The 71,909-nt window shown below is 44.5% G+C and overlaps 1 protein-coding gene across 5 annotated transcripts; it reads right to left on the minus strand.

Moving 5' to 3' along the window:
* Positions 1-17,208: 17,208 nt before the first annotated feature.
* GORAB (golgin, RAB6 interacting) lies at positions 17,209-47,682 on the minus strand. Of its 5 annotated transcripts, none has more exons than XR_004960990.1 (7): positions 47,543-47,682; positions 42,941-43,298; positions 35,446-35,547; positions 33,251-33,391; positions 24,813-25,159; positions 23,295-23,404; positions 17,209-17,352 (listed from the first exon to the last, which is right to left on the minus strand). XR_004960990.1 is itself a non-coding variant. In XM_036273706.1 (6 exons), the coding sequence occupies exons 1-5, from the start codon at positions 47,676-47,678 to the stop codon at positions 24,724-24,726; spliced, it is 1,173 nt and encodes a 390-aa protein (XP_036129599.1). In that variant the 5' UTR covers positions 47,679-47,682; the 3' UTR covers positions 23,443-23,458; positions 24,692-24,723. The 5 variants fall into 5 exon arrangements, 3 of the variants coding, with proteins under 3 accessions (XP_036129599.1, XP_036129598.1, XP_036129600.1); XR_004960989.1 differs by having other exon boundaries at positions 23,295-23,458; XM_036273706.1 differs by lacking the exons at positions 17,209-17,352; positions 23,295-23,404 and adding an exon at positions 23,443-23,458 and having other exon boundaries at positions 24,692-25,159.
* Between the last annotated feature and the right edge of the window lie 24,227 nt (positions 47,683-71,909).

Here is a 71,909-nt window from a genome sequence, read left to right on the forward strand (position 1 = left end):
TACCTCCTCTAACGCGGTGCAGTTTACAAACGGTTTCTGGAGCCGAATCGCTGGATCATTTCCTACTGTCTCGAACCAGATAGAGCAATGAGACCTGAACATCTGGGCCTGCCATTTGTTCAGCCAGTTTTCTAGATTCCTCTTCGAGGAGACAGGACCACTGGCTTGTTTCAGAAGGCAGGGCCGCTTCTCACTCTGCATCACCTCGACGGCTCAGCAGCCCCAGGGCTGAGATCTGCACGGATTCGGTTTATTAGCTCGAATCCATTGGCGGCTTGTGTGCTAATGAACGTCTGAAATGCTTGTCCCTGATTAGGAATGTTTAATGCTGTCCTCATGGCCTTCCTTGGCTGCCCTTTCCTGCTTCTAAACAGAAGCTTAACCCACGCAACTCATCCGTGGGACGACGCGAGCTGGAGAGGGGGCGACACTCAGAGAGAACGCGGACCACTGCGATGCTACACTCCCTCTCACCCTTGCCCACGAGGGGGATTATACAGAATGTGTAGAAACAGTTCCCCGGGAGTGAGGAAACCGAAGGGAAACACGGAAGGGTGTTTAAACTAAGTCGAATACCTTTGGGTTCAGAAATACCAAATGCAGTTGGAACCGGATTTTTCCTCTCTGTCCCGTGATCAAAGCCCGGGCAACCGTGCCGACATTCTTATACGGACCTCGCTCTGCAGGGCTGGACGGGATGAGGCAAGACCCTCAGAACGGCTGCCAGGGACTTTTGTTTCCTGCCATGAGTGACATGTTCTGGGAGCACTGATCATACACGACCAAAGGAACAGCACTGAAGCATCTACTCTCCGGCTTCCCGCCTGCCACTCCCGTCCCGTCCTCCCCACCGCCACCGCCACCAGCCTGCACCGAGCCGGAGGGACAGACACTGCCGAGGGTGTGCGGGTGGCTCCCACTCCAAGGTGGCCAGCATTGTCCTGAGAACGTCCCTGTAGCCTGCAAGCTCCTGTGTGTCCGAGGGAAGTCTTTTGAGATACACGCCCCGTCGTACGCGCCCCCGTTTCCAGTCGGTTTCACATCAGAAGCGGGTCCTCAAAGGGCGGACCTGGAGTGGTGCAGCAAGAAGGCCGGCGTGGGGACAGGGGTGTCCCGTGTTAGCGCAGTGGCAATCCCCGTTCTGGGCAGAGGGGCGCCGATGGGGGACACACATTTTAACCACAGTCAAACCAGGAGCCAGAATGTTGTATTTCGGTATTGATTGAAATACTATTTCTGTCCATTCCCACTGTCCATGGGAAGTTTCAGGGAAGAGAACATTATCTGGCTGCTCCCATGTATTAGAAATACATGACCTTAAAGTCGGTCGGGTCTGGGTTCATGTAGTACCTACACTACATATGAACCGTGTGATTCTTTATTGTTAATCCTCACCCGAGGATACGTTTTCATTGATTTATTTTTTTTTTAAGAGCCAAGAAGGGAGAAAGACAGAGTGAGAGAGAGAGAGAGAGAGAAAGAGAGAGAGAGAGAGACCAATTGGTTGCCTCCTGCTCATACCCCAACAGGGGAACAAACGAACCTATAACCTAGGTATGAGCCCTGACCTGCCCGGGAATCGAACCCACCACCTTTTGGTGTATGGGATGCTGCTCCAACCCACTGAGCCACCTGGCCAGGGTCCTGCTGTGTTCTTTATAGTCTCCTGGCCGTCCTCCGGTTCCTGGTGCTCTTCCCCGGTCACGAAGTGTTCTTTTCCATCTGCTGGAACATTTCCATGACCAACATTTTAGAGCTGTGCTTGCTACATGTGGCTGAGGACCCGATGTGTGGCCCGTCCGAACTGAGAAGGGTTCTGAGTGCGAAATACACACTGATTTCAAAGGCCCCGCACGAAAACAGAAATATGCATACTTCCTTCACCAATCACACAATGAGATGATGATATTTTGGACATGAGTTCAATCAGTACATTATTAAAATTATTTTGACCTGTTTCTTTTTAAAATTGTGGCTATTAGAAAATTTCCAGTGACTTATATATACCATATAGGTCACTTTCAGCTCGTGTTATATTTCTGTTGGACTGCATTGTTCTGTACCCTCAAGAATGGCATGTACCAGATGTTTAAAGTGTAGTCAATCCACACCTTGCCCCAAACAGTCTCAGAGAACAAGAAAAGCCAACGCTTCTTTATCCTCAGCGGATTCCTTGGCATGTGGCTAGTGCTAGAGTGGAGATCCCTTAAGCATCCCCGTTTCAAGTTGGAGGGAATTACCTCTTTATTTACACTAGGACTATCGCTCTTTGTGTTACAGGGGAGGGACTGTAGGGCCTTATCCCTTGCAAACCATGAAGTAGCACTGGAGAAACTCAGACGTTTGTCCCAGTTTGGCTGGGTGTAGGTAGTGGGCAGGCGAGAGGTGTCGAGCACGGGGCAGAGGAGAGCAGTCTGAGGCAGGTTCTGGGTCAAGGATGCTCATGGACCACACTGCGCAGCCATGAACCCAAAGGTCTTTCCAGACCCTGAGCTCTCCATCGGAACATAGCAGAAGAGTATCCACAGTAACCAGTCTCGTAGAGGACCCGAGTCAGCTCTGATAACTGTTCCCGGAGAAATCAAATGGCACGTCCACCCCTCCTTCCACCCCCCAAACACCGGACCCGTTGGCTCAGGTCACAGAGAGGAGGCGGCAGCTGACTTCCATCTTGAAGGAAGGAACTGTTCCTGCCCGTGGCCTGCCTCCCGCCCACCAGCCTGCGATTGCAGCTGAACCCTATTTAGCTTCTAAAGCTCGATGTTTTAGTGCCTGGCTTTTTTTAACTGGCATATGTTAAGAGCTTTGAATTAACAGGTGCATAAAAACTGTCAAAAAACACTTAAATCTCAAGACAGACTGTCAGTTGTATTAAAAAATATGGTGTTACATAACCATGCTCTCTCAACACGTCCAGTGTGTTACCGCTTGGAAAGTCTTTCCTCCTTCCTAGCAACCCAGCGACGCTAATCCATCTCCTGGAACAAAAGGCCGTGGTCCTTCCACCTCTCGATGGAGGACATGGGTGTGTGTGTGTGTGTGTGTGTGTGCACGCGTGTGCATGGGGGCCGGCGGATGAAAATCGCGGAGGGGAGAGTTTTCCCTTCTGCAACTGAATCCTCTTTCGGTTTCCAAGACCCGAGTGTAAACTAAACTAATTGAAGGGGAAAAGAACTCCCAGAGCTTTGGGAGGCACATTTGAAACTGTTCCTTTTGAGGAAAAGAAACAATGTATCATGTCACAGGGGTGACGTTTAAGTGAAAATGAGCGGAAGGTGGCAGAGCAGGGAAAATGTGCTTTTAAAGCTTTGTGATTTGCAGCGGTTTCCAGCGAATGTATGAAAGACGTTACTTGGTGAAAATAAGTTAATGCAGAGGAAAATGGTGTCTGCTTTCATGATGTTGTCGGTCACTTTACTGTATTTCTAAAGACAATCGTTACGTGTGAGTAACTCTAAAATTGGGGGGAAAGGACCGGCCATTTCTGAGGCAAATGCTCTCCTGCACATAATATACATCATGAAAGCAGCTTAATTCAATCTGATCAGAAGTTCAGCGCGGCCTTGGCTGTGCTTTGCAGAGTGATGTCTTGGTTTCGGCACTGGGTTCGAATCTACCTTTAAACAGCTGGATGAGCAGGGCCAAGTCAGTTACTTTTTCAAAGCCTCATTTACTTTAAAAAGTGAAATATGCTCTGGCTGGTTTGGCTCAGCGGTTAGTGTATTGGCCTGCAGTCTGGAGAGACCCGGGTTCAGTTCCCGCTAAGGGCACGTGCCTCGGTTGCAGTTTGTCCCCAGCCCTGGTTGGGTCGTGTTGGGTCGTGTCGATGTGTCCCTTTCACATCGATGTCTCTCTCTCTCTCTCTCTTCCTCTCTCTCCTTCCTACTCTATCTGAACAAAAAATGGAAAAAATGTCCTCAGATGAGGATAAAAAAAAAAAAAGTGGAATATGATGGTGGATGGGGGTGGGAGAGAAAGGCTTCTAAATATTTATTTTGGTTCTCAAAAAAGTCAAATGCTATGACTTATGAAATTTCAGCTGGAATAAAGCGCCACTTTGGATGTCCCCAGGCAGACTAGCGGAGCCACGGGACCGAAATGCTGCGACAGGTGTTCGCTGGCCGGCTTGCCCTCTTGTTGCTCCCGTCCCTGGCCTTGAGAGAGCTTTTGGGGTCTTCCTTTCCTGTTGGTGCGCATTCCAGAGGGCGACCGCAGGTCAGCGTCCTGGGAAACAGGCCCTGAGATGGATGCGTGTACACGGCATTCTCCTGGGGTGGCTGGGCGAGGGTCCAGGGAGCCGGCCTGGGCGGAGATGACTGGGCTGTGACGCGGCTCAACAAAGGACTCAGCCAATCTCCTGGGGGGTTTCTGGCTCCTGGATCTTCCCAACTGAGGCACGGGGGCCAGTCCTTTGCACCCCACTGTTAGTGTTGGGTTGCAGGCTGTCTTGGCAAAGCCACTGTCCTCAGCCTAGGGTCACCCCTGGAGAGAATCACTCGTGCGCGATTGGCAGCCCGTGCTTCCCACAGCCGGGGACGGGGTGCCTCCGTCCTGAAAGGTCCCTCCGGGCCGTGCACAGCGTCCACTGCGAAGACAAACACAGGTTCTTCTGCTCATTTCTCCCTTCCTACATGGGGGACCTCAGACAGGATAGTTCATGTTTGTGCTTCTTACTCCACACTTACCTCATCCCCAAACTGGAGACAATAGCAGGACCAGGCGAAGGGGTGCTGAAGACCCGAGAACTGGTATCGGTCAAGCCTCTAGCGGAGTGCCCGACAGGTCACGGGTGTTTTAGACATGGAGGCTTCACCTTGCTCTTGCATGAAGTCGTCATCCTTCGTGTCTAAGGAGAGTTTCAGAGGAGAAGGAAGAGCTGCAGCTGTTAGATGGTCCAGGGGGTTAGTCCGCAGATGAGAATGTTTTCCTGTTGTAAACGGCCTTGTTCCATTTGGGATCTGGGTTGTGCTTTCCGCCCCCTGAAGGATGTCACGCTTGTTTGGAAAAAACAACATATTGGAATGATGTAATCTCCCCCACCCCACAACCACCTCATCTCATCGCAACACCATCCCCAGCCCAAACACTCCTTGGCGCTCCCTGTTAATAAACAGGGACTGAAATAGGAGGTACCCTCCAGACAGGCTCCTTGTGCCCTTCTTGTACAGGAACTTGAGGGGCTCTCCTGAAGGATCGTGCAAATTCCACTGACATCAGTACATGACGATGCTTCGGGTTTGGAGGAGACAGAGGGAGGTAGACAGAAGCGTTTAGTTATTTTGCCAAATTCCTCTCCAAAGATGAAACCAAGCCAGAAACAGATGGTATGCACAGCTCCCAACACTGTTTTCCCATTGGAAGGTATTAATATTATTGTTGTTTTATCCTTATTGATTGGGAACAAGTTAGTTTCTGTAATGGGCAAGGGTTTTTGCCAAAAGGAATTACATTCTAAGGAAGATCAAAGTGTGGGTGTTTGGTTTGCTACATATTTCCTCTCTGTTTAAGTACTGGGACTCGTGTTCTGTTTTGAAATTCTGTTGCGCATGTCAAGTAGTCAGTGCTGATTGCTCTCTCTTAGCTTTGTTTTGTTTTTTTAAGAGAGATGAAGGGGTGAGAGACAGAGAGAGAGAGAGAGAAGCATTGATTTGTTTTTCCACTTAATATGGATTCATTGGTTGATTCTTGTATGTGCCCTGATCAGGATCGAACCCACAACCTTGGTACAGTGGGTCCTCTCTCCTTCCGTCCTCTCTCCTTCCCTCCTCCTTTGCCCACAGAACTTTCTTTCTGGCTTTCCCCCTGCTCAGCGCCAGCCAGGCTGATGCCACCATCACAGTAGGCCAAAGAAGGAGATGCGATGTTTGATCAAATCAAACCCTGTTGGTAAATATTTTGATTTCAAAAAAACTGAAAAACAGTCATTATTTCGGAAGTTGAAGGGCCAGGTTCAGGGAGGAAATTCGAATGTGGCCCTGGCACTGCCCATCTCTGTCGCTAGGAGATATTTTTATCTTCGAATATGGAACAGGAAGATCGTTTTCTCTTCCCGAGAGTGAAACCGAATCTCTACCAGCCTGCCAGCAACACATGATAGAAAAGAAGAAAATCACTTGAGCCCCAACCATGGAGAACTTAAAACCGTAACAATAAAACAAATGAAAGAGACCCAAACAAACGAAAACCACTTTTCATTCCACTGGTGAGCAAAACAATCGTGTCCCTCAGGGTGTATTGGTTTTTATTTTAGTTTATTTACAGTCAGGCATTCATTTTGCCTTTCTTTCTAAGAGCCTGAGGCATCTAAGGAATGAAAGTCATTTTTTCTCTTCGTGATTTGGATTAGTAGGGTTCCTCATGCCATCTTGATGATAATGTGAGGTTTCAGGTTGTTCTTTTTTTCTTCTTTAAAGGAAGTCGGTAGCAAGTCCCTCAGAAATCCGAGTCGACTAGAACTCTATTCCCTTCAGCCCTTCAGTTTTGCTAGAAAGAGGTGGCCAGTGGCCTCCTCGCTGATTCACACCTGACACTTTGTCCAAATGCAATGGACAGTGTTTCTGTAGCACAAACCTCAAAATACCCCGAGTCTTGTGCTGAGTGACAGAGTTGGGGGGTTGAATGCTCACAGATTGTGGGGAGAGGGGTTGCAGGTGTGAGGAGAGGATCTTGGGGTGATTGACATATTCCAAGCATCTCTCAAGAGTCCCTTGAGGCCTCTCACTTTCTGGACCCCCACCTCTTTCTTTGCCACAGCGGGCTGTGCCCTGTGGCTAACCTGCTGGGGTGGGCGGTTTCTTGCTCTGCAAATGCCAAGTCCCTCCTTCAGCCTCTCATCTGTCCGGAGTTTCTGTCCCCTCCCATCACTTTCAAACTTGGATCCAACAGTCCGCCACAGGCCTCGGGCACACGGGCCCCGCGCACACAGGCCCCGGGCACACGGCACGGGCCTCGCTGCACACAGACCTCGCGCGTGCTGTGCGTGCTGCCGTGTCTATCATGCAGCAGCCCCCGAGATGATGGAGCCCAGAAGGGTGGGGAGCCCCGCCCCGCCCCACGAGGTACACACCAACCAATGGGAAAGAAGAAACAGGTGGGAGCTGCGGGTAAAGTCCCTGTTCCTCCTCACTCCCAGGGACCGCGCGGAAGCGTCCTTCCCGAACACAGCCGGGCGCCCAGCTCCCTCTGGACATGCCCGCTGCGCCCGCGGCTGGCGGCCTGTACGGTCACCGCGAAGCTCTGGCCGGCGCAGCGCTGCCCACCCCGCGCCCACCTCCTTCGTCCAAGCTCTCTGACCTCCCGAGTGGAGCTTCAGTCCGCGACTCGGAGGCCTGGGCTGAGACAGGAGGGCGGCAGGGAGTCTCCCGAGAAGCCGGTCTTCTCCGCTACCCACAGACTGCTCGCCGCCTGGATCGTAGGACCAGGGTGTGCAGGGACCGGTGCCCCTGAGGACGGGGAATGCTGGACAGTCCTCGTTAAGATCCGCGTCTGTGATGGGAAGGGCAGGAGAGGTCTCTCTACCCTCAGAGCGGTGACTGTGCAGGACAGCGCGGCACAGGCTGGCCCTGCGCCACCAGTGGGTAGAAGTAGCCCCGCCCGCGTGGCTGGCACGAGGCGTTGTCACAGGACATCTACAGGGAACCAGAGCAGGAGAGAGTGTGGTGGTGGAGCCGAGGTGTGGGGACCTTGCTGGGAAGAACGCGTGAGTCCCTCTAGGAGTATTAGAAGGGTTTGGAAACGGGGGCAAGGGGCGGGTTGGGGGAGGGCCAAAGGTTCTGAAATGCAAGTTGGACCGAAGCCAGCTTGGATCACGCGGTCGCCGAGTTGCCACGGCCAGCAGGGCTGTGGCCGCCGGCCGCGTGCGGGCTGCTCTGCCCGCCCTGGTGTGTCCGCAGGCAGAGTGGCGGCTGCGAGGCCCTCTGGCTGAAGGGATCCACCACGACTAGGCCACTTTATTTGCTTTCCTGCACCCAGAGCCCGTTCATCAATCCAGAGACACTCCATTTCCCCTGGAATGACCATACCATGCGCCGACGTCAAGGTTTCTGACCAGGGCTTTCCAGTCCCATACTCACAGCTAAGTTCTTCTCAGACATTAACCGAGTCAAGCCAGAGAGAGGATTTGACACCGAAAACATGTGTGCTAGGGGTTGGGCTCCGAGTCTAAGCTCTGTGCATCCTGGCCACTTCCAGATACTCTCAAATTAGGCTTGAGGAGCTCTTAGGATTCTTAGACTTGGGGAAAAAAGCGACTCCAGGAAAACAAACAATACAACAGCTAGGAAGACCGAGGGCTGAACCAGAGACTACTTCCTCTAAAGCTTACATGACCTGTGCTACAATTTCTAAATCCAGAAACAACGGAGGGGCTGCCTCAGTGTCTGTACACCAAGGAGCTGGATACGGTGTCACTGCAGTCACGGACATATTCCCCACCAGCCAGGCCAAACAGCTCCAAGTCCCGTCCAGCTGTGCTCCTCGAATCCCCATTTGGGAATCTTAAGATTTTCTTTTCCTCCTAACCCTTTCTTTGAGTAGAGAGATGATTATTATTTTCACTTTAAAATAAAGATAATGGGGCACGTACCACAAAAAATAAAATAAAATAAAAAAGATAATGACTAATAACAGTAACATTTCAGAATGATCACACATGACAAGATTTAAGGTTCGACATCTATTTTAACGTCAGTAGGTCCATTGCGACTGCTTTATTCTAGTTGACGTTTGATTGTGGCACATTTGTATGTACATTATAATGTGTACGCAGAGTCACAAATGGGCTATTCATTCCCTGCCCTTCCTCCCTCTCATCCCCTCCCCACCTGTCAGTATAGCTTTTTTAAATTCAACCCAGGGATCAAATTTAATTGATTTTCCTTGATGTATCGCCAGTATTATAGCGTTTGACATATGGTAGATAGTCAAGAAATGTATGTGTGACGAATGAAATTTATCAAAGGCGATCTCTCTAGTGGGACGAATCTCTTAAAAACCATCTCCTATGCTGACAAATCTAAACAGGCTTTATTCTCAGGCTAAACTCTAAGCAGACGAAGCACATCTTTTTGAGACCTAAAATTTCTTCCTTTCGCTCCCTGGATCCTGAAGAGTGTATCCCAGTTAATCAGGCAAAAAAGAGGCCACGTGAATAACCACATAATGGGAGCAATTACATCAATTTTCCTAGGAAAAAACATGCTCAGCTTGTGTGTGTGTGTGTGTGTGTGTGTGTGTGTGTAGGGCCTTACCTTCCTCTTCATCAGTGTGATTATTCCCATCTTCATCATCCACTGTAGGGAGGTACTTGAAAAATATCACCATGGTAGCCCTGGCCAGTCTGGCTCAGCGGTTGGAGCGTCAGCCTGCAGACCAGAGAGTCCCGGGTTTGGTTCCCGCGAGGGGCATGTCCCAGAAAGAGAAAAAGAAAAAAAAAAATCACAATGGTAGGAATTAGGAGAGTGTGATCTTTGATAAATTACTTAACTTCTTGATCCTCCGTGTCCTCAGCTATAAAATAGAAATAATACTAATTGCTTTGTCAATCATAACTGGTTGTTAGGAATGTCTAATGAAACTGATACTTGAGAACCCTGAAGTTCTATATGGCTATAAAGTGTTGTTATTATTCATGTAACAATCTATTTAGGATGTAATAGGGCACTAGAATCAGACAGACATGAGTTTAAATCCTAGGTCCCCTACATCAGAGTCATACCATCTTGGATGGGTTGCTTGACTTTTTTTTTTTTTTGTACATGCCCCTAGCAGGAACCAAACCGGGGACTCTCTGGTCCACAGGCCAATGCTCCAACCACTGAGCCAAACCGGCCACAGCGGGTTACATGACTTTTTTGATCCTCTCTTCTTCATTTTAAAATGTGGCCAATCATACCTATGAATGAGTGGAAGTAACAATAAAAGACCGTCACATTGTGAGACAGAGCTTGAACACCTTGTCCATGAAAACTTGTTTTTTGCGATCATTTCAGATGAACAGACATTTGTGGAGGATTTTAGTTCACAAGTCTGACAAACTGGACTTTGTCATTCATTTACTAAAATAAATGAAGCTCTGGTGCACTGTATAAAATATATAATACACACTAAATGAACTTCCCAAAGATTAGACCATGATCTATTTTGACTGGTGACAAGACCCAGGAAAAATTTCAACCAATTAGCAATGCCTTGACCACATGATGCTCACAAACAGAATACCTGTCTTCCATCAGATCTCAGAACTCAGTAACTACCCTGAGCAGTTGATAGGGGGGTGTTAAAATATCGGAAGTCAACTGAAAAAGTGAGTCACCTGTGATGAGTGACAAACAATAAAAGTAAGAAGGTTTTACTCATAAAAAATGTTTATGAATGGCAGAGAACTTAAGGCCCGATGATTAAATCAAGTTTTAAAAATAGATAAGACTGGAGCCCACCGGTGTGGCTCAGTGGTTGGGTGTCAACCCACGCACCAAGAAGTCGCTGGTTCGATTCCTGGTCAGGGCCCAGGCCCAGGTTGTGGGCCCGATCCCCAGTGGAGGGCATGCAGGACACGGCCAAGCGATGTTCTCTCTCATCGATGTTTCTCTCTCTTTCCCTTCCTCTCTCTCTGTAATATCAATAAAGAAAAAAAAATTTTTTTAAATAGATAAGACTGGAAACAGTCACACATAAGGTTTTCTCTGAAGAGCACTGGATTTGGTGGACAGAATGTTTCAAGCCTCTATGACCAGTTAGTTTACAAGGTCTGCAAAAGGGCAAAGTAACCCTGGTGTCTTTTGTTCAGTATCATTGTTCTGTTTCTGATGGGATTTAAAGACAGGCGTTTGCTAACGGAAACACAGCCGTGATGCGAAGATGAGACCATTGTTTTATGAGAGCAACAACGAGTCATACAACCATCAAGAAATAGACTGCAGTCAAAACCCAAGGTCTAATAAGAAAACAACTAGGGAGATTTTCCATGGGACACACAAGGGCCCCCTGAAAAAAACGGACAACCAGAATCTCCTAGACTAGAGGACTTAACAGCTCAGAGTAAGAGATGAGGCGGGTGCGCAGTCACGGAGGCCCCTGGGGCGGAAGTGTGGAATGCTGGCTGCCCGGTGCCAGCTGGTGCCAGCTCTTGGACGTTACCCTTGAACCCAGGACTTCAGGTCCCTGCTGCCTGAGGAGAGGCTCCCCGTGTCCCCCATAAGCTTCTGCCTGCCCCTGGCCTCCTTGCAAAGACCCGTGCAGTCCTGCGCTCTGGACTCGTGTCCTTCTGGACTCTTCTCTTTTCGGCCGAGTGCAACATGTTTCTAAAGGTCCTCATTGCTCTCTGCTTTTCTGGTTGGAAAAAAAAAAAAAAGCGAATTGAAGTGAAATAAGAATGGGTGGATGTGTGGTGAGGCTGCTGGACCTGCTTGTAATCACAGGTCCTTGTTAGGACTGATTTATGTTTGGCCAACTTGCAAAATGTTTTTACCCAAACAACCCAGCCCTAATTCATAGAGCTGTGTAGTCTTTCGCCCTCAATCTGACTTAAACTACTAACATGATTTAAGCTCTGAAAAGCACACGCTGCCCGAGGCAAGAATTTAAAGTGAGAGTCAAGTTCGCAGCCTCTTGCAAAGTATACTTTCTCACCCCCTGTCAGGGCTCTAGTTACGCAGTCTTCTCCAACCTGTCTGGACCTTCTGTGGCTCGGGCATAAATCAGGAGAAATGTGGTTGGAAACGGCTTCCTTTTCTTCAAAGCAACTCGTGCCCACCTCGTTGGAGCATTAGAAGTCCGGAATGGCCCACATGGTTCCCATTATACCAGGGGACCCTGCCTTCGCTGCTCCAGACGGTCGCTCTGGGGTTTGATGTCACAGTCCAAGTTGATTTAAAAAAAAAAAAAAAAATTATGAACAAGTCCCTGGGTTACAATCAAGAAGGGATCTTCAGGGATCTGATCTCATTTCTTATCCTGATAGGCACGCAGAGAAGAGGCTGAGGTATGAGTCTTGGCATGGTCTCTGACGTGACATTTCTGGACTTTAAATACCACTGTCCTTTTGGGATTTCAGAAGTTCTCTGAGGCTGTTCCCAGCCTGAGCCAGAATGATCACGAGAGGCCTGGGAACAAACATGAGACACACAGCCTTGAGGCCACGGTGGTGTGTTCAGAGCCCCCCCCCCCCCGCTTTTCCCTCTCTCTCATCTTCTCCCCTCCCTCTCTTCCACTCTCCCTCCCTCCCTCCCTCTCTTCTTCAGAGCTTTATCATTGATGGCTTGTGCTTTATTTTTTAGTTTGACGGTGTACTTCTCAGCTGGACAGGTAGAAAAGGTTCACGATTAGAAATATTTCTCAAATGGCTTCTTCTAGTTCCCTCACTTCTTTTCTAAGGCTATTACTATTGCTTCCACTCTGCTGCTGCCGTCAGTAGGGAATCGCATCGAAGTTCATAGACAAGCGGGTTAACTGCCGTGATAAACGGGGTCTTTGGGTGCCATGAAGAGACCGAGGGCTCACGAGCGAACAGTCGTCAAAGCTCCTGCCAGTGAGTGTCCCAGGAGATGCCTGCGTACATGCTACCCTGCAGAAATGACAGGAAAAAATAAAAAAGAACTAAGGTTTATTGTGTACCGGATAGTCATTAATTCCGTTCATAAGCACGAACTGAGCACCTAGTCTGTGCCGAGAACTCCTCTCGGACAAAGCAGGAGCACAGGAGACGAGGCTGTGGCTTACTTTATGGTGTAAGGGACGGAGCCCTTTGTCTGTGTGACTGTCTGTGATGTCCCCAAGAACTCTGTAAGCTAGATAGTATGACTCTCACTTTCCACACGAGAAACCGGAATGACAGAGGGGTTCAATGATGCAGTTCCGTAGGGAAAGAGCTTGGATCTCCAGACGAGTTTATCTGATTCCAGAGCCTGTCTACTTGCTGCTAGCTGCATGGCCTCGGGGGCTGGTGAAATCCTGAGCCATCCTGGAGGGTGAGGCCCCCCAGGCAAAGGGCCCACTGAGAGGAATCCAGTCGCGAGCCCAGGCAGAGGCTGGAGCAGCACAGAGGCAGCAGGTGAAGGAGGGAAGGACACAGCTTAGACGAAGAAGGGGGGAAACAGAGTATAACGGGGCAGAGGCGGGTGTGGGCACGGCCAGTTCGACGGGGACTAGTCGCGGCTCACCGGAAAAGAAGCATCCTCATAGGAGAGAATCACAGACAGAGCCAGAGAGAGAGAGGGCTGGGACACACCGCGGCGTGCCCAGAAAACCAGACTTTGTGCTGCACCCGGCACAGTGGAGAATGTGGAAGGTCGGCCTTCGATGCGACAGTAAATGTCTCCCTGCTCTGGGGCCGCTAAAGATGTGGGCTTTTACCTCTTCAGAGGTTCCTCTTCCTTATCGGTGAAACAGAGGCTCATCATCAACGCGTTTGCAGTTGACGTCAAGACTGACCAACATCGATCCACTGGGGAACAAAGCGCTGGTGTGGGATTCGATTTCCACGCTGGGTGTATGCACTTTAACACCCACTCGGCTTCTCCTCTGGGCGGGCTTGGTGCTCGCACAACTGGATAGCTACGTGCGTTTTTAGCCAATAAAACTGGCGGAAGAATGTGAGAAATGTATCTACTGCATGAAGTCATTGTTTCATATTTGTCTGAAGCTCCCAGCGGACGCCCAACACCAGATTTTTGCTCCTCTCTGCTCTCCACATTGCTCTTTCCCATGAGGAGATGCTTTTGATATCAGCATGGGGTCTGTGGAATTCTTCGGGGGGTGAAAGGTGTTCTTTCTATTATGGTAACTTTCTGTTTAACCAGTTCGCGTCCACGGAAAAGCTGCAGTCGATGCAACAAAACTAGAAGGGGCATGCCAGCTTCCTGGCTTCGCTTCCCGCGGGCGGGCCGAAGGGGCTGAGCAATTCGTGGAGCAGCTGGAGTCCTGAGGGTCACACTAACACTGAGAAAAGAAGGTCCTGACACCAGCATAGCCAGAAATCGGAATAATTCTGGGCTGCCTCCAGTTTGGAAATCCACGTCTCCGGGCTGTTCCCTTTCTTTTTCCTCTCTCCCACAGTCTCTGGCTTTTCCCCTTTTGCTGATGAACCCGAGGCTATGTGAATTTTTAAATGGTGTCTGCAGCAATGCAAACAGTTTTTAGGGTATAACCTTTAGGTCAATTCTATCAAATAGCACTTGCTCGGTCGGTTGGGGGTTGGGGGGAGGGATAAAACCACTTTCTTCTGCCCGGATCTTGTGTAACTGTGCGGACTCTGATTCAGCTGGTTCTGCAAACCTATCCCAAGGTGCTTTGGCTGCACGGCCTCCCTGGCGACATGCATATAATGATGGGGAATCGGCCTCTCCTGCTCTGCAGACTGTGGCTGGTGTTCGGCCGCACAGCCCGAGGACATAGTGGAGTCTGACCCTGGGGGTGCCTGAGAGACCTGGATTTTCACACCATGAAGCTGGTAACAGTTTTGACTTCAATGCCTTGAAAAGTAGGTGATTTCAATGGCCCTGTTTCCTTTCAGGGGAAAATGCTTTCTTTGCACCTAAACAATCTTCCGGTGCTTTTGACTGACAAGCATATTGTTATGATTATGACTGGACTTCTTGACTCCTGCAGGGATAGCATTTAAAACTGCCCCGAGACTGGCACAAATCAAAATATTCATCAACTTAAACCATGTCAGCTAAAATGGAAAAGCCCAAATTGTAGCATTTCGGTCAAGTCTGTGAATGCGGTGCAAAACCACTTAACTCTTTCCCTGCCTAAGAAAAATGTCATGCCCGGCCGGTGTGGCTCAGTGGTTGAGCGTGGACCCCTGCACCAAGAGGTCGCCGGTTCGATTCCCAGTCGGGACACATGCCCAGGTTGTGGGCCCAATCCCCAGTGGGGGGCACGCAGGAGGCAGACAATCCATGTTCTCTCTCATCCATGTTTCTTTCTCTCTCTCCACTCCCTTCCTCTCTCTGTAAAATCAATAAAGAAAGAAAAAAAAAATGTTTTTAAGTGAAAAGAGTCATCTATAAAAGCAGGTATGTGGATGTGTTTTCAAAGTTACACCCTCCATATAAGTGCCTGATGTTTTTCACCTTATAGTATCCACCGATTGTTCAGGCTTATGACTCAACTAGCTCCTTTGTTCCCAGTGGTTCATTCACTCCTTCGTCTATTATCTGCAGCCTGTGTGCAGAGGGAAACTCAGTTCTTGCCCACACGCTGCAGCCGGCCCATTAGAAGTGAGACGCACGTCCATACACAGCGATCACACACGCGGCGTGATAAGGGAGCCGCGACAGGTACAGACAAGCTGCAAGGTAGCTTAGTAGAGGCCAAATCACCCCCACGCTGGGAACAGAACATCAGACATCTAGGGGTTATCTGCCTGGCCTCTGCTTTCCCAAGAATTTTCCTTCCCTCCACTGGTGATGGGCCCTTGGCTGCCTTTTTCTAAAATGGGCTTCGGTCCTCTCTCCACGCCTGCCTCAGCTGCCGTTGCTTGATCGTGGGCCACGCTCATGGGATCCGAATCCCTTCCGTTAGAATTCAGATCCCCAGGGAGTGATTCCAGTCCCAGCAGGTAGCAGGCGTTCGGACCGAGGCCCTGTGCGCAGAGGGCCCAGAGACAGTCACGCAGTGACAGTCACGCAGTGACACAGCCGACAGGCAGAGAGTGGGCGGAAAGAAGAGGGAGAACGGTTCCGGTGCAGGTTCGGGTCTCGGGTGCCTTCCGAAAGCACCGTTGCATTCTGTCCGTCTCCAGCCTTCCCGCTCCTCCCGGCACCTGCATTTCATTTGCAGGGAGAGAGTGGGCAAGACTGAGTTGATTTCTCTTCCCTTGCACCCCAAAGTCCCCCACGGAATGCAGAAGGCTTTGTAAGAAAGGAGCGGACCGGTCGGCCTCCGTGGAAGCAGGAATAGGAGAAAGACTAGAGAAGTGAGTGTAGCAGGATAATATTTTGATGTATTAACCAGTGTGTTTTTCCCCTGATTTCCTGTTACCCCTGACCCTCCCGCATCTGGGCAGCGAGACCATGAGTCATTCCTTGCCTCCAGGGAGGGTTGTCACAGCAGAACCGGAGAACAAAAGAGACAAATTCTTGGCATTTGAGTTGAAAAAGCTGAACTTCGGGCTTCAGACAAAAAAGATCTGGATGAATATTTGATCGATTTGAGCCAATTTTTTTTCCTGCCCACGTACAATAAAAATTCCCCTGGCTGGGAGACAAGAGGCGATTCTGAAGCCGAGCAAGGAGGGTCGGACGCTGGTGCGTCCCTCTCCCCCTTCCGCGGGCCGAACCCTGGCATCAGTGTGGGTCTTTCATACCCCGAGAACAAGGAGAACTGTGTCTTATTTCCAGGTTAGCATCCGAAAGATGGCAAGCCCCAGAGAGGTCGCCTCTACCCAGCCGTGTGCCAGAGAAACTGCTTGGCACATCGACAGTGAAGGGCATGCGTTGCCGTGGGTTTTCCATGGTCCTCGAGTGGCGAGCGAGCTGAGCCTCGCGTCACTGGTGGCCCTGGGCGAGGTAGAGACGTGGTCGAGAGAGCGCCAGACTTGCAGGGTTCCCACAGCTGGTCCAAGGGCTGTTGAAGATGGAATCCACGTGGACTGAGTGCAGTGGACCAGCTTGGAGGAGGCCAGCCCGGACAGCTAACCCCAGGGACTAGACCCGCAGACACATACGGGCCATCCTGGGAAAGCTGACCCGCTTGACCCGTCATCCTATGAGCTCGGCACTGAAATCTTCCCCAAGCAGAAGCTCTGCTTGGGTGGTTCAGGCACCATTCAGACATGGTGTAGGCCTCCTTAGATGGGACAGAGATTCTGCTCATCACTCTGAGGGTGGTTAAGCTCCTTTAGAGCTAGCTTGCATTTTGTTGGCTTACAGAACACGCAGGCGCTCCTGATTCGATCCACTGTGCCAAATTAATGATCTTTCGATGCACAAGACTGACTTGCTCTCTTAAAACAACCACCATTTCCCTTGCTTCTGATTCTGTGCTGGATCGATCAGCAGAAGAACGGCCCATCTGATCCTGGTCCAAGCTGCTGACCCACACAAGGATGAGAACATCGTTGCTTTAAGTCACGATTTTCCCTCAAAGTCTTGTTTATTGAGGCGTGATTTATGTAGAGTGAAAGGCATGGTTTTTTCGATGTCCAGTGTCATGTAAGACTGCACGGGACCTTATTCAGCTGATGTTTAGATGAGACGTGGGAGTTCAGACTTCAGATGCTTGAATGAGCAGAGACTTCCGGAGCTGCTGAGTGGAAGCTGTTGTAGCCGCATCCTGCTTCTGGCTGCCAGAATCTGTATCAGTCAGTTCAGGCTGTGTAACAAAGTACCATCTTCTTGCTGTGTCCTCCTATGGAGGAGAGAGAATGAAGCAGGTGGGGCGGAGAGGGGGAGGGGAGAGGTTTTTATTGTCTCTTATGAGAACGCTAACCCTATTGAATCAGGGTCCCATTCTTATGACCTCATTTAACCTTAGTTACCTCCTTGTAAGCCCCAATATCTCCAAATACAGTCACATAGAGGTTAGGGTTGCAACCTATTTGGGAGACACGATTCTGCCCATGATAGGGACACTGGGTCATAGCTCCCTGACATCTACAGTGTCAAGAGAGGTTGCCATAAAGAAAGGATTGTAAATGTGGCTTTGGAGTTCTGAGTGAATCCCACTAAGATGGGAAGAAAACCTACGAAGTTTTCAGAGAGTTGCATTAACAAAGAAAGACTGGGACTTTCCAAAATGAAAAGAGGCCTCTGGACCCCCAAGTGTCTATGGCTGGGAGGCGAACCGAGAGAGCTACTCAGTTGCAAACATGCGTCCTGTCTTATGGAGCAGGAGAGATACTTAACTGCAGAGCCGAGGGTGGTGGAGAACAGGGAACCAGGAGACCCCAGACAGCAGAACTAGGCTCTGGTGATACTCTCTGTCCCAGCAGCAGGAGACTTGACAGCATCCTGGGCTGGTTCTCACAAGGATGAGCACTGCCTTTGCCTCGTGTTTCTCGTTTTCTAAAGGGAGTGTCTACTGCAGCAATCTGTTCTGTCTCACCACTGCATATTGAGGTGTGGTGAGGACAGCGAACTTCTCCTTTGTGTTCGCAGGTATTTCGATGAAGGGGAGCCACTTTGGAGTGGCTGAGGAGCCTGGTTCCCATCTGGACTTGATCAGAGGACGGGATCCTGGACTCCACGCCTGGAACCATGCTGGGATGAGAGGCGGGAGGAGGAAGGTGAGTCGTTTTGCATGCGGAACGGATGTGAATCGTAGCGAGGAGGGCGCAGGCCGTGGCAAACGGCAGCGACGGCATCACCGGTCCTCTCGTTCCTACGTGAACGTCCCACTGCCATGCGACTTTCCTGCTCCTTCTGTCGAGACGGACAGTCCATTTGCTACCACCTGCATCTGGGCCGGTCTCGTGACTGGCTTTGGTCAGTGGCATGCAGCAGCAAGAACGGTGCCTGCTGAGCCTGGGTCTCAAGGAGCCTTGCAGCGGTCACTCCTGCCATTTGGGACCCTGCGCCCTCCTTGGATAGAAGTCCAAGCGGGTACTCTGGAGGGGGAGAGGGAATGGAGGGGCTGTGTTAGACCACAGGAACCCAGCGGAGGGCTGCGCCCACCTGCATGATTCCCAGCACGATCAGCAGATCTGGCGGTGGAGCTGAGACCAAATCGCTCACCCACAGAACCACGAGCCAACAAAAGCGGTTTCTGCCTGAAGACACTGTTACGGGACGGTTCCCTGCGCAACCACAAACCCTGAGACACGTGGCTAGGACGCAGACTTGGTTTCCCTTCCCTAACAACAGGTTCCAGTAGCAATGGGAAGTCAGGGGAGGGCAGGGCGGGGTCATCTTTCGCCAACGGACACTGTGGCACAGGTAAGGCCTCGAGAGATTTGCGTCTCAGCTCAGCCGGTTGGGTGTCATCTCAGGTCTCAACTCCTCACACCTGCTCTGTGATGCTTGGCATTCCTGGAGCTGGGGTGCTGTCCACTGTACAAGCCGAAGTACATTACTTTAACATGTTCCCTTCCATCGGAAGGTAGACCTGCTTGGGAAGAGTAGCCTACTGACTTTGAGTTTCCCCGAGATGTTGCTCGCTGTGGTCTCAGTCTATCGGGTTGCTGGCAGAATACTACAGACTCGTGAAGAGCAGAACCGTGTTTCTCATCGTTCTGGAGGCCGGGGTGGGGGGTGGGGGTGGGTGGGTGGTGGTGTCCAAGACCAAGGTGCTGGCAGATTTGGTGTCCGGTGAGGACCTGCTTCCCGGTTCAGAGACGACTGAACTCTGTGTCCTCACGTGGTGGAAGGGTAGAGGAGCTTTTTAATTTTCTTTTGTGGTTAATCCTCAACCGAGCATATTTTCCCATTGATTTTTAAGGGATGCAGGGGGAGAGAGAGAGCGAGTCATCGATGGGTTGCCTCCAGCACAACCCCGCCTGGGGCCAGGGATCAAACCTGCAGCCCGGGTACGTGCCCTTGACCGAGAATTGAACCTGTGACCCGTCAGTCCATAGGCCGCGGCTCTAACTGCTGAGCCAAACCAGTCAGGGCAGTAGGAGAGCTTTGCAAGGTCTCTTAGAAGAGCACAGATTTCCTTCATGAGGGTTCCACCCTCATGACCCAGACGCTTACCAAAGGCCCCAACCACCTCCTGACGCCATCACGTCAGAGGTCACATTTCAGCGGATGGGTTTTGGAGGGGCTGGTTGGGCCCAGATAAAAACCGTCGTTTGCCTCCCAGAGTACAGCCCTGGTCTGTGCCGTGGGAGACGTTAAGGACCACAGAAAACCTGCCGCCTGAGTTTGGTTCTGATTTTTAACTGCTTCTGAAGTGCTGAGTCAGACAAGCACGGACAGGAATGTGCAAAGACAGCTGGCAGCCTCCATGATCCGCAGGCCTCTCCTGGCATCTGCAGAGCTCGGAGACTTCTCTGGGCCCCTCGCTTGTCGGCCACCGTACCGCGGGGTTCAGAGGGTTGCCAGCCCCACAGTGCTCCGTCTGTCCTGTCTGCCCCGCAGCGCAGTGGTGGGGACGGGCAGACTCAGCCCGGGGAGCAGAGCTAGTGGGACGCAGGGCCCTGCCTCCGGGTAGCTTCTGGGTTAGATGCTCACGAGAGCAATGAGCCACAACGCTGACGACGACCGTGTGGCTGCTCCAGCCACCTCTCAGTCATGGAAGCTTCGTCTGAGCGCCTGCGGTTGTAATTCCACCGGCCTGTAGACTTTCCAGTTTCTTTGTGTCTTTACTGCTTGGTTTTTGCTTGGCTAAGACAACGAGAAGATGGACAGTTCTGCAGAGTGTTAACTTCAGTGAAGGCCCTGGTGTCAATATGAGCGTCAGGATGCTGGATGTAACTAATGGCCACATGTGCTCTATACAAGGCAGTGTTACCCAACAACTGAAATCATAGCTTACGAAATGACCCCACTTCGCCCACTATTCATTTCCTCCTCCTCCTCCTCTTAGCAGCGTGATACTAGACCTTGCAGGGCTGTTGTTTCACGCCTCGGATGAACCTTTGGCCTAGTGACGTACCCGGAGCTATAATCAGCGACAAATGTGCTCCCTGTCACATGTTACTGCTTCATTATGGCTCCGTTTTAGGTTCCTGGGGCCATTTGGCTTGGAAAGACCTCTCTTGTGTGTGACTTTGAACATGCGTCCATGCTGTTACCCTTGAGTTCACACTAGTCTGTTCCACTCCCGTCTCGTGCTGGCTTTGGCAATTACTACAGCCATTTGGCTTGGAAAGACCTCTCTTGTGTGTGACTTTGAACATGCGTCCATGCTGTTACCCTTGAGTTCACACTAGTCTGTTCCACTCCCGTCTCGTGCTGGCTTTGGCAGTTACTACTACCCCTTGGTTCAGCAGCACCTCGAGTTACCGCACCGGGGCCTTATAACTACACTTCTGTGCATCAGGAGACACTTCAACCCTTTGTCAGAAAGGCGTGCACTCAGAGTAATTTTTCCAATGCTTGAAGTTTGTTTTTGTTCCACTGATAAGTGCCCGTGAGCCCAGTTCTAAATCTGTGACATGCAAAAACCTCCCCGTTTTCCACTTCACTCTTGCTCTGGTGACTACATTTTATTTGTTAACTCAAAACTCTGGACATACTGTCTGACAGGTGTTTTGTTGTGGTAGTTGTGTGCTGCTCCCGTGCTGGGGGAAAACCGACCGGCATGGCAGGTCCTAGACGCAGTCTTAGACTGCAAGTCAACTGGATGGGATACTTAACCCCGAGCGTTTGAAAAGTTGGCGTCTTCCGGAGGCGGCAGCCACAGTCAGGGTTCCTACCACTTATTCTGTCCTCCCAGGAACAAGACAGTATGTTCTGTATCAGCCATTGTCTTAGGAGTGTCGATCCAGTCCTTCACGTAGACTAGAAAGTTCTTAGGGGCACAGACATATGCCTCTGATACGGCTCTGTCCACAGCTGTTCGATCCATGGCACTGGGAGGACGTCGTATTTTTGTTTTTAATCCTCCCCCGGGGATATTTTTTCCATTTTTGTTCAGATAGAGTGGGACGGAGAGAGAGAGAAACATCGATGTGAGAGACACACACACCCACTGGTTGCCTTCCGCACGACCCCAATTAGGACCGGGGACGAACCATAACCACGGTACGTGCCCTTGACCGGAATCGAACCCGAGACTCATTGGTCTGCGGGCCGACGCTCTGACTGCTGAGCCAAACCAGCCAGGGCTGATGTTGCATTTTTAAGACAGCTGTTTGGGATTAGGCGCCTGCAGAAGGAGCCTGACACTGAGGTAAAGGCGGCCTGGAAAGCCGTGTCCTGCTGCCTCTCCAGAGGGTAGTTCGAGCCAGGCCTGGGGTGGGTCTGTGCTGAGAGGGGGTATAATTACCCTGGTTCACAGCGGCCCCAGGTCCTGTCTGGCAGACTGAGTTATATCTATCAGGGCCCTTTAAAATGCTGACTTGGCTCCTTAGAAATACAAAACCCAAAACATCATTTGTAAAGGTCACCGGGAATGGCTTGGGTCAGAATAACTTGAGTCTGTTTCGTGCCCGTGCCTCGGAAGAGGAAGTTGCAGGATACTTAGATCAAGCTCCTTGAGAGTACTGTGTTGCTAAACCAAACAAAGACCCGGAGAGGTTTATAGCTGCGTTTTTACTCTATAATTCAAATGCCAATCCGGCAATGAAATATGTTCGAGGAATTGCAATCGGATTTTTATCATCTGACTTGGAAACCAGCTGTGCTCTCAGTGAGGATGAAGATTTACTACCTGCAACGGCCATAATTCAGCCAGTAGAATTATGCGGAGGTGAAAAACTCGAGAAAAACTCTTTATTGGAAATGCAACACAAACCGCGTTTTAAGAAACGGTGCTTCTTTGAAACTGGTAAAAATGGCTCTAGCTTAAAGCAAGTACTTGGGAATCGAGGTGTAAGAACTCTTAAAAAATTCAGGAATTCCGTTTACTCTTCGAAGGATGTTTGTTTTTTTTAAAGATAATAAGTAAAAATTACCGTAATTTGGTAAAGACGGTTTTTGAAACAGACAAGCGAGATAACCCGAGGTGGTTAACTCCTCAATTACGCAGCACATCAAGATTCCTGATAAGCCTCCGCTCCGCGGCCCGAGACGTGGAAGAGGCACTGAAGGAACAGCCTACAAAGTGCCCTGACGAACTCATGGCAGCAATTCTGAACCAATAATTTCTTTCACAGAAACGAACAATTACTGTGGATTTGTGAATCCATATATCAAGTCTTTCGAATGTATTTTATGATTTTAAAAGATATCAGGGCGATCCAGGGAAAGCCAGTGCATATGGTCCTCATACCAGTGAGCCCACGTCTCGTTCATTTGTTCGTGTTCCTCTCACACATGGGCCACAGCTGCCCGTGTACAAAACTGATGCAATAGAACTTTGTCACTTATATCATCACCTGAGCACTTGGATACCACCCTGGGAAAGCCCAGCAAGGTACGTTTTTCAACATGATGGTTTCAGTGGGCCATTTATAGGCATGTCTGAAAGCATTTCACTTGGACAAACAATCCCTGAGTGGGTTCTTGGGCAACGTTTTCAAGGGGGATGCAGGGAACATCATGGTCTGCATTGTAAGAGATACATCACGAGTTTAGAACTGCAACTTGACTATCCCTTCTAGTTTAAAGCGAGCCGCTCGGCCAACATGACGTAAGTGAAATCTCTGGCTCTCAAATCCCTCATCTGTAAAATAATTAAATCAGTTGATCTCCAAGATCCCATCCATTTCACTTATCTGTTCGTGGCTCACACAGAACCTCACTTACTGATGAATTTTCCCTAACGGGTGCGTACAGAAGACGAGTGTATCTGCCACGTGGAGACTCGGGCCGCACTACTGCCACGCTGCTTCAGGACACACACCAAACTGCAAAGTCTTCGGAAAGGTAAACGAGAGGCCACATTATAAATGCATCAGATCTGTTTATTCCTAAGAGAAACAGGAGTATACTGGACAGCGAAGCTTTGTTTTTATGTATGTCATTCATAAATAAAAATGAACCTATCTATATAAATGTCTCTGTTTAGAGAAATCAGTAATGAAAAGCTGTAATTTCAGGTCAAATTACATAATATAAAAATACAGAGCTTATCCAGATTACTAGAAAATAGTATCCTCAAACAAACTCATTTAAAAATTATTTTTCAGAAATTACTATGGATACAATATTATATTTGTCTTATCCTCTTTTATTTCTCCTTTTTAAGACTTAAAATGTTTGACTTTACTGTTTGGAATTTCTGATAAATCAGAATTTATTGTGCTATTTCCAGATTTTGTGACAAAACTACAATACGTATTTATACATTCACATATGGCACAATATAGTGTTCAAGTATCAGTGCTGGTAATTAATACACTACTAGAGTAATAAAAATACTCATTTTGACAATTTAAATGCTTTATGACAGAAAATTTTATATCCAACATATAAAATACATATTTATAGGTAACTTTAGAAAGAAAATGTGTTAATTTTTTTTCTAATCAAAGGTGGCATGATTTTCTATATTATTTTTAGCCTCACCATAGACATGTTTTCATTGTCTAAATTTAACTAATCAATGTGTTGGCTGATTAAAGAAAAGACAACACATTAATAGTAAAATTATATATATGCATATTTCTATAGACATACGTTTGTGTGTGGGTGGCAACTAATCAAAACTCAGATTGTAAAGTAAAGCCACTTAAAAGGCGAACTGAATACAAAAGTAATGTTGGCTTAAGCTGTCTGGTAATTTCAAAGCCGTGTTTTACAATTTTAGTAAGATCCAAAGACATATAATCTAGTAAGATCCTAATAGTACTTTTGTTAGTTGTTCTTTTTCATGTTTAATTTTTGTGCCTCTTTACTGAAGACATAAAACAAGATTCTGTCTCAGCACTTCTCTGGAAGTTAAATGAATCTGATGAGGTATTATCATTGTTCAGTTTATTTTTCTATATTTACCTGGTCCAAAAACACTCATAACCATGTAGTTTTTCTTCTACCTTTTAAGTCACTTGTTTTCACCCAAAATGAGGGTACACTAAAGGAAGTGGACCAAAAGTCATCATCTGAGACTTCAGAATGGTCAAACACGTTATTATAACACTACATGGATTCAAAAGTTAATGTTGTTTTAAAGAGGCATTTCCCGCGCTCATGGCATCACCTACAAGAAAGCTGACCGAATGCCCACTTCGCGTGGTCAGAGCAGCTGACCCGTCGTCATTACGGCAGTCTTCACTTCCTGATCTGGGCGGTCTGGGGTGAGGACAGCGCTCCTGGGCTTTTCACCTTGTTCATCCGCCTCTGGGCAAGCAGCTGGCGCTTGATGCTTCTGGTTCTGAGCAGGTCCCAGTGTCACAGTCTCCCCTGAAGGCTCTCCATGAACCTTCTGTTTCCCTGCTTCTGCCTCTTGTTCGTGCAGCAGCCTCTCCACCTCCACGTCCAGCTCCAAGGCCTCCTCGTCAGCCTGGACATCCAGCTGCTGCATCAGCTCCTCCAGCTTCCTGGCCTTGCGGAGCTCATTTTGCTGTATGATCGTACAAAGGTGCTCGGTGAGCTGCTCTTTAATGTCAGTCTTGCGCTGTAGGTCAAGCTTGGCTGTAACATACTCGGCTTCCGCCCGGTCAAACCGCTTCCTGTAGGGACAGGTACAAAGATTGGTCCGTTAGTTCTCCATCGCAGAAAGGAGGGCTGAGAAGCAATCATTCAGCTCCAGAATTTGGTCACAATGTATAATGAAGATATGGATATTAACACTTTGTGAACACTTGTCTACGTGTTAGACAGACGAGGCTGTTGCTGCTGAAACTTCCACAACCTCCAGCCTCGGACTCTCACGAGCAGAACGACGTTCTTCTGCACCGTTTCCTCTTTCCAAGGCTGCGCGGGAGTGAGAGCAGGCCGGGGAGTCCGTGCAGGGCCTGCTAGCTCTGGAGGGGGCGAGCCCTGATCCGCAGCGCTCGGCGGTTTCTACAGTGTGAATACTACCATCGTGGCCCATTTCAAGCTATCAATGTGACTGAATGTAGAATTGGGGGAAAAATACACAAAATCCACTCTCATGAACTAGCTCCAGCACACAGCTGGTCCGATCTCTGAGTGGTGAAAGAGATGGAGAAAGTGCCTCTATTACGTAAACTAATCTGGGTGACATTTGTTAACAATCACATTACCTAAGTTTCAGGTGTACATCTTTAAAATTTTTTTTTTCTTTATTCATCTTAGAGAAAGAGGAAAGGGAGAGAGAGATGGAAACATTGATGAGAGAGAATATTGATTGGCTGCCTCCTGCATGCCCCCCACTGGGGATTTGGCCCACAACTTGAGCATGAGCCCTGACCAGGAATCAAACCGGCGACCTCTTGGTGCCTGGGTCAAGGCTCAACCACTGAGCCACAGCAGCCAGGCAGGTGTACATCTTTATAATACATCTGTGTACTCTATTGTGTGCTCACCACCCAAAGTCCAGTCTTCTTCTGTCACCATAATTTAACCCCCTTTAGCCTCTTCCACCTCCCTTCCTCTCTGGTAAACACCATTCTGTCTCTAGCTGAGTTTTTTTACTTGTTTGTTCATTGGTGGCTTTCAGTTTTATATCCTACATAGAGTGAAATCATCTGGTTCTTGTCCTTTCCGTCTGACTTATTTCACAGTATGATACTTTCAAGATCTATCCATGTGGCCGCAAATGGTAGTATTTCATCTTTTTAATGACTAGGTAATATTCCATTGTATATATGTACCCCCATCTTCTTTATCCAATCATCCAATTTAGGTTGTTTTCATGTCTTGACTGTTGTGAACAATACTGGAATGATCATAGGGGTACATACAGCTTTACCAATGAGTGTTTTCAAACTTTGGAAGCAGATACCCAGAAAAGGGACCGCTGGGTCACATGGGGTAGCTCTACTCTTAATTTTTTGAGAGCCCTCCAGAATGAAGGTTTTCCACAGTGCTACACCAATCTACGCTCCCACCAGCGGTGTGCAAGGGCTCCCTTTCCTCCACATCTTCCCCAGCACCTGTTACTCCTTCTCTTATTGAGAACAGCCATTTTCGCAGGTGTGAGGTGAGAGCTCGTTGTGGTTTTGATTTGCATTTCCTTTGTAACTAGTGATGTTGAGCTTTTTTTTCATGTATCTGTTGGCCATCTGTATGTCTTCCTTGAAAAAGCGTCTATTCAGGTCCGCTGCCCATTTTAATCGGATTCTGTTGCTGAGAAATCTGTGTCTCTTGATTAACGGATTCGAAAGGAAGAAAGATTGTGGAGGTGAAGGACACAGACTCTGGTTGGGAGAGGACGCTAAACAGGAACGAGCACACCAAGCACATGATGCTGCGGGCCGGCAAGAAGTAAAAGTCAAGTAGGAAAGAAAACTTCAGGATGTGTTTGGGAAGGGTTTCTCAACCTTGGCACTACTGGCAACATCCAACTCTTTGTTGTGGGGAGCTGCCCCACACAACCTTGGGTGGGGAGCCTCACTGGCTTGCTCCCACTGGCGCCCTCTAGTTGTGACAACCAAAATTGTCCCCAGAATATTACCAAATGTCTCCAAAGGGCAATAAAGTCCCACTTGGGAATTCCTGGGTCAAGCTGTTCTCACATCTCCATTCTGCAACAACTGTTAGACTTTTACCAGGAAATTTTATATTTATAGATATATGAACTCTATAGATAGGTAATGCCAGTCTTATTTGAAGTAAGGTAATTCTACTGGGTAAGTTACCCTGTGCTTTCCCCTTTTCGAGAAAAACTATATGTTGGTTCACTGTCTTTTGCCTTTTCTATATAATTTGTTGCTTTTTTTGCCAAGAAAATAATTTGATCCGCATTTGCCAACTAATTATTCAATTTCCACTAGTAGTTGTGAAGGACATGCTGCCTTACCTGTTCTGTCTACACAACTCAATGTCATAAGTAATTTCTAGTACTAGAGTTATAGCAAAAAAGAAACAGGCATATCTCCTACTGCAAGATTCTCTGTCTTGGAAGGAAACATAGTAGAAAAAAAGAAAAGCCTTTGATTTTAGAAAATCCAGAGTTCTAAACCTGCCTTTGCCATTTGCTATGTGTGTTCCTGTTTGTTCCTGGGTGTGAAGAAGAGACCCAGTCAAACCAGCTCAGGTAAACGGCCCACCCAGGCCCTCCCTCTGCAGCTTTGGAGCCAGAACACAGAGCCTGAGTGGGTGGGCTTCGCGCAGAGCGCAGCGGCGGCCACCTGGGCCGTGAGCAGCAGGAAAGCCGACACGCTCGGGGAGCTGCTGTCTGAGCACTGACGAGGACAGCCTCTGGTTCTGACGACACGCCCGAGATCGCCTCTCGTACCCGGCAGTGAGACCCACTTTCCACCCGGGCTCGTCTGGATGGGTCTCTGTTCCTCACATAGTTCACAGCTCCAGCCCATGCTCTGCACCTGTCTAGCCTATGGATTACATGCTCTGGAGCTGGTGGTTCATCCTTAGTCTAATCGGAGATGCCCAGGTTCGGCATCCTGAGGACAAAGCACGGCCAGTTCCCGTGGAAGGGGCTGGAGATGAGGCATGCAGTGACTGGACCTCACCGACCCCAGGTAGTTTCTCCCACTGAGTCTTGGTTCATCTGTGAAATGGCGATGATGATACTTCACAGGAGTGATAGGATTAAGTGATGTGAGCAGGGCAAGTGTCTGGTCCAGCACTTGGTAGGTGCTCAAGAAACAGAACCTCCCTCCGGAGCACCAGACTCAAAAAGCACTGTCAGTATATCAATAATATGTATCCAAAATCAAAATGATGCAAAATGTAAGGATCTGGTGTTTATACTTGAAAACTCCAACTTACACACTATTATCATATTTCTTTCTCTCTCTCTCTTTTTAAAATCCTCACCCGAGGATATTTTTCCATTTATCTCAGATGGGGGCGGGAGGGGGGAACACATTGACTGGTTGCCTCCCGTATGACACCCAACCAGGGCCGGGGACAAACCGCAACCAAGGTACGTGCCCTTGACCGGAACTGAACCCGTGACTCTTTGGTCCGCGGACCAACACTCTAACTGCTGACCCACGCCGGCCAGGGCTCTTTCTCTTTTTTTTGTTGTTTTTACTGTTGTCCAGTAAACATAAGAACAAGAAAACTAGCTGTTCTTCCACTGCCCTCCGTGTTAAGAGAGTTGTTCTAAAGGAGCTCTGTTGCAGATGTGGGTCTCTGACTTCCACACTGCGTGACATATCCTGTGTGTGAACGTGCTGGCATCTAGCCAGAGAGCTCCGACAACACTCTACAGGTACATGAATACCTGGCTTCTTCCCCCCACTCAAACCTCCTTTCTCTGCGAGTCTGTGGTCTCCCTCAGTCGGTCAAAGTCAGGCAGGAAAGATTTACTAACTGGACTCATGAATGCTGAATTGAAATTACAATCTGCAAATATGTCCCCAGGTTTTCATCGATCTTTCTCCCTGGATAAATCATGGAAGATTCTGCATTTTGTTTATTTATTTAAGTCCTTCTGGCCAGAAACATGCATATATAATCTTGTACAGAGTGATTTATGTTTAAAGAATTGATTAGTTTCATAAACTGCACTAAGGGCCTGGAGGTCAGGTGGATGTACCAAATCAGTCTGATGACACACTTTGGAACAGAATAATAAGTGCATTATACATAACACAGTAAGAGAAATTGAGCTGAAATGTAGTTATAGAATCATTTTGTTATTTTAAAGGGACAGTGAATGATTTAATGGATGTTATTTAAAGGATTCTAGAAACCATGCCTTGGTTTTGGTATCCCTGAAATGTTTTTTGTTTGTTTGTTTGTTTTTAAATTCAGTCATTAACCCTTGGCCTGCCATTAGGTTCCATTGATCCATTTTAGATTTTCAGTTCCTTTTATGAGCAATTATAACTATTTATAAGGATCAACATGCTTTTTAAAAAATCCTTTCTTAGAGGTCTTCCAGAGAACAAAGAGAAAATATACTTATATTTGAATAAAACTAATTATATTTTAAGATTACTACAGGGGTCCACTGGATCCCTTTATATATCTAGGGTACATTATCGGATTGTTGAGATATTATTCTTCCTGTATCTTGAAACACTTTGCCATTTCATTACCCTAGGAAGTATTTTCTTGTTACTAATTATTCCTATCTATGCTAAAAAAAAAAATTAAAATCATAAGAAGAGAATGATGAAATAAAAGGATGATGCTATAATGAAATATATTGCCACCATTTAATTTCCTTACTGTGTTGTCCAAAGTATGACATCACCTTTCAAGTAGGTATAAGAGACTGGAAACCCCATATTTGTAATCTACTCCCAGTTTTCATTGAACACAGTTGAGAATTAGTATGTTGAAAAATTTTGGGTCCTAATAGCAAAGTAAAGAAAAGTGACAGATGAAAACATTTTGCAGTTATTAGATAAGTCAAAAGGTAAATGTTGTGGTAGACTGAAAACTGACCCCACAAAGCGATTCTCTTCCTAATCCCCAGAACCTAGAGTCTCTAAAAGAAGAGCGATCCGGCCGACACTCTGATTTCAGACTCTGGCTTCCAGAAAACGTAAGAGCAAATTTCTGCTGTTTTAAGTCACCCAGATTGTCCTGTTATAGCAGCCCTAGGAAACCAACACAAATGCACACACAGACAGTCTAGATTCTAGTGGGTGAAACTGATCGTGTAAGTGAAATCTCAGAACATCCTAGATGAAAGTTCTCAAACCCAGGATCAATGAGTGAAAAGAGAATAACAAAAAAACATGTTATTTTCATAATTAACAGTTTCACTAGGGAGAATTCAATCACTCGGTATTTTACAAGTATCTGGACCATCCTGTATTGCTGAAAGGATATAGCCGCATTCTTTCAGTGTTTTTCTAAGTTTTGCAGTCAAACATTACTTTATACAAAGAGGTCTGGCTCAGCAGTTGGAGCGTTGGCCCGTGGACCAGAGTCCCGGTTCCGCTAAGGGCACATACTCAGTTGCAGTTTGTCCCGCCCTGGTTGGGGTTGTGCGGGCGGCAGCCACTTGATGTGCCTCTCTCACATCAATGTTTTCCTCTCTCTCTTTTCCCTCCTCTCTCCCTCCCGCTCTATCTGAAGATAAATGCAAAATTGTCCTTGGGTGAGGATAAAAAAAAACAAAAAAAAAACCCCAAGAGGTTTGCGATGTTTTCATGCTCGTTACAATTTTTTTTTTTTTTTTTATCCTCACCGGAGGACATTTTTTCTATTTTTTGTTCAGATAGAGTGTGGGAGGGAGAGAGAGAGAGAGAAACATCGACGAGAAAGGGACACGTCGAGTGGTTGCCACCCACACGACCCAACCAGGGCCGGGGACAAACTGCAACCGAGGTACATGCCCTTAGCGGAACCGAACCTGGGTCTCTCAGGACCGCAGGCCGACGCTCTAACCGCTGAGCCAAACCGGCCAGGGCTCGTTACAATTTTTAATGAAGTTGTTTTCCACAATCCATTTCATTCTCACTTCTGTACATCACTTGTACAATGACTTCAAACATGGTGCCTGTAGGTGCACATGCGTGTGTGCGCGTGGGAGTGCCTGAGACGGAGACGACAGACTGGTGACCGTTCCCGGTGCGTGGAGGGTTAAGGAGACGCTCACAGGGCCCCTCGAGCTTTACGAGCTGGTCTGCGCAGCACCTGGCAGCGCTGTGGTCCTGCCGCCGAGAGCAGCAGAAGCAGCAGCAGCAGCTCCAAGGTGGCGCGGTGTGCCCGGCACTGGGCCCGGTGTGCTGCCTGCGGGGTGTGCCCGGCACTGGGCCCGGTGTGCTGCGTGCGGGGTCTGCCCGGCACTGGGCCCGGTGTGCTGCCTGCGGGGTCTGCCCGGCACTGGGCCCGGTGTGCTGCCCGCGGGGTCTGCCCGGCACTGGGCCCGGTGTGCTGCCTGCTCGGGTCTGCCCGGCACTGGGCCCGGTGTGCTGCCCGTGGAGTCTGCCCGGCACTGGGCCCGCAGCCGGCTCCGCGGAGGTCAGCCTGTGCAGCATCCCGGGAGCTCTGGTGGGCACAGCGCTTAGAACTCTATATAAAAAATCAAGGAAATCTCCCACAGAAATGGACCACCCTGGGGATTAGTAGGGATCTAGACCATAATACTGTAACACCAATCTGTAATTTCTCAATGGTCACAGACATAAATATAGAAAATGTCTTAATCTTATACATGAACAAGATACAACTCTGGCTTTAGTCACAACTGTCTGTAAGATTTTAAATAAGTCTCACACATGCTATGTGGACATTCACACACAATGATGTCAGTATCAGTACCATGAGAAATTGTCATTTTGAGCTTGCTGAGATGTAAAAAATTTACCATGCGTAATTTTTTTATTATGTAAAAATTTACTAGAATTTCATTACAAATATTTCTGTATTATGGGATGTTTCCGCCTTTATTTCACCTTCTTTGTGGTCCTCTGAAGGCTAAAACTATGAAATTTTTGAAATATAATGTTCACCATACAAAGGCATCCATCCTTCTCCAGCCTCCTCTAGGTTAGAACTGAAACATAGATGATTTTTCTGTTGAAGTATCCAGAGTAATCTGAATTATTCATATAAAGGGCTACAAAGGCAAAAAAAAATTTTTTTTTCCTCTGGCAACCTTAAGCTACAGAGAATAAAATGTGCTAAATATCTAGGCTTAGTTTAATCTTAATAAAATCTTGGTCACCTCTTTAATGACCTTATTAGTAGAAATCTGGAACCTCTAGTTATCAGCTACTGATGGCATTAATTTAGGCAACCCATTAAATCTAACAGCACATGGTCAAACAACAATTACAAAAATCACAAGGACACCACAAACCTCTTTCTTAAACAATAAACAGTGAATTAAAAACCACAATCAAGCATTTCCGCTTTATTAAATTGTTATATAAACATTCTGATGCTGTGGTTTACCCTGGACTAATGAGGCATTCTGATTGATTTCTAGTGTTACAGAGAAAGATGCAAACCCGAGTCATTAACACAGCATTCCCTTGTGAAAAAGACAAACCAGGATGATTAAAGAAAGCAATGTTAGAAGGACTGAAAACCCTGAAATTGGACTTAATTTTTTGCCTTTTTATCTGCTTGCAAAGTTCATGTAATTCTTTACATGTGTTAAGTTCATTTTGAAAATACTCCATGATGATATTTTTTCTCTTAAAAATGCCAATGGTTGAAACCAAGGAAGCACGTGATAGCAAACCATTTTATACAGAATATAATCGAAAAGAAAAAACTTCAAGCTTTCGAGACAGATTTTCTTTAAAATACTCATAAGCTTTAACAAAATAAACTAGATCTTTCTTTAATAAAAACTGAAATGAGAACGAGGCTGGCTAATCCCTAGGGAGCATCTCAATCAAAATTTCTTAACAGAAAGAGCACATTAGAATTACAGTTTTGAGGCAAGTCACTCAGATATTTAAAGAGTCCCAAACACTAAATACCTGATGCATTAGCGGGGGAGACTAAAATGGAAATAAATAATGCAAGAACTACTAACAGGAATATGAGTAAGATTAACCAGCAGGGCAACGTAAAGGAAGACTTCCAGGAGGAGGCGCACTTGACACGACTTACTCCAAAACAAGAAAAATCCAGCACCTCCTGTGCTTGCTCTGAGGCTTAAATGATGACACACATAAAGGGTCTCGACCCAGCCAGCAATAAACATTAATTAAATCGAAATGCTTGTTCGGAATCCCACTTCCCCAACTTACTGAGCATTTGAATAGTCCAGACTGGCCTGGTCAATCCGGTTCCTGAGGATGCCAATGTCAGCTGACACCATGTCATCTAAGGCCTGTAACTCCTTCTGGATTCTCTTCAGTTTCACGGTCTCTGCCTGAGTTCTTTTAGATCTAGAAAATTAGGAACATGAGTGGGAAAACAAAAACATCCTAAAACCAGGTATCCACATACAACATAAGTGAAAAAAGCAAGCTACTGTACATATACTATGACTATAGTGTACAATTTTTTAAAACTAGAAAAAACGAGAAATGGAAATAAATCAAAGGCTGGTAACATTTTGGTATATCCGTGCTTCTTTCCCTTACAGTTCTGAATTTTCCATTGGTATATATGATTTTTATATACAAGGGGAAAAGACGGAACAGTGTATCAACAGTTCACTTATAGGTCCATACTCACTCCCTAAGGACAAGAATAAGCACTGAAACAGTGTATCTGTGTTCTCTTTACACTGCAGCTCAGACCCAGCTTCCCAGATCTCTAGCGCCTTTCCATCTGTCTGATACCGAGGTGCTCCAAGAAGAGATGCCTGCATCAAACACCATTTCTTTGTATGTCTAGAAACATCTATTTGTTTTAACTTTCTTAAGACCCATTTCCCCAAGCTGTTATTGCTTTGATTCCTGATCTTCAGGTAAAACTACAGGTAGGTCCTCAAAACTGTTCTTTCTGGGCCTCAAAACCAAGCACTTTTTTTCTTGTTTAAGAGCGCATCCAACCTCACCATCTCTTAGTCCCCTCATAACTCCCAAGTACATTACACACTTAAGAAACAGAATAAACAAAGACAAAAAAGCCAACCTTTAATCATGATTTCATTCATTCCAAAATTTCACACACATTCTTACAAGAGAATAAAACTCTCACATAAAACCAACATATTGCAACTTACGTTCTCCTGATTTCTACTCTATTTATGCATCTACTCTTGTCTTCTGACTATAAAAGTTACCAGTACGATTCTTTCACTGGAAGTACTGTACTTCACTGTCCATTGATTAGTAACCTAACCCGGCTAGATTTCCTTACATCTCTGTCTACACCAGTGCGTTTTGTCTCAAATCAAAAGCATATACAGAAGAACATGTGAGAAGCATGTAAATCTTTTTGTAAAATCCCCAGTAAAAGCCCCTCAAACCTCTTCCAAATTGAAGACTACTAAAGTGCTTTCCAATAATCGCTTTTCAACAATCATTTCTTCCCCCCTTGAAATATAAATTCGGTAATTAGCATGATTCCCTGTGTTTCAGGAAAGATCAAGGTATACCAGGAGGGGAAATCATTCCCAATAGATACTGTATCCCTCCGGCAGATACAATTCTGCATTACTATTATACCCACCCGCCTATCTCTCCATCCCTATTCCTTCCCCTCCCTAACACATATGCCAGTTTCACTCAATGACAGTTTTGCCAGACTTTCCTGGAGATCTAAAAAGAAAATGCCACTGAATACTTGCTTGCGTCTCGTTCTCTGTCCTCAGTTACTGCTCTAGTGACTAGGCTTGGTTTCCTAAGGCCACAGCACATGAGCAACTACCAACCAAAGGGGTAGAAAGAGTGGGGGAGGGGTGAGAAGAGCAGTTCCACTGGGAATGTTGCAGTTCGAGGCCAGCACGATGCAGTAAAAAAAGGGGCGGGGGAACCTCGGACACACTGCCATGGGACCGTGCTTACAGTGGTGACCCGAGTCGTTGATGAAAGGTTAAATTACATCATGTATCTTCTATCAGTGGGGGCAGAATAATTATTTTTTTAAAAATGTCCCTAGGAAACACAAGATTTATGGGCGTATACAAGTACTTGTATGGAACAATCTTACTCTTCTATGTTAGAGGTGAAGACACCTCACATCAAAACAAACACTTGCATATTTAAACAGCTTACTCATATTGATAGTGATTTACTGCTCCCTTACGAAAGCGCAGATGGTTAAAACCCCAAACACTGCCGCTGATCCTGAAGTTTTAATTGTACCTGTATCACCTGTAAATTTGCTATGATCTATACTTAAATGAGATCAGTGTCATTTATAAAGCATAATTTGTTCAGTTAGCCTTAAAGGAGATGTCAGTTTATCAGAACAGACATGGGAACAAAGAGATACACATGCTGGAGCTGACTGCAGGCGGCAAACAAGCTCTCCCGTTCAGGTGCCTCACCTTTCTGCAATAGCTTTAGCCAAAAGAGCTTTCTTACGTTTATTTTTCTCTTCCATTAGCCGTTGTTCTTGTTGGAGGACTTCCCAACGAGACTTTTCTTGCCTAGGGAGCAAAAAAGTATAAAAATGAGTTTCTGAAACCCCACCCCACACCTTTCCAGTCTCGGTCCCCTACATATAAAATTTAATCAGCCAGATTATGTATATATTTTTAAAAGTCCTTTTAAAAGGAACCCATCTGCAGCTCATTATTTTGTTCTAATAGAAACAAAGACTATGATTTGAAGTAAAGAAGGCTTACATAAATTGGCCCTTTGAAATCCATTATATGTATATAACCTAGGAACCCACAAACTGGAAGCCAGAATAGTGTGGCATTTTTTAGAAGTACAAAGAAACTTGTGTAAGTTAATTATGTATTATATGCAAAATGGAGAGCAAAAGAAATAGGTCTGTAGCTAATATCATGTTATATCTTTCAAAGTTTTTAAAAAAAATCATTTTTAGTGATTTAATCATTAAATTACTTTCTATTCTCCATTCCTGGACACATGGAACATATTTATAATAGCTGTTTAAATATTCTTTGCCTGATAATTCCCATCGTTTGTGGGTCTGTTTCTTTTGATGACTTTCCTCCTGGTTATGCATCACAATTTCCTGCTTCTTTCTATGCCTAGAAAGTTTTTATTTTTCTCCAGGTCGAATGTGCATTTATTTATTTAGTTAGTTTAAAAGTGTTTTAATTACAGTTGACATATGATACTATATTAATTTCAGGTGAAAAACATGATTAGACATTTATATACCTTACAAAGTCATCACCCCAATAAATCTAGTACCCATGTGACACCATACAGTATTTACAATGTTACTGACTATATTCCCTATGCTGTACTTTACATCTCTGGGACTATTTTTATAATTGCCAATTTGTACTTAATCCCTTCATCTTTTTCACCCATCTCCTCAAACCCCCTCCCAACTGGCAACCATCAATCTGTTCTCTGTAGCTATGAGTTTGTTTGTTTTGTTTGTTCATTTGTTGTTGAGATTCTATATATATGCAAAATCATAAGGTATTTGAGATTCTACATATAAGCAAAATCATTTAGCATAATATCCTCTAGGTCCATCCATGTTGTTGCATATGGCCAGATTTCATTTTTTATGGCTGACTAATATTCCACCGTACATATGTTCCACTCTTCTTTATTCATTCATTAGGTTGCTTCAATATCTTGGCTACTGTAAATAATGCTGCAACGAATATATGTGTGCACGTCTCTTCCGATGAGTGTTTCGAATTTCTTCAGATAAATATTCAGAATTGGAATTGCTGGGTCATATGTAGTTGTATTTTTAACTTTCTGAGGAATCCCCATATTGTTTTCCATAGTGGCTGCAATTTACAATCCAACAGTGCACGAGGGTTCCCTTTTCTCCACGTCCTCTCCAATACCTGTTATTTCTTGTCTTATTGATAACAGCCATTCTAACATGCGTGAGGTGATATTTCATTGTCATTTTCATTTGTATTTCCCTGATGATTAGTGATGTTGAGCATCTTTTCATATGTCTATTGGCCACCTGTATGTCCTCTTTGGAGAAATGTCTACTCAGATCCTCTGCCCATTTTTAATTGGATTTTGTTTTGATGTTAAGTTGTATGAGTTACTTATATATTTTGGGTATTAACCCCCCTTATTGGATGTATCGTTGACAAATATCTTCTCCTGTTCAGTAGGCTGTCTTCATATTGGCCATGGTTTCATTTGCTGTGCAAAAACTTTTCATTTCATGTACTCCCATTTGTTTATTTTTTCTTTTGTATCCCTTGTCCAAGGAGACATATCCAAATTATATACATATTACTAAAAGCAAAGTCAAAGAATTTACTGTTTTCTTCTAGCAGTTTTACGGTGTTGGTCTTACATTTAAGTCTTTAATCCATTTTGAGTTTATTCTTGTATAGGGTATAAGAAAGTGATCCAGTTTCATTCTTTTGCATGTATCTGTCCAGTTTTCCCAACACCATTTATTGAGAAGACTGTTTTTTTTCCCCTTGTATATTCCTGTCTCTTTAGTAGCATTTAGCCTCCACATGTTTGTGTGTTTCCCCCCACCCCCCCGTTTTATTCTTGTAATTAATTTCTAGTTCTACATCACTGTGACCAGAGAAGATGCCTGGTATGATTTCAATCTTAAATTTATTGAGACTTGTTTTGGGGCCCCACATGGTCTATCCTGGAAAATGTTCCTTGTGGACATATACTTGAAAAGGATGTATATTCTGCTGCTTTGGGGTCAAATGTCCTACAAATATCAATTAAATCCATCCCATCTAATATGTCATTGAAGGCCACTGTTTCCTTAATTTTCTGCCTGGATGCTCTATCCATTAATATCAATGGTGCGTTAAAGCTCCCCATTACTACTGCATTACTATTGATCTCTCCCTTTATGTCCATCAATATTTGCTTCATATACTTAGGTGTTCCTATGTTGGGTACAAAGATATTTACAAGAGGTATATCCTCTTGTTGGATTGATCTCTTTATCATTATGAAATGCCCTTTTTTTTTGTCTGTCATTACAGCCCTTGTTGTCAAGTCTATTTTGTCTCATATAATTATTGTTACCCCAGCCTTTTCTTCATTTCCATTTTCATAAAATATCTTTTCCCACACCTTCACTTTCAGTCTCTGTGTCATTCAATTTGAAGTCTCTGTAGGCAGCATGTGTTATGGGTCTTATTTTATCCACTCAGCTACCCTATGTCCTTTGATTGGAGCATTTAGTCTATTTACATATAATTATTGATAGGTATGTAGTTATTGCCATTTTATTGTCTTCTGATTTTTCTGTAGTCCTTCTCTGTTCCTTTCTTATTCTCTTGTCCTCTTCTATGTTGATGACTTTCTATAGTTGTGTTTGGATTCCTCTCTCTTCATTTCTTGTATATTTCTTAGAGATTTTTGCTTTGTGGTTACCATGTATTTCATATATACCAAACTATGTTTACATATATAGAGAGCAGTCTATTTCAAGTTGATGGTTGCCTAAGTTTGAACACATCCTAAAACCACTACAATTTTTACTCTCCCCCTCCGTGTTTATGTTGCCATTCTCTTTTACTTCTTTTGTGTGTGTTTATGTGTAACTGTAATTACACATGATCTTTCTACTTTTGCCTTTTAACCTTTCTACTAGCTTTACAGTTGGTTGATCCACTGCTTTTACTATATGTTTGCCTTTGTCAGTGAGGATTTCTTTCTCTCCTATATTTTCTTATTCACAGTTTTGATCTTTTCTACTTAAAGAAGTCCCTTTGACATTTCTTATACTACTAGTCTAGTAGTGATGAACTCCTTTCTGGGAAACTCTCTCCTTTGATTCTAAATGATGAACTTGCTGGGTAGAGCAATTTTTGCTATAGGTCTTTGCCATTGATCACTTTGAATATTCATGCCAATCCCTTCTGGCCTGCAACATTTCTGTCAAGAAATCACCTGATAATCTTATAGGAGTTCCCTCATACATAACTAATTGCTTTTCTCTTGCTACTTTTAAGATTCTTTGTCTTTAACCTTTGGCATTTTAATTATGATGTGTCTTGCTGTGGGCTTCTTTGGGCTCACATAGTTTGGGACTCTCTGTGTTTCCTGGACTTGTTTATTTCTTTTGCAAGGTTAGAAGTTTTTAATCATTATTTCTTCAAATAATGGTTGTCAATCTCTTGCTCGCTCTCTCTCCTCTTTCTGGCAACCCTTTGATGAGAATGTGGGTATACTAATGTTGTCCCAGAGTTCCCTTAAACTGTCCTCATTTTTTTAAAAAACATTATTTTCTCTATTCCAATGGGTATTTTCTGCTACATTGTCTTTCAGATCGCTGATTCGATCATCTGCTTCATCTAATCTGCCGTGGATTCCATCTGATGTACTCTTCATTTCAGTAGTCTTCATTTCTGACCGCTTTTTCACAATTTCTCTCTCTTTTTTGAGGTTCTCACTGAGTTCATCTATTCTTTCCCTAAGTTCATTGAACATTCTATAACCACTGTTTTGAACTCTGTATCTGGTAGATTGCTTGTCTCCTTTTTGTTGTTTTTCTGTTCTTTTATTTGGAAAATGTTTGTCTCCTAATTTGCCTGACTCCCTGTGATTGTTTCTACGTATTAGATAGGTCTGCTGTGTCTCCCAGTCTTGGCAGAGTAGCTTTATGTAGCAAGTGTCCTGTGAGACTCTGTGGTGCAGTCTTCCTGTTCACCTAAGCCAGGTGCTCTTGGTGTGGGTTGTGTGTACCCTCCTACTGTAGTTGAGCTTTGACTGCTATTGGCACATCAGTGGGTGTGATTGCCCCTCAGACGTACTTGCTGTGTGGGCTGTGACTACAGCAGAGAAGCTGTTGTGTAGGGAGCTCTTCAGCTGGGCTGTAGTGCCAGCTAAGTTCACCCTTTGGGTGTGTCATTTGTGGAGCTGGTTAGGTGATGTATGGTATGGTCTGAAGGTGGTCACTGGTTGTGTTGGTTCTGAAGCCTCTTTGGAGGAGCTGCACTGCAGACCAAGGTGAGCCTCTGCTGAAAGCTACAACATGATCTGTAATTGCCTGCTGCTTGTGCAGGGCTGGGAGGTGCTTGGGAGAGGCTATGCTGTGAAACCAAGGCCACTGCCACTAGTGCCAGGCTTGGGATCCTTTGGTGGACACCATGATTTGAGCTCAGGTCAGTGTACCACTTGTGCTGGGCTTGTGGCCACTTGACTGAAGCTGTGTTCCACGTCTGTACTGGCTACAGCTTATGCCAGGCCAGGGGCCTTGTGATAGGAGTTACTATGCAAGTTGATACCCGTCATCACTTGTGTCAAGCTCAAGGCTGCTTAGCAAGAGGTACAGGGCAAGGCAAAAAGAGCTGCTGCTTGTTTGGTTTGTGGACCTTTAAGATTTTAGGAAAAGTCCACAGCATGAGCTGAGGCAGGCCACCAACTGAATGAGGTTAGGTCTCAGGGATTCACCAGGATGGGTCAAACAGTGTTCTGTTACTGGATAGCCAAGACTGGCTCCTGCATGTGCTGGGCCCAACAAAGGAACAATGGCACCTGCCAGTGCTTCTGTGCCCAGAGTGAGCTACCCGCCCCTCCAGCCCTCACAAAAGCGAGGCAGTTCACTTCCTCCTCGCATGACTCAAACGAGTTTGTGAGTGAGCAAGCCCATAGGCTCTTCCAGGACAGAGCCTGGGACTCCAGCAGCCCTCTGTCTCACTTGGGTGCAATCCCTGTTGATTTCACAGCCAAATGCTGTGGGGACTCCTCTTCCCAGCACTGGTGCCCTGAGCTGGAGGGCTGGTGTGGGGTTAGGACCCCTCACTCCTCAATGGGGAACCTCCACAGGCAAGATATCCCCCCTGATTCTTAATCGCCACACCAAGAGTGTGGGAACGGCCTGTTCCTGGTCTCTGACTCCCTACCAGTCTCGTCATGTCTTTCTCTGTATATCTTTAGTTAGAGGAGTTCTGTTCAGCTGATTTCCAGGTGGTCCTTCAGGATGGTGGTTCTATAATTTAGCTGTTAGCTGGATGCGTTGGGAGCAGGCGAGCACAGCACTTACTTGCTCCGCCATCTTGACCAGAAGTGACTCCACAGTTTTCTATAATGAAAGTCTCCACCATGTAACATCCTTAGGACAATAATCAATGTTTATTTCATTCATTTGCTTTCAATCTGCTCACTTCTTTCCAGCTCTCAGACACTTTCATACAGAGTGAAACACAATGAACACAAACTTGAACGCTGGGCTAAAGAAAAACTTCAAAGGTCTGAAAACATGAACTGTCTTCCAATCTGTCTATTTCTGTAAGTATATTAAAACTTCCCATAAATTCATCAACTTGATGTCAACTCAAATTAAACTAGATAATGACAAAGCTACTTGTTCCTATTATTGTCTTACAGCCAGTATATCAAAAACATCTATTCCCAGACCTAGTATCCTCTTCTACAATGATCCTTTTCTCTCCATCCCTACAGCTTCCCCCTTAGCGATGGCACCAGTCCTTTCTCATTTCTACTGCTGGTTGGTTTTTCCTCCCGGATGCCCTGGTTCCAGTCCACGAGGCACCCATTCTCAAATGATCTGCAACACTAACACCTGACTCTTCTCTCGCCATTGTTCTGATCAGGGCCTCTCTCCTGCAGGGGGCTTGCTGGTCTACCACTGCGTCTGGGAACTTGCCGGGAAGGGTCTTCTGCTTCCGGGTCCTTCTTCCCTTTGTTAATTCTTTACTCTTCTCTGGTCTACCCTTTGTCTCTTGCAGAGGAGAGAGATGTCACCTCTGAGCATTCTCTGGAAGACAGCTTTCCTTTCCTCTTCTTACAGCCTCTGAATTTCTCCTTTTCAACAACAGTTCCTAAGATTACATGTCTTCTATGAAAATCCTCCCAATCTAAGAAATGAATAATTTTCCTCATGACATTCTATCTAAATTGCCCAGCTCAATCCAAACCCACCCCCATTTGTCCTGGGCCTCTGTTGGTAAACTACACTTTTATCTGTTGGTAAAAGATATTTAATGTACACTCTTGTTCCATGTTGGTCTCATAATTCATACAGCTATCCATCTCCTGGCAAAATAATTTCTTAGTTATAAACCCCTGTTGGAAACACTTTATAGTCATAGTACAAAATCTGGATCAACAAAGATTAAAAAAATACCTGAGGCTAGAAAAAAATTTTCAAAATGAAAGACTCAGAAAATAGAAAACAAAAACAAATACCATCCTTTCTTCCCTAGGAGCAATAAACCCGTAGGAAATAAATAAGGTACTAAACAAACAGATATTAAAACGTAAGTCATATAGTAAAATAATATCTGATTTTATGAATTTATAAGCCATAAAATGGCAATTTTCACAAGAATCTGGCTAAACAATTCTGGAGGTGGTTTCAAATACAGGCAAATTAAATAAGAATAAAAAAAAAAATCTCATGATGCAAGTGAATTATTTAATTAGTCCCCTTAATTTCCTACCCTTTCCTTTGACCATCCCTACATGTCTTTTCTGGGTCCATGAAAACGCAGCCTGGAAGCTGAAGAATGCATTCAATTTGGGAAGGAGTACTAAGCATGTAAGAAAGGCTTCTGGTGAGTGTTCAAGTCATAGGCTTTGGATTCAGAGAAAACGTTATGCGTGTGCCAACTCTACTACTTACTGGCTGCATACTGGCTTTGAGAATACAACAGCTATTCTAAGTCCAAAATAGCTCATCTATACAGTGAAAATTATAAACTAAATGACATGAAACATATAAAATGCCTATCACTGACTGGCTTATAATATACTTACACGGTAGCTATTTTTCAACAATGTATTTATCACCTTTCTAGGTTAGAAGGTAAAACAGATAAAATGTTAAAATCACATTTCTTCAAAGCCCAGTGAGAAAAACAAAGGTAAAATGGAAAAAAAAACAAACCATGGAAATATAGACTTACTAACAATTCCACTTTCTTTTTCTCCAATTTGCAATCTGGCCTTGGAGGTACAACCTCGGCACTCATGTGACCATCACGGGAATTCTCCAGTCCCAGCTCCCTTGGGTGACGTTCCGTGCCCTGTGGGTTTCCATTACCAACAGGAGCGGTGAGTGTAAGAGAACCAGGCGCAGCGAGGGCGTGGGGGGGCGCCTCCTGGTGATGAAATCTCTGTTGTGGTGCAGAGAGCTGCTGCTCAGGAGGCAATCTGGTCGATCCATCTCGCAGTCCGAGTTTTTGGCTTTGCTCCTGAAGGGCCTTTTCTCGCTGAAGCTGTTGTCGACTTTTCTTCACAGGGGGACGCCGCTGTGGTTCGAATGGATCTATATAAAAAAGAAGATGAAGAAAAATTCCTTTGTGTGAACAGCAGACACTTATACTTTCTCTAAGAAAATAAAGGACTAACATTAAACTTTGATAATTCTACAAGGTTTTCTCCCCTTCTCATATCTTAAAAGCCCAGGGAAAAACAGCCATCTTCCTGCAGTTTCAACAGTTCTTCAATCCCACTGTTAATACTTAACAAAAACTGTCCTAGATCTCAGTTTATCCTCGAGGAAAGCCATTTGTCTGGAAAGCCTTAGGCTACAAAGCAAGGTTTCTTTTTCAACTTGATTAGATAATTATCAGAAGTATCACCTAATATGACCAAGCTAGGTAGACAAATGCATTTTCTGATCTTGATCTATAGATTCTTTGTAATCCCAATCACAATCCCAGCAAATTATTTTGTGGATACTGACAAACTGTTTCTCAAGTTCATGCGAAGAGGCAAATGACCCGGAATAGCCAACACAATGTTGAACAACGTTGGAGGCCCGACACTACCTGACTTCAAGACTTATTATAAAGCTACAGTAATCAAGACAGGCGGTATTCGCAAAAGACTAGACAATCAATCAACAGAACAGAATAGTCAGGCTAACATAGTCAACTGCTCTATGGCAAAAGAACAAAAGCAATACAATGGAGAAAATTCTTTTCAACAAATGGTCCTGGAACAACTGGACAGCCACATGTAAAAATAAATAAATAAACCCAGACACAGACCTTACACCCTGCACAAACATTAACTCGAAATAAATCCAAGACCTCAATGTAAAACTCAAAAGCTATAAAATTTCTAGAAGATAAAACAGGAGAAAACCTAGATGGCTTTGGGGGTGGCAGTGACTTTAGATAACACCAAAGGCACTGTCCGTGAAGAAGGTAACTGGTAAGCTGGACTTCATTAAAATTTAACAATGCTGCTGTGCAAAAGAATGTCATGGGAATGAGAAGACAACTCACAGACTTGGGAGAAAATGATGTGCAACAGACACATCTGAGAAAGAACTTTTTAATTTCTGTCAATCAAATGGGTGTGAAGCAATATTTCACTATGCTCTTGATTTGCAATTCTCTGCTTATTGATGGTGATAAGCATCTCTTCATATTTCCATTGCATGTCTTTTGTTAATTTTTCTTTGGCTTATTTGCATTTCTTATATGTCAACAACAACTGGAAAACATAATTAAAGCATTGTAGCTGCACTGCTGTTTTATTTCCATTTTTTTCAGTATGAAATGTTATACATCCAATAATATGTACGTATCACACACACACAATCCACCCAGTATGGATTATGAAAAAAAAACAAAAAACAATACAGTTTAACAAATAAAACAGGACAATAGTAGATATAACTGCTATTCAAGGATAGAACATTACCCCCTTTTTTGGGAACACACAAGATAATTGTATTTCCTGTCTTCCAAGTCATATGACTTGCTTTTGCTAAATGAAATAGAAGTAGAAGTGACACCTATTATTTATCAGTGGAAGAATTTATTGCCAATGCTTAATTCTCAATCCTCTCCTCCTCCTGCCTTGGTGAACTCCTACAGGACAGTACCAAGGCACTGTCTGGAGTCACTATGTACAGCAGAGTCACCAAATCTTTATTTATTTATTTTTTTACACAACTGATATTTTAGGACTGTCTGTTACTGTGGCTTGACTTGGCTTAACCTAATTTCAGAATTACCACGACCTTTGAAAGTCCCTACGTACTTGCCACTCCTTGCTTCCCCACCACCCTGAATTTTGTTTCATTCCCTTGATTTTCTTTATAGATTTCCTACAGCCCTAAAATATACCTCCTTTGTGATTTTGACCTTCTGTAAATGGTATCAGACTATATATTCTTCTGCAACTTGTTTTCACACATTGTGTTTATGAAAGTTATACATGTTCATGCATGTGGCTATTATAGTTTGTATATTCCCACTAGCTGTATAGTAGTGCACTAGATGATTATACCACAGTTTATTTACCCATTCCCTTGCTAATGAACACTTGGTTTATTCCCAGCTTTTCAGTATTGTAAAGAAGAGTGCTGAGAACATTCTTGATCTCCACCAATGCACATATGGGTTTCTCTAGAGTTGTTATTCTTTTTTTTAGTTAATCCTCACCTGAGCCTATTTTTCCATTGTTTTTTTTTTGTTGTTGTTTTGTTTTGTTTTTTTACAGAGTGGAAGGGAGGAAGGGAGGGAGAGAAAAAGAGAGAAAGAGATAGACAGAGAGAGGGAGGAGACACATTGATTGATTGCCTTCTGACTGACCTGGACCAGTGCCAGGGATTGAACCTGCAACCCTGGTACATGCCCTTGACCAGAATTGAACCCGCGACCCTTCAGCCCTTGGGCTCACGCTCTAACCAGAGTAAAACCAGCCAGGGCTAGAGTTGTTGTTATTATATTTGCTGGTAGCCAACTTCACTTTCATAGATTATTTATTTATTCTTTACGGTTGGAGAACAGTTGGAAGGAGGCTTCGAAAGTAAAGATCCAGCTCTTCCTGGTTTTACAAATGAGAAATCCAAGGCTCAGAGACTTAGAGGCAGAGTTGGGTAATATGTGACAACCACTGCATTTGGCTGAGTATACAAAGATGTGAAGTTTCCTCTTCCTCGAGGTGATTGTAGATCACTGAGCTGGTGTCTACACTCTAACATCTGGCTATGAGATGACAGGCCTTAAAATTGAGGTCCTTCCAACCCCTCTCTATCCCAGATTGCAGGGATGTTGAGACATGTACTTCTACATAATCAACCTATTATTGAATTCAGACTTCTACATGAAGTCTTTCCCCCAGCAAACTCAGCTCTGCTAATACATAATCTCTGTGATGTCTTCCCAAGCCCCACCCAACCCCCAGCGGTGAGGTTCCTGCGCTCTGGGTAGCAAGCTCTTGTACATCTACTATCACGTTACATTACAGCATGTTTCCTCAGTAGACTGGACACTCATTGAAGGCAGTGATGAGGCCTTATTCACCTTAGCATCCCGAATACAGAAGCTGATATCTTTAACTTCGTCAGACAAGAAGCAGAGGTACTTGTGGTCTGTACATCTGAATAAGTGAATGGATGTTTAAAACACAGAGCAAAAGAATGTGATAACATCAAGCAAGACAGAGTCAGTTAATTACACACTGTAGGATAACTTTTATGGTATCGTGTTTAAAGGCCTTTGGACCAGTCAAAATTTCCTCAATCCATTTAATCTACACTGGTCCTATGTTACTAATTTACTTCCTATTCCACTTGTCAGCTCTAGAGTATCCTCACATCTATGCTAAACATGCACAGGCCTACCCAAGCAATATACAATTTTCTCACTATAATAAATGGCGTGACAGGGTTTTATTTCATCTTCTCCCAAAGTACAGTGTATAAGTTTGGTAGCAAGAATAGTATAAAGTCACAGAAGTTGTGTGCACCACCGGGATCACCAAACAGAATTTTATGAAATTTCAACCACCAACAAAGCCTGGTTTGTATCACCAAGTATCAACAAGCTTAACCCCTTCATAAAGAGACAACAAAGTTGTTCATTCAGTGACTACTCCATACAGCCTGAGAGGGAAGCACAACATTTTGGGTTATACCTCAGCTGTGTAGGTGTATGTGTATGTGCACATTTACTTATTTATTTCACATCTAACCTCTTAAAGACCCCTTTGGTTTGCTGACGGGTTGGAAAGAACTGCAAACATCATCTGGCAACCAGAAATGCATGCAGGACTCCAGATGTATTATGAAAAGCACCGACGTTTTGCGTTAAGACCCCCGTGCGCTCCTTTTCCCAGTCACCGTCTGCGGCTAGGAATTCATCACCATTCTAATACGGTGAGTGCCCCTCCTTCCTTCACCCCGACCCCGACCCCGACCCCAACCCTCCACCATGGATCTACACCGCGGTCTTCCTATAGGAGCCCGCCGGGCTGGAGGCTCACCTCCTCTCCCAGGTCCCATTCCTTTCCAAGGAGAAAGTCAAACCCTGCAATGGATTCCTAAACCCTCCTTCCTAAGAGCAGATCCCAGTCCCCTGGGCCCGCTCCTCCCACCACGGCTCCAGTACAGCCACCTCGGGAGCCCCTCAACCCGGTCTCCCCGTTTCCAGCTCCATCCTCCAACACAAACACCTTCTTCTCTTCCCCGCCCCCTTCCCCTCCAAGGCTGCAGCCCCGCCCCTTCCCAACAGGCCCAGGAATTCACTCTCCGCAGGGACGTCCTGTTACCTTTACTCTGCTTCAGTCGCCTCAGCTCCTCCTCAGAGAAGCCAGCCCAGCCCTGCGCCATCCGCCCGGGCTGCCAGCACCCCCAGAACGCCCAAACCTCAGAGCCCCGACTGCCAGCACGACTACCCAGGCACATCCGGGTTCTTCCCCGGCAGCGCCGATCAGCCAATCAGCGCGTCGAACTTTGGCCCCTAAGGCCCCCTGTTCCTCGCGGCCGGGTCTGGCTTCGTGCGGGGCTGCCCTCGGCAGTGCCGGATAAACTGCCGGCGGAAGTCTGGGCCACGCACACATTCCTTTCCCCTGGAGCTGGCTCCGCGCTCTCTGCCGTCTCTTATGACCGTTGGCTGAATTGCTTCAAGAAACGAGAGGGGAAATAGCGAGCAATATAAGGGCGGAAATGAACAGGCAGTTCAGAAGTGGCTACGACTCGGGAGCGCGAAAGGGCGGACGTCACCGCCGTGGGGTCCTGTGTCAGTTCACGGGGGCGGAGCCCGCTACCTGGCGGTCTCGAGGTGTGCGCTGTGGTTGGTGTGCAGGTTCCCTTCAGACCTGCGCTGAAATTACCCTGCAGGTTGGCCCAGAGAACGGCCGGACTTAGGTGTCTGACGACGAAGGGACACTCAGACGGGCTCGTTCATGGAGAGGGAACAGACACCTGGAGCAGCGTCTCGTAGCGTCCCCCTGCTTCCCGTGGTCGTGGGTGGAGCCCTGGGTGTTTGGGGAATGGTTCTTGCACACTGGCAGCCTCTGTCCCAGGAGCTGTCCGAACCTCCCTGGTTAAACCTGGGCTCGTCCGTGTTCAGGGTTCGAGAAGGCAATGGAAAACGTCGGCCCGGGGGGATGGGCAGGCGTTCCTTAGGCTTCTCCCGCCCGAAGTCCTGGCTCCATTGTTCCGCTTCCGCCTCGGCTCCCGTTTTCTCGTTTTTTAGCAAGATTTCGAAGGTGAAAAGATGCAAGCGTTGTCGAAGTACACATAGACGGGGTGATGAAGAGGCCCGTTATTCCGTCGTCCGAATTTCTCTTATATCCAGCCCTTTTTTTTTCTCTTTTTTTTCTAAATTACTTTGGCTTACATTTTAAGAATTTAAATGTTAAGTCGAAGTGACTTTCGACTTTCGTGTGTTAGTGTTTTTAACACAGTGACATAAATTAGCAGCTTGAAACTACCCCACCGAGAAAAGGGTTGAAATGAGTACAGTATTTCAGGTTTTGATAGGTGGTCAGAAGGGGAAGGAATTTCTCTTACTAACCCTCGAGCTTTTACACTTGAAAGTGGGTTCTGAAATTTCAGTGTGCACAAGCGCTTCGTTGTCAACGTGGACTCATTTTCCCAACATTTAAAAATTAAAGTGCCACCCAAAAGGATCGGAGGAGACACTAATTCAGTTATTTATTTTATTTTTTATTTTTTCTTTTATTATTATTTTTTTAATCCTCATTCGAGGACATTTTTCCATTTTTTGTACAGACAGAGCGGGAGGGAGAGAGAGAGGGAAACATTGATGTGAAAGAGACACATGGAGTGGCTGCCACCCGCACGACCGGCCAGGGCCGGGGACAAACTGCAACCGAGGTACATGCCCTTAGCGGGAACCGAACCCGGGCCTCTCCGGACTGCAGGTGGACGCTCTAACCGCTGAGCCAAACCGGCCAGGGCTATTTTATTTTTTTAACGTATACTAAATACATTAATCTAAGATACAGATTAGTTTCAAGGTACTAGGTGGGGATCAGTAGCCGTCTGGTAGTGAATTCAGCTTCTCATTTGTAGACTCCAGCCACCTAATTCACCTAATAAAAATGAACCATGTTGTATGCCCCATGTTAAATTTTATACATGAACTTTCTTTAGCTCAAGGGGTGAATTTCAGGAATTATCTATAATCTTAATAGAGGTGGATATTATGGTATTTTTAAAAGTTTTGTTAGCCCTGAATGAGAACTAAAGCATGAGCAAGATTATAGTAAAAGATAACATTTGTGTAAAATGGTAATTTGTAGTTTGCAAGGTTCTAAATCTGTTTCTGTTGGCTCTCCCTCACAGTAAGTGGATTTTCTTCAAATGATGTATAATATTTTGTTGGGAGATTAAATTCAAAGAAGTTCTTTGTTCTGGGAGAGCCCTTTGTACCTTGGGTTGAGAGACTGTCTCTACAGATTGGTTTTCCTGGGTTCTGGAAGTTTCAGTTGCTCTAAACCAGATTTAAGGTAATTTTTTTTTTTTCAATTTGTAATATAAATTTGGATCTCATCCCCATATATGATTCAGGCCTCAGGTAGCAGTTTTTTCGTTGTGCAGATTTGCCTAGCTTGTTAGTAATTGCAGCCGGGATTCAGACTCAGGCAGTATGGCTTCAGAATCTATGATCTTAACTGCCCTGCCATTCTGATTTTATAGTATTCCCCAGTTTACAAATAACTGGCAAACACTTCGTTAAATTCTTATATGGCTCATATGAGCAGAGTGTGAATGACTGACAGTCCTTAACCTCACACCCCATGTTATTTGCATTTTCAAAAGATTATGTTTTCTCATCCAGAGACACACCCCATGTTATTTGCATTTTCAAAAGATTATGTTTTCTCATCCAGAGGAATCTTTTGTAAGTGAAATACCATGTATTCTGACAAAGAGAAATAAGAAGTATTTGTGAAGTGTAACACAAAGTGTTGTTAGTCACGAACTTCCAATTTCACTCTGCTTTGGAACTTTCTGACTTGGTTTCCCTAAGTTCTTGACTTTTGCCAACTTCTTTTACTCCATTAACAGATAGCCTAAAAGTACCCCCCCGCGCCCTTTTTAAACCTTTGTATCCACAGCATCAGGTACTAGGAAAGGTGGTGTTTATTTATATGCAGGAATCTTTGAAAAATGAAATGATAGTGATTTAACAGCTTATCTTTTACTTTGGGGAGCATTCAAAGATTTTCCCATTAGCTTTTGGATTCCAGTTTGTTACTTTGTCTTACAACTTTGCTCTGTCTTCTAATACATAACCATTAGGCACCTAGGAGAGAGAATGTGATAAAGTGGTTTTGTTTATGGCTACATTAAAATTATGCCTGATGGCTTACTTTTTGAGTGAATGAATGAGTGAATGGGAATCAAGATGTACACTGGTCGCCAGTTGGAGGAGACAATGGGAGACCGGACAGGGCAAAAATGTGCTGCAGACAGCATATTCACTATGAAGTGAGCACCTAGCACACAGGCATTGAGTCTTCGCTGTATGATGTTCTGGCTTTGGGATGTCTTTCTACTTACATTTGAACACAGCAGAATTCATCATACTTAAAATAAATTCTGACTCAGTAGATACTGGAAAATTGAGTTTCTCCTTCCTTTTCCATGCGCTGTCCTCACTGGAATATTTTAAATATGTTTCTCAGTGAAGACGCGATTCCTTTTAATTGTGCTAGTATTTCAAGCATTTTTAAAACATGAAAATGCATTAAAAGCATTAACTAGAACTGCTGAACAAAATACCTCTCCTGTTTAACAGTTTCCACCAGTCCTCAATTTAATTACTACGTTATTCTGCCAGCTTTCTCCAGAAATAATTGACTGAATGAAGTCATTTCATTGGATATTTACAAACACTGGACCTGTAAAGGGGGTTTCTGTCAATTCCCCTTTGGCTTGGAAATGACAGACTGACCTGGCAGTGCACAACTGCTATTTTGGGCTTAGCGTGTTTCCGCAGTCACCAGCTCAGAAAGGTGATGGGGATCAGAGCGAGCTAAAAAGTTTGGCCTTTACAATCGGTCGTAGTTTTGTAATTTGGGCTGTAAGTTTATTTGAAAAACGAGAGAGTAAAGTATTGCCTTGGTCTAAGACACAAAGTGGTTGGATAGCGATTTCTGTGTGTGGCGGTTAGAATATCTTGTTAAATTATGAATAATCTGGAAGAAATTTGCAAAGCTTTGAGTATCAGTAGTCAAAGCTTAAACATTGGCTTATCAATCATGGTAAAATGAATTACCAAGGTCAGTCTGTTAATGTTACTGATTTAATATTCTGTAGTAAAGTGTTTTTGTTTTGGATTAAATAATAAGATTTGATTTTGAAGGCATAATGTCAAAGTAGAGAGCAGACAAGATGAAGATTCGGCTGGAAATTATTTTATCTGAGGCAGCCTACAGGAAATTCCAGAAGACAAGATCAATATAAATGACGCTTTTAAAGAATTGAAGTGGAATGCCAAATTGCAGTACTATAGATTCAAGTTTAAAGATGTCAGTCCCTACTTGTGGAAAAAATTGATGCAGAAACTTCAGATGGTCTTCAGAAGGAATTCCAACTGTGCTAATATTTACAATGTGATGATTTCCGTGTGGCTATTCATAGTCTTAAAATAGTGAGAAGGCAGAGAGTGGAAGTAAGACTATTGAGTAAGGTGCTTGCTTTTTTAGAAAACAGATTAGCAGAGGTGATAAATGCCTTAGGAGGAATAGAGGAATTCTAAGAAATGAGAGGTAGGAAGTGATGTAATTATGAAGAGTATACAAAGAATGAATCTTGATTTAGTTCTTATTTAGATCTACATTTTAGCAACCCAGAAGGATGAATTACCCATCTCTCAAAGGTGACCGCAGAGTATTCCAAAATAAAATTTAATCTGTCATAACATCAATAACGTAAGTTCCGTTTTCTCAATCACAGCTTATAAATTTGGTGAAAACCCACTGAGTCATAAACTTCCATGGCAGCAACAGGTTTTGCAGGACGTGAGGGCGATACCATTTTGTGGGGCCTCCTTAAGAAAGACTGCAACACGATAAATACACGTTTACTCACAGGGAAGCCTCAAGCCCGTGGAAGGCCCTCAAACTTGGGCTTTAGTAGCTTCTAGTTAGCAAATTTGGATTCATTTATGTAGGACAAAAAGATTCACGGAAGTGCAGAGTGACTAGAATGTCAGCGAGGCGGGAAGAGGAGTGAGGTGGGGTTTGAGACCTGCGTTCTGGCCTAGGCTGGTTCATACGTTCCACTGTCGTTTACTGAGTGCAGCCTTCTAAAGGGCATCGTGGGAGTCGCTGTGACTGCAAAGCTCTGTGCTTAGGGAATAAAGCATTCCATCCTCAATTTGAATTTGGGGAATAGTGTGCGCACTACCATGAGGCAGAAGATACTTGGGCATGTAAATAGTTCTGAAAGATGTTACTGTTGACACACACACACAGAGTTTAACTTCATTTATTCCAGTTTGAGCTCTTTTTTTAGAAAAAATAATTTTCTTGATTTTAGAGAGGGAGAGAGAGAGAAACATCAATGAAAGAGAACTTCAATTACCACCTCCTGCATGTCCCCCACTGGGGATCTGGCCCACACCTGGGCATGTGCCCTGACCAGGAATCAAACCAGTGACCTCTTGGTACATGGGTCAACACCCAACCACTGAGCCACACCAGCCGTGGTGTAACACATAGTAACACCACCCGGAAGATATTTTGGGAAACGCTGCTATGAGGAATGACCTCTTTTGGCCTCCTTAACTGACACAGGTTTTCCTCTTTGGCCAAGTGGGAACTGCCGTTCTCCAAGGGACCTGCACTCCCAGCAGCGTAGTTTTTACAGACGCACATTTGGGTTCAGCTGGCGGCTCTGATGAAATGGTGCTGCCCGTCAAGCCGAGGTCGGTGATGGGGTGTGGGTGGTGCTTGACCGGGAGGGAGGGACTGGCCCTTCGTAGCTCAGGCTTCTCCTGATTCTGGAGAACTTCCTTGAGGCACCCTTCGGCCCTCCTAGATGAGCTCTCTGTTTCAGTAGTGTTCGCAGAGGTCAGCACACTTAGTGTGGGCACCACCCACGCAGCCGGTGCAGTGGTCGAGGGGCAAGTACCAGTGTGATTCTGCCCCCTCTTCAGGGTATTTCTGAGTATAGAGGCCCGAAAGGAGGCCTCCTTGCCAACTACGGCTTTGAATCCCAACGTGATGCCAGAGCCAGCACACCTTTTCCAGGGTAATCACCACTTAACCAAACATTTCTGAGTTCCTTATAAATTGGTCCCCTCAGTCATTTAATCATTTAAGTAGCTCTTCTCTGAACTTGGTCCAGGTTTTCCGCAGTTTTGGTAGCAAGGTGCTCCGTGGGGAATGCAGTGTCCAGGTGCGGCGACCTGGCCGGGGGGTGTGGTGTGGCGGGGGAGGGAGCGGGGGGAAGACGGGGACTCCCGGTGTCCCTTGGGCTCTCATAAGCGCATGGCAGCTTGCCAGCGGCCGGGCTGCCTCCCAGGGAGCGGGTAGGCGAGTGGCCTGGAAATTGCCCCTTCCTCCAGCCAAGTGGAAGAAAAGCCAAAGGCCTGCACGCAAGGAGTGAGTGTGAAGTTGATGAAACCCTCCACTTGAAATAACATCATAACCTCCTTTACAATGAGGAACCATGCTCAAGCAGGGGCTGAAGTTCGACGGATATTTCAAGGAAAGGCAGTGGCCGACCTGAAAGTTACCCCCGCTCTGCCTTCTTTTCCGTATTCATGCCATGCTTGTATAAGTAAGATCACACAAATGTTGTTTATCTTTTCCTCGTTGTTTGACGGACCGAGGAGAGTGAGGAAATCTAGCGTCACCTGAAGTCGAGTGACTCATTCAGGGTCAAGCAAACTAGTAAATGGAAGAGTCTGAATTACACCTCAGATATGTATGGCTTTACGTCCTATGCTTTTCACTTAACTCTAAACAAAAAAAGGAAACCAAACAAAATGCTCCCACACCCATATCCTCCTTCTAACACTGGTTCAGGAAGTAACATGTTAATACTGCTTGGCAAGTCTTTCGGCCTTTCCATGTACTTAGTGTGTCATTTTGTGTCCATGGTTTTGTATCCGGTAATCTTTAGTTTACCTTTTATTTTTTGACAGCTCTTTTATATCAAAAAATGAAATTCCAAAGACATGAGTATCTGGTACTAAGTTAAAAATAAGTTATGTTACAATTTGTTGGGGTTCTGGGAGACCCTAACAAGGATACTGGCAAAAGATTGTTAAGGTTTAAGTACAAAAGTCAATAGTAAATTTCTGAAAAATTCAAGGTACTTATTTCTTGATATTTGGGACACTTAAGAAAGTATTTAATAATCTGATTCTAGGGCCGATTAAACATACCTATAATGGACCACCCTAAGGAGTGCATTAGTAAGTTACTCATGCATAAAACTACATGTCTCTTTGGCAACATGTCTGAACCATATTTTAAAAAAGCAGAAATGTTGCTATAAAACAAAACTAGGCAAGGAGAACCGTACCAGAAGGAGTATAGTGTTTAATGATGAATATGCATATTATTGTAGCACTTTAAAGATGCAGTCATGAGAGTTTAAGATTTTAGCGGAAATGCTGTTATTTCTCACAACCTTGGAAGGTTGCTTTCTATTAAGCTTCTCAGTTCACTATTGCTGACCTGGGGTCACACGCTATCGGTATTGGAGTTGGGCTTTTGTGCCAAGCTCCTAGCTCATGTGGACTTCTCCCTACCACTGCAGGGCGGTTGTCTCATGAAGAAACCTATCACGATCGGGGGACTAGCATACTAATATCGGACTCAGAATTATTCTTCCTGTTCTGGTCTAACAGCCCTTTGTCAGCCCATCCGACTCTGGAAGCTGGGTTCTGGAGACCTTTGAACACAGCTGGACTCTCAGGTAGTTTGGTCTTTGGGGAGTGATAGACCTAAAATAACTCTGAATAGTTAAATCTGACCACGTGTGAAATGGCAGTTGCCTTTTAATTTTAATGGAATATTTCAGAGCATTTTTATGGAAAAGCTCTTAAAGTTCTTTTTTTCACCACCTTAATGAAAAGGGAAAAATGTGTTGCTGTTGCTGTTATTTTTTATAATAAATTTAAAGCAGTTCCTGCAAGTCTTAACAAGTAGAATCAAATATTTAATGCTTTTGGCAAAACACCTTTATAAAATTTCCAGAACAAAATAAAATATTGTTTTTAAATGGTTTTGAATAAAACAGACTGAATTTCTAAGAGTACATACATTATGCATCACTGTTTCCAAGTTCATTCAGTATGTAGAATCATCAAGCCATCTCATGACCACGTCAGTTACTGTTGCATCTGAAAGATTTATGCTTAAAATTTTAAACCAGAAGAGACAGCTAGATTCACACGCACAAATATTACAGATAGAAACTCACTTGTTTTGTTTTTTATTTGTATACCATACTCCTTTTGTGTAACATGGGCACTCTAACTCTGGGCCTTCACAAAGGCTGGTTTTTTTGGCCTACGGGCAGGAATTTGCTGGTAATGTTTAACAAAGGATATGGGGGGGGGGGGGAGGCCACCAGCACTTTGATTTATTGATACCCGTAGTATAAATATGAAATGTGGAGGAAGAGATGGGTCTAGGCACCGCTGATGCCAGCCTGCTCCAACAGGCCACTGCAGCGGGACTCCTTTCTATTTGCTAAACGTGCCACTTGGAAGCCATTTATTATAAAGGTCTAAGTTAAAAGGGAAACATTGATTTAGCCGAGTCAGATGGACTAGTACTATTACTTTGGGCATAGACCACCTGAAAGTTTTGACCAGATTTCAGTCACCTATTCAGAGGGAGCATTTTGAACAAATGATTAGTTAGAAATTTGAGTAGTTATTGGGTAAGTGGCTTGACAAAACGAATGGAAATAGAAAAAGTTAAAGTGATTACATTTTATTTATTTATTTATTTATTATTATTATGTTTTTTATCCTCCCCCAAGGATACATTTTTTTGCATTTATCTTCAGGTAGAGCGGGAGGGAGTGAAGGAAGAAGTGAGAGAGGGAAACATCGATGTGAGGGAGACACATCGAATGGTTGCCACCCACATGACCACGACCGGGGCCGGGGATAAACTGCAACCGAGGTACATGTCCTTAGCAGGAACCGAACCCGGTACTCTCCAGTCCATGGGCCAACACTCTTGCCACTGAGCCAAACTGGCCAGGGCAAAGTGGTCACTTTTTAAAAAAATTTATTTTGAAAAATATGTTTCTATTGATTTTTTAGAAACATTGATTGGCTGCCTCCTGCACGCCCCCTTCTGGGGATCCAGCCTGCAACCCAGGCATGTGCCCTGACTGGGAATAGAACTGGGACCTCTCAGTTCCTGGGATGAAGCTCAATCCATTCAGCCACTCTGGCCAGGCTGAAGTGGTCACTTTTTATGTGTTACTTGTTATTCATAGAGAATCTTTGTTCAGCCCTGAAAGAACCTTTAGCTGGATCCCTCAAAACTGTCATTTGTACAATAGAACGCTAATATGGTTCTGGGAAAGACGTCTTCCAGGGGAAAAGTCTGGCTAACGTTTATTGTGACAGGCTCTGCTCTAAGGGTTGTTCATGTATTATTTACTGGGCCCTCACAACAGTTCTTGTTATCCCTTCCATTTTGCACACGAGGAAACTGATGAACAAAGAATTGAAGTGACTCCTCTAATTTGTCACATCTAGTACTTGGGATTAACCCAAGCAGTCTGACTCAAGAGTTGGTGCTTGTCCGGCCGGTGTGGCCCAGTGGTTGAGTGTCGACCCATGTACTGAAAGGTCATTGGTTCGATTTCTGGTCAGGGCACATGCCCAGGGTGTGGGCCCGATCCCCTGTCGGGGGCCTGCAGGAGGTGGCCAGTCGATGTTCTCTCTCATCCATGTTTCTATCTCTCTCTCCCTCTCATTTCATTTCTCTCTAAAATCAATAAAGGAAAATTAAAAAAAAAAAAGATTTGGTGCTCTTAATCTATGCACTCTTTGCTTCAAGTTTTTAAAAAAAATTTATCTTTATTGTTGAAAGTATTAAGACGTCCCCCCCCCTTTTTCTCCCTATTGACTTCCTCCTATCCACTCCCACCCCCCTTCACCACACTGTTGTCTGTGTCCACTGGTTATGCATATATGCATACAAATACTGTGGTTAACTTCTTCCCACTCCCTAACCACCTTCCCTCTGAGATCCCTCCGTCTGTTCCTTCCATGACTCTGGATCTACTGACTTAGCCTGAGAACTAATGTTGTGCCTAAAATCTCCGCTGGGTTTTCACTTCCTGTTTTTCCCTCCTAACAAAGGCACGTATAACTAGGGCCGTGGTTGACTTGCAGTTCTTCCCTTTGACCAGCACACCTCTTCCCCAGAGTTTTTAGTGTGTGTGATTATCATGCTTCTCATCACATTCTTGGGTGAGACACTATTTTTTTATCAGACATGTATCACTGCTCTGGTTGCTGATTGAAAATAATCCATGCCCTGTACTTAGTGGAGTCCCATGTGTGCTTTATCTGTCTGGTTTCACTCTTTCGCCTGACACCCGACAGTTCCTGCGCGGGGGCCTTATCCATCTGGGCCCGGGGTGAGTCACACTTGCAGCTTCTGCCAAAGCAGAACTCGGTGCGCTAGGTATTTTCACATCTGAGAGGTCCAAATGATTTGACATCGACAGAAACATTTAGCAGTATTTTGGTTTGAACCAAATTAATTTGTCATCACTCATTTGGAGATTGAAGGCATGGGCCCTGCTTATATTTTTAGCTTTTTAAGTAAAGTTTTGCTGCTTAAAATGATTTACTTTTATTTTAGAATAAGCTCATAATGAAAATTCTTAATTTCAGTTTTTTAAAAATTATTGCAGAACTTCTTAAATAATAGAGAAAAAGAATTTTTAGAGAAGGAAGGTAGAATTGGAAAAGCTGTCCAACTTTCCCTAGTTTTAAGCATAAAATTCAGAATCTAAAAATCTTAGTTCCATTTGAGGTTATAGTTAAATAAAACAATGTCAAGAGCTGGCTTCCTATCTGTTGGTGAGGTGGCGCTGAATCTATTGCTTACTGTGGTGAGGTAATAAGTACCCTCTCATGAAGCTTTGGCCGTGTCTGGGACTGGGGAGTGGGGAAAGGTAAGGTCAGAATTTACTGAGAATTGCAAGTTTGGTTTAAATCTCCCCTTTCATTGTGGGGACTTGACTAGGATTGGGTGATCAATTCAGGATTGGTAGAGCAAGAGGAAGACTTTGCAGTAACGGACCCAGCGAGTCTGAGGACTCACCTGTCTATCAGTACTGCACTTTCCAGTGAAGAGGTGGTGGGTCTTTGGGGGAAATTCCTGTAATGAGCAGTCAGACCATTTGCTTGGGTAGGATAATCCTGGAAGAGTTTAAAATGCTAGTGAAGAGAGTGAAACAGAAATCTCAAGAGTCGTCTGGATGGTGGAACCTTGCATTGTGCCCACTGTCAGATCTCACTGGGGTCCCCCTCGTTCTCCGCTGCTCCTCACTGGAAAGTGGTAGGATAGAGTTTCACTTGCAGCAGGGCTGCCGTGGGGCTGCTGGCACATTCTGAGGTCTTTGGCTCTTGGTGTGACTATCTGAGAGCCAGGTCCCCTGCTCCCTGTGTGGGTGAGGGCAAGGCATGTGGGCTACCGACCTCAAGCATGGTGACCTTGTATGCAAAACGGGAGCTGGAGCCATGGAGAAATGGGCCTGGAGTCGACAACACGGAAGCAGCGTGTTCCCAGAGTGACCAGTGGGATGGTCAGGACAGGGTTAAAAACAATCTTCAAGAGAGGCCTTAGTCAGCTGGGCTCTCAAACAGCTGTCATCGTGCAAGTAAGATGAAGAAGTGTCTCCTGTGATAAATACGTGCCATTCACTCTCTTCCCTCCAAATGCACATGACTTTCCCACTCCGTAGAAAAGATGCAGATTTCCGTTTCTTAAGAGTTGGCACCAAGGCTTCTCGGTGAATGTACCAGTTTTCTGCCATCGAGATGCCTCAGAAGGGACATGATACCCACAGTACCAGTGCTCAAAAAGAATTGTTCTGTGCCTGTGTGTTAAACCAGGGGGGAAAAAGTTTTTTTAATAGGAAAAGAAAGATGAGAAGGAGAGGATGAGTAAGAGGGAAAAAATAAACATTTCAAAATTTTACTTTGGAGATGCTCAAAGGATCTCTCTTGCTCTCAGAAACTAGAGCAAGATAGAGCCCTTTCTTTTTGTAGCTTGGAGCAACTTTCCTGTCAGCCGCCCATCTAACCCCTGTCACTAGAAAGCTATGCACTGGCAAACTGGCCTCCACAGTTCAAGGTTGGAGAACCCCAGCCAACGCCCGAGGGTGGGACAGAACCCAGGCGCCAAGCAGTATCCTCGGGCTGCTAATTTGCTGGACACACAGAGCCCTGTTCTGTAACCTTCCTCTAGGCTGTGGGTGAGTGGAACCCATTAACATTTAAAAATATTTGCAGAAATGGGGGTGGGGGGAGGTATTTCTGGAGGGCCAGTACTCAGTGCACTTTCATGCGTGCCAAAGTTTGCTGGCATGGCTCAGGCTTTGATAGAGAACATCTGGGCTGCTGCTGCAGCATATAGATGGGGCGGAGGGCAGGGAACAAAGGGGGCTTGTGAGAGTGTGCAAGGGGGGGAAGCGAAGGAGGCCTTACTTAATGCCTGTCCCATGCTCGGCTGCGGGAGGGGGCTGAGGACAGGAATGGGAGGCTTTGCCCTCACGTTCACTGGGTAATGGATGCTGGAGACGGGCGGCACAGCACCGGGCACTGGGCTGCTAGACAGACATGTGCCCACGTGAGGAGATGCAGCCAACAGCAGTCATCACCAGTGCACACTAGTGCTGCTCCCTCTCTTGGGGCCACTTGGTTGAGGAACAAGGGGACAGGAGATGAATTAGGGAGGAGGAGGGGTTGGTAGAACACTTCCAGTGGAGACAGATTTGTCATTGTTTTCCCCATTGCCAGTCCCATCCATATGGAAACAAGATAAAATGAGTTGCATGTCATGAATAGGTATATTTCAAACACAAAGTGCTTTTATTAACTGAAGGGTAAGGTCAGGCTGTTGAAAATCGGGTCATCTATGAGTAGAATTTTGTCTTAGATTCTGATTTACGCACGCTGCACCTTATCCAGCATACACACATACGGAAAGTCCATGTTTAGGCATTTATGAAATCATGGAAGGCTTGACTAGCTTATATATGATAGGAACCACTGTAGTTGTTTGTAAGAATGAATACAGTACTATCCCCTCTGCCAGTCAGATGCTGGTTGCACACAGAAGCAGATCTAGGTGTTTCGATGAATGTGATGTATATACTTCATTTACAAAGTCCTCCCTTCCTCCCCTCCTCTCTTTTCTCCCGGGTCATTGCTATCTTCTGACTCAGCTCCGAAAAATGAGCCCCATATTTTTAATATTGCTAAGACCCCTCTTCCCTGTGGATTCATCATAGAGCCCAGACATGCACACTGGCAAGTGCTCTAGGTTTTACCACGGCAGGGGGTCTAATACCAGCTGGCCCAGGAGTGCCGAGTTTCTGCGATCTTCAGACTCCATTCATTCAACATATATTTATCAAGTGTCTACTCTAGGTTTATGATACTCAACAAGATAGTTTCTCCTTTCCAATACTAGGAGCCCCAATAATGTGTTTAATGTTTCAAATAATGGATTCTGGCTTGCATGAAAATAGGTAGGCAATCTTTTGTACTTTATTAACTTCCTTTGATGCTTAATTCCCATTAATAGCTTTGATCACTTTTATGTTATGTTGGCTCTTACTTTAAGATTGTTCACAATATTTTAAAACTTGTATTACTAAGAGGGCATATTCTGTTGTTCAGAAACTGCTAGTAAAATAAGGCAACTTTATGGCTTTGAATTTTAGGTGATCTGGTATCCTAGATCCATCTATCTATATCTCTCTATCTTTTAGCTTAATATAGACCAATCGGTATCTTAAGAGGTTTGGCTTTGACGAAAGTAATTTAAAAACTGTTTGTCCTAAATTTGTTTAGAATTTGAGTTTACTTCAGCTGTTTATGTAAATGTTTTGCTGCTCATTTTCACATTTCTAATTGCTGTTTAAGATTTTCAGACTTCTCTTTACTTGGAATTTTTCCGAGACTTTCCCCTTTCCCAGTCAATGATCCAACTCCAACCGAATGGCAGGCGTATGGCCATTTACTTAAAAAACAAAGAACAAAACAAAAAAGAAACAGTTTTTCAAATGGAAATCACTAGAGGTTGCTTTGGATCATATCAGGTATTTTCTCTTTAAAGTATAATTATAATAGATTATCAGCCCCCTTAGCTTAGAAATAATAGACACCTGGTGCTATTTAGAAATAGAATCTACAGTTCATACTGAAAACAATGGTGTTTACCAATTTTTAATCTGATGAAAGCCATGATCCCTTTTTCCATGGGGAAAAAAAAAGTCTACTGAAATCAAATTTTGCCTCCATACTTGCACAATTATGTATTTGTTAGTAAGAAACTTTACCCCAGGTGACTAACTCCATTTCCTTTTGAGGTTAACTTATATTTTTATGCAATTACTGCCCCTTGGACAGAGACATATCTTATTTATCTGAGTAGTAGTGTTTTGAGTATAGTAGATATTCAAATGTTAAGTAGAACTTACATTCTTGAAATCAAGGCATCATAAGGATTGGGAAATGGAATATTAGCCTTAGTCATATCAGTGATAGAGAAGTTGACATCAAAAATCCTGAAAATACTCTTAAACTTATCGACCCCATATTGATTCAGAGCTAACCAATAAGTAGAATATTTGCTTCTCTCATCTCTAAATGTTTGGGTACCTTTTTAATATGTGGAGACTCAAATGTCAGCAATAATTCATTAGCTTCCAAAGAAAATCTAGGAATTATTATTAAGCCCAGGAGTGATTCCCTGAATTTACTCTCCAGGCAAACAATTGAGTCTGTACTAAAGCCTGAGGAGATGCTACTCTTTCTTTGTTTTCTTCACCAAGCTAACTATAGTGGGTCCTTTGAAATTAATCCTCCGTGTCATGATTTCTTCCTCAATGTGTGTCCAGTCACCAATGGCATCTAATATTTGTTGTCTGTTCCTTCTCTTCATCCATTGGAAAACTGGCCCCTATGAACCTGTCTTGGCCTGCAAGGCACAAGATGACATAAATACCCAATGGCTTATGTGGGTGCCCACAGTTAGTTGGTTTTCAGAGCTCTTCTGAGTTTGATGTCAGGGACCCACTGCCAATGAAGCATCTCAAGCTAAGTCCACCTTACGCAGTGGTCCCAAACCGTCCACTGGGATAAAACATCTGCAAACAGCAAAAGAGTTTGGAGTTGTGCATCTGGGCATGAGGGGAAGACTGACCCAGCTGCTACAGATAATCCACAAGCTCTCCGCTTTCATTCACTAGTTTTATGACTATTTCAGCCCATCTCTGGATGAGCTTAACTCTTTTGTCCAGTATTTTATCTGCATAGCAGCTCCGTTCAGCAGGTCAGCCAGTCTCAGCCTTGGCGCTTAAATAGTGTGGCTACATCGATGGCAGGAAGTACAGTTTGGAAGTATCCTTCACCCGGGGAAACGTAACACGTGTACTAGCTGCACAGGCCTTGCTCCCCCATACTCGACAACACCTCCACAGCTGTTTGAGATTCTGAGCGCTTGGTGTCTGCTTGGCCCATCCTCATTCTAACTGTATAATCGCCCAGACCCCGAGTCTTTGTCACAACCCACTTAGCAATCACCTACAGCCTAGTTTGGGCACAACTGTTGTCTCCAGCATGTTCATTCCATTTATAATGTAAACACTGAAGTGGTTCTATTCATGTAAGCTGAAGTCTCAGCTGATAATTTTGACAAAATAAATTTGTGCTTATAATCATGAACAATCATTAACAAACTTTCCTGAAACATTCAGGAATTTGGCAGCAGACGAAATGTCAGAACTTGCTACTTCTGCAGTTGTTCAGAGCTAAGCAAATCATTTTGAACTAGCTATTATTGCCCAAATAGAAGTTATTTTTTTCTATTGTGTAAAATATTATTTTAATTAAAAATTTAACCTTAATGAGGAACTGCATTCAAGATATAGGATTAAAAATACACTGAGCATATATCTTCATGCAAAGAAATAAAAATTGAATGGAAGGTACTGAAGTAGCAGAGGGCAATTAAACTCTTTGTGTAAGCAAAAATATGTTGCTTTTACAGGAAAAAAATGGGTATATCAGTGCAAGTCTCGTTTAAGTAGAGAGCTGTTTTAAATAGAGTAACGTGTTGGGAAAATAGGGTACCCACATGCAAAAGAATGAAATAAGATTGTGTTAGATACTGCACACAAAAATTAATTCAAAATAGATTATAAGACTTAAATATAAGACCTGAAACAATAATATACATAGATGAAAATAGGTACCAAATTTATGGACCTTGATCTCAGAGGGGCTTTTGTGAACTTGACCCCAAAGGCAAGGGAAGTAAAATAAAAAATAAATGAATGGCACTACATCAAAAAAAAGTTTGTGCACAGCAAAAGAAATGAAATAAAAAGGCAGCCAACCTAGTGGGAGAAGGTATTTGCAAACGATACCTTTGATAAGCGGCTAATATAAAAAATATATAAAGAATTCATACAATTTATCAACAACAACAACAAAAAACAATCCAATTATAAAATGGGTAGAGGACCTGTGATACTTTTTCCCAGAAAGCATACAAATGGCCAACATATATATGAAGAAATGCTCAACTTCACAAGCTGTTAGGGAAATGCAAATCAAAAGTACAGTGACACCACCTCACACCTGTTAGAATGACTGTTATCAACAAACAATGCCCAGGGCAGTTTGGCTCCGCAGTTAGAGCAGCGGCCTGCAGACCAGAGCCTCAGGGGTTTGATTCGGTCGAAGACCTACCTCGGCTGCAGCCCTGGTCCTGGTGCAGGAGGCAACTAATCTGTATGTTTCTCTTAGTGATGTTTCTCTCTCCCTCCCTTCCACCCGCTCTATCTGAAAATAAATGGAAAAATATCCTCGGTTGAGGATTAAAAAAAAAAAAAACAAGACAAGAAATAACAAGTGTTGAAGAGGATATGGAGAAAAAAGGACTCTGATACACTGCTGGTGGAACTGTGCAGCCACCATGAAAAACAGTATGGATGTTCCTCAAAAAAGTAAGAATATAGCTACCTTATGTGCCAGCAATCCCTCTTCTGGGTATCTACCCGAAAAATGTTAAGACATTTATTCATAAAGATATATGTACCCCTATGTTGATGGCAGCATTATTCACAGTAGCCAAGACATGGAAACGACTTTCAGTGGATGATTGGATAAAGAAGATGTAGTACATCTATACAATGGAATATTACTCAGCCATAAGCAAGGATAAAATACTGCCCTTTGTGACAACATGGATGGATCTTGAGACTATCATGCTAAGTGAAATAAGTCAGACGGAAAAGGACATGAACCAGATGATTTCTCTCATGATGTGAGATATAAAACTGAAAGCAACAAATGAAAAAACTCATAGACACAAACAACAGTATGGTGGTTACCAAAGAGTAAGGGAGGTGGGGAGAAGATGAAGAGGGTAAAAGGGGTCAAATATATGGTGAGGGAAGGAGACTGGACTTTGGGTGGTGAGCACACAATGCAACATACAGATGATGTATTACAGAATTATACCCTGAAACAAGGTTATTAACCAATGTCAGCCCAATAAATTTAATTATAAAAAAGAGTAACATTAAATCACATAAAACTGACACTTATGAGAGTAATATTTATTTATTATTATTATTTTTTCTTTATTGATTTCAGAGAAAGAGGAAGGGAGAGAGAGAGAGAAACATGGATGAGAGAGAACATCATCGCTTGGCCGCCTCCTGCATGCCCCCCATCAGGGATCAAGCCCACAACCTGGACATGTGTCCTGACCAGGAATCGAACCGGCAACCTCTTGGTGCATGGGTCGACGCTCAACCACTGAGCCACACTGGCTGGGCAATATTTATTTTTCTCTTTTCCTTTTTAAATGAATGTAGGATAAGCAGTTGTATAAAAAAGTGAGTCCTCATTCCAGGATCTTGTCCTGAGAGAACTGATAGGAAAGGTCTGACAGTCACTGCGACAGTTTTTGACGGAGCCAATGGAGCTCCTATTCCAGTGTTTATAAACTGATTCTTTGGGCTCCACTCACCTCCGAGGAGATTAAAGGCTTTAATTCATCACCCTCCGGAAGCTGGCCTCTTGGGAAGAATACGTTGTCCTCGGTGATGTTTAAATAGTTCTCCAGCTGGTGGGTTTCTAAAGGTGTTTCTCAACCTTTTCATAACCTCTGCCCCTCTTTGATAAAGAGAAGTCTCGTTTTTCTCTGGAAATTATTTTATGCCTGCAAAAGGCGAGGACCAGGAGGGGTGAGGAGAGGGAAGGGGATGAATTTCTTCAGCCAAGATGATATCATCGTTTTTTGGGGTTATTTTTTCCAGTAGCTTTGGAAAAATCTTTCATTTATTTGTTTCTAGATATTAAAGAATGTACCACTGAACATGTTTCATTCACATTCTTAAGTTCGATTACCCTCCTCTACATAAACAATATTAGAGTAGCCTGCCTTACTAAATGGGCGTAGCATATTTCTCAAATGTTTAAAATGAACTGAGTTTTTGGAGCACAGGACATGTTTTTAGCCGCTTTTGGAATAAAAATATGGATTTGGTTTATATATACCTCAAAATAATAATCTTGTGTAAACAGTTGAACAAATGGATTTGGGCCCAGAGGGACAGCCGCTGAGCTCGGAAGGCTGTCGCACCATTTCCGCTCTCCAGCCAGCCCAGGGGGGACTCCTCAGGGCTGCTTTGCTATCAGTGACCATCAGCAAGCAACACTCGGAAGGCGATTTTGCTTTCAACTCTTTTTTGGCTTCTTTAGTTGTTCAACTCATCCATTGTTTGATGATAATACATCTAGCTATCCTGAACCGACATCGTTTTTCAAATCATCTCCAATTCTTTGAAATCTACTTTTTATTCTAATCCTGAATTTGGTTGATGTGGTTACTCATGATCATTCTACATAGAAAAAGCAGAAGTTGTAAGTGGGATTTCTGGACTTGTTCCTCTCACTTGTGACTGGTGCAGGAGGCAACTAATCTGTATGTTTTTCTCATCGTGATGTTTCTCTCTCCCTCCCTTCCACCTGCTCTATCCGAAAATGAAAAAATATCCTCGGTTGAATACACACGAGCTTTTTTAAACCTGTTGGTCACATCTCTGATCCCCTGCAGAGCCATTCTTAAAAATCTTTCTGTGTGCCAGGCACTGTGTTAAGCATCCACACTCACGAGCCCACCCAATTCCACGCGGCCTACTGAGGCGGTGTTATGTGCCGAATGATGAACGTCCTCTGGAGAAGATGCAGAATAATTCGCTAGCAAAGATATTTAAGAAAATACAAAGACGAATAGAAACAGTAAAATTTTGAAGACCAACATTTTATGTATTCAGAAATCTGGTATGTGTTCTTCCACCTAAAACTAGGTAGCAAATGAAACAATGTCAGATTGTATCCGTGGAGTACTTCTATTTTTGGAAAACTCAAATGCTAACCTTAAACTGAATTATAACTTGACTGAAATATTTGATGAATGAGTTGGTTCATAAATGCTGATAATATTTTTAAGTAGATGTCAGTTGTATTGAATTATTAACCGAATGTCTGAGTGGTCTTGTATATCTTTTAAACTTTATTTAGTTTGCTAATGTAGGAAAGATTAGTTTCAGTAGGGTTTTCTCCTACTAAAATGGGGACATAAGAAAAATAAGTTGCATAGTAATTAGAAATTATTTGTCAAGATCCAGAGTTTGGAAATGTAATAAATTTTTTTTTTTCCAGCCAGTGCTATACCTCTAAATATTTACTGGGTCTAAGACTGTTTTGCAGAGGGGTATTGCTTGATCTCAAAGAGTACATTCACTGTTTTAAAAACATAGCCTTCTTGGAAGTAGCCCTACCAGATGGCCTTCCTGTTGTATACAATCTCAGGTTATTTTTGAGTTTATTAAAATGAAAGTATTTCATTTCATTGTTATTTACGTAATATCTGTGCTAGAAGCTGGGGAAGATACAAAGTTAATTTCCATTCCTAATCTAGGAAATACCATCTGGTAGGAATCCTTTATTTTTTTTAATGCCTGTCTTCATTTTATTCGAATAATTCTATGAAACAGGGAAAAAGAGAAAACTGGGCATAAAGCTCACCGAATCTCTTTAGAAAACAATAGCTAGTTGGTAGAGGAACAAGTTCTAGACCAGCAGTTCTCAACCTGTGGGTCGCGACCCCTTTGGGGGTCGAACAACCCTTTCACAGGGGTTGCCTAAGACATAACAGTAGCAAAATTACAGTTATGAGGTAGCAATGAAAATAATTTAATGGTTGGGAGTCACCACAACATGAGAAACTACATTAAAGGGCCGTGGCATTAGGAAGGTTGAGAACCTCTCTTCTAGACCCAGAGTGTTCTGATCCTTACTCAGAGAACAGGCTGGGAAGATGAGCTCTCGTGCTGGTTGACCAGTTAACTAGCTGTCTAGCCTTAGGTCATTTACTACTTCTGGGCCCTCCGTTTCCCTATCTGTATGATCATGGGGTTGAGGCAGATGATGGCTAATATTTCTTCTGGTTCTGAAGTTCCAAGGTTATGTTCCCTTAGTGAATGTCACCACCTGGAAGAAAGACCAGGCTGCTTAGAGGCATAGTTCCTGCAGCCTTCTCTTCCTGGATTGATGCTCCTCTGCCTCCTTCTGTGAATCCAGATGGAGCCGAGTTTTTCTCAAGCTGTCCCTTTTCCCCTTTCGTCCTCATCCGCTTTGAAACACACACACACACACAATTGATTTTTTTGGAGAGAGAGGGAGAAACATTGATCAGCCGCCTCCCTCATGCCTCACGCTGGGGATCGAGCCTGCAACCAGGACATGTGTCCTGACCGGGAATCGAACCAAGACCCCTCAGTCCATGGGAGGATGCTCAATCCACTGAGGCACATCGGCCGGGCCCTCATTCGCTTTTTTAGAGGTCAGTGCCTTCAGCATCTTTAACTTCACTGCGGTGGTTCCCATTTCTAGGAGCTCTTTTGGGGACGCATATTTGGTTCCTTTGAGCACGTCTAAGCTCTTTGCGCTGAAAAACCCTCTGAATCCCCTTCAGGAGAGCACCGCTCGCTCTCTAAAGACTCCGCATCATCTTCCATGGCCTCATTGAAACTCCCCGGTTGTATAAACCATGGCGCCCTGGGAATTTGAGTCATATAATGTTTAAGGAAATCTGGTTCACTCTCAAGTTAGACTTCTTTCTACACACTGTTAATATCACTTCCCACCATCAATTTTCAATATTTTTCTTAACCAGGTAGTAGAATTGTGCCTAAATTCCTGACACATGCCACCCTCAGGCTCGGTACCATTGACGAGCCATAGCGTGGGTGTTATAACCAGTTCATTTTGGGTATACAGTTCACTCTTTGCTTAATTGGCTGCTGTATGGATTTGTGTCGGGTAGAAGAAACTTAAAATTTAATGTTTGCTGCCAGAGACTCCAAGTTTGTTGACCGAGAGGGGCATTGTTCAGGAGTAGTAATGCTTTCTTCAAAAGGTCATTACTCTCACGATACCTATTAACAGCTAAACAGATAATCACAAATCAACCACTTACCAAACATCTCAACCCTTGCTGTTTTGTTTGAATACTATAACATCAGCAAGTTTGATTTGCTGTTAGCCCATTAGCATTGGACAGTTTTCTCTGTGATGAACAAGCTGGAATTTTCATTTTAAATTCCCTGTTGAGTCTCCTCTAAGCAAGAGGGGGGTGGTCTGTGTGGCTTAGAGCCAGACACAGAACCCCCCGTTCTTTTTCTTTTTTTCCCCACATGCAATAAACGTACAGGAAGGTATCTGTTTTCATGAGAGACTGGTTCTATCCACAATAAAAGCAAATTGCAGAGAACATTTGCCAATTTCTATTAAGAACTTGAGAAGTTCAGGAAATTTCTCTACTGCTGCCTAGTCTGTATTTACCCCCTATCCTAACCTTTGGTGCTACAGAAGTGTCTGTAACATTGGAGTCACTTAATAACCATGTCTGGCATTTAAAATTCTTTCGGTCATATTCTATAATCACGTAAACTGAGTGCCTTGTCTGTTCATGCTCAGAGTGGGGTGGGAAGGGTACTGAGGCAACCCGTTCAGGCTTGACCAGGTGATGCACGTGGAGGTGGTGGTGGTGTGTGCGTACGTTTGCATATAGGAGGAGGGATTTAAGGAGTACTTATGTATCAAGCAAATAAAAAGTTATAAAAAACCCCTGAAGATATTATGTATTAGCTTGGGTATGTCTCCAGCCTGGCTTGAACATATTATGCCCCAATGAGAAGGTCTTCTGGCTGCCCCGAGTTCTTGGACTCCTTCTTCTGGGAGGCTGTCTGATAGGTCAGGTTGATGCCACCTGACAGTCACCTTCACAGCCCAGGGCAGAAGCCATCTCTGGTGCAGCCTTTCCTAACATTGCCGAGCTCCAGGCTGAACTAACAGCTTTCTCTGTGTTAGTGCATTCTACACACTTGTGATAAGCACACGGGTGTTTACAGATCTGTCTCCGGCTATACTGTGACTTATTTGAGGGTAGCATTTCTGTTTTGTACTTTCTAATAGAGGCAGTGTAGCAAGTTAGGAAGAATCTGAGCTTCTAAGCCAGACCTGGTTTTAAATCAATTTCAATACTCTGTTGTCTTGAATAAAGAACTCCAAGCTTAGCCGCAGTTGCTTTGTGCGGAAAATGTGTAGAGTAACATCTAATTCCATAAGGCTTTTTGACAAGTGGAAAAAGGCCCTCGCAGATTTCATTTCCTTGCGTCTTGCCTAAGCCTAGTGTCTGCCAGAGATATCAGAAGCATTCAATAGCCTCTTGCCCTTTGACCTAGAATATCCTAGCAACCATGTACCTTCTAGAACCCGTTGGCTCCTGCTTAGTAACGGTAGCCTGACAAGAGCATGGGTTACTTTGCTTATGGCCAGGCTTCATCACTGAGGATATTCAGAGAGACCACGGTTAGAGAGTCAACTGTTCCAGAAGCTAGGAAAAAGATGCTATCTCTGTGTAGAAGTTAATTCAGATTACCTCATTCATTCAGCAGAAAGCTTTTGAGTACTTACTCTATGCCTGCCAACTGTGCCAGATGCTATGAAGATCATAATCTAGTGGACGGCAAAGATTTTTAAATTAAATAAATAAAAAATTACGACTAAATCAAGTAAGTGTTATGAAGGAAGGAAGGAAAACCTGAGATGCCGAGTCCCTTTCCAAACCTAAACGACATGATTTAATATCTGAATTTCTGAGAAAGTAGAAAATCGATCCACAAATTGCAGGTGAAAATCGCAAGGTCTGTAAATTTGTTCAACCTTATGTATTTAATCTTAAATTCTGTCTCTTCCTGATCTGCCCATCCAATCCGGGTCTTCTCCTGGCGGCCTGGTCAGCATCCCTGGGTAGTTCCCTCTACCTTGGCACCTTTTCCATCCCACCACTTGAAAATGCTGTAAGTAGTCCTGCTCAGTTCCCACAATTCTAAAAGGAGCTGTTGGGACTGAATAAGCTTTAAGATTTCTTAGCTCTAAACTATTTTGAGTCTTTTAATGCTGCTAGTAAAGGCTCCCTATGTTTTTACTTCTGTTATGTTCAGCTGGTTATCGCGGTGAACTGTTTGTAGCTCTTCCTGCTATCGGAGCTCCGAAAGGAAGAAGCTGGAATGTAGGGCACGCATTACATGCAAAGTGAAATGTTTTGAAAGGGCTTTGAAGTGTTGAATAGGAATACTGTATTAAGAACATTCCACCGACTGGAAGAAGCCTGGGAACTGGACAAGCTGTGGATGTGCAGATGGTGTTACTAACCATCGGTTAAGTAGAGAACACAGCCTATGTGTACAGATCGATATGTCATGTGTCTTTACGCATTGGGATGTACCAAGAAGTTGTCAGCAGTTGTTATCTCTGTATGTATTGCCTCCAACAAGAGTAGTCAAATTGCTCATGTTACACAGCCTCGAGTTTCAGTTTAGTCTGTGCTAATATGAATGAATCCATGTAAGATGTCTCACATGAGAGAGGATGCTTCCCAAGATGAAAATTGACACAAAATGGTGGGTTTGTTTGTGGATGAGTTGGGGGGCAAGGAGGCGCAGAAAGGGAGGTCCTCTAGCTTTATACTTCTTTAAAAAATTCCCTTTATCCTCATGTCAGACAGTCTACAAACCATAATAATCCAGTGTGCTACATATCACCCCACAATGTTTTACAGTTAGAATGTGTGCAACTCTCTGCCTCCATCAACACTAATTTGAAAGAACAACAGTTGGTCCTTTACATAGTAGGAATGACCATGAGTCAGCCGGCCACTTGGAGTATTACAGAGAGGTGTTATTTCTCAGAGATAAGGAACAAAGAGGTCTTAATATCCGGCTCCGCCAGGGCAGGAAATTGCCTACTTCCTGAGCCAGAGTGGTAGAGGCGGTGGGACGGGAGCC

This window comes from Molossus molossus, unplaced genomic scaffold, assembly GCF_014108415.1.
Source record: "Molossus molossus isolate mMolMol1 unplaced genomic scaffold, mMolMol1.p scaffold_m16_p_20, whole genome shotgun sequence".
Classification (NCBI taxonomy): domain Eukaryota; kingdom Metazoa; phylum Chordata; class Mammalia; order Chiroptera; family Molossidae; genus Molossus; species Molossus molossus.

Excerpts from the sequence above, each read along its gene's own strand:
- GORAB (XM_036273706.1), bottom strand. The coding sequence starts at position 47,678 with ATGTGCCTGGGTAGTCGTGCTGGCAGTCGGGGCTCTGAGGTTTGGGCG. Across the intron at positions 43,299-47,542 it reads GCGACTGAAGCAGAGTAAAG|ATCCATTCGAACCACAGCGG; the intron begins GTAACAGGACGT and ends TTTTTTATATAG. Across the intron at positions 35,548-42,940 it reads GAGAAAAAGAAAGTGGAATT|GCAAGAAAAGTCTCGTTGGG; the intron begins GTTAGTAAGTCT and ends TTTGCTCCCTAG.